Source organism: Aythya ferina (assembly GCF_964211825.1).
Source record: "Aythya ferina genome assembly, chromosome: 5".
Lineage (NCBI taxonomy): Eukaryota > Metazoa > Chordata > Aves > Anseriformes > Anatidae > Aythya > Aythya ferina.
In genome coordinates this window covers 39200885-39258911 of record NC_140301.1, presented here as the reverse complement: position 1 = coordinate 39258911, position 58027 = coordinate 39200885, and the positions used below count along the sequence as shown (strand labels likewise).

Here is a 58027-nt window from a genome sequence, read left to right as displayed (position 1 = left end):
ACCAGTCTTTTAGGGGGGAGCAGGGTGAAGTCGCGATCTTGGCAATTATCGCCGTTTCAGAATAACTTCTGTTCCTGGCCGCAGACAGGATAGAAGCAGAAAAAAAATGCAAAAATACAAAGGATAATAGATCTACGTGCAATAAGCAGCGGTGTAGATTTATAGAGAACAAATCATGTCAGACAAAGCTGATTACTTTCTCTGATTTAATTTACAAAATTAGCAGATGAAGAGAATGCCATGTACGTAATATATCTGGACTTCAGCAAAGCCTTTAATATACTGCCTCGTAAAATGTTACTTGAAAAATGAACCAATATTGGCTTGAATATGAATGCTGCCACGTGGATTAAATAAACAGAAAGATGGGAAACAAAAGGGAAAGCTAAGTAAAATGTGAGTGTGGGGTCACACTTGGCTTTCCTGATGGCTGCTGGTGACCTATAAAATGGGAGAGATTTTAAGAATATGCTTAAGAAGGACAGGGGAATTACACAGAGAGGTTTAACGTGAGAAATAACAAAGTTTCACCCAGATATATAAAATTGGTGTGTCAGCACTGGAATGAAACAGAGGAGTTTGGGTACCTAGTTTACTGGTTACCTACATCTTGCAATTAAAAAATAAAAATAAAAATCAAGCAGCGCAAGAGTGAGTGCATGACAAGGGCTGCGAACATACAGCTTCTATTAGCAGCTAATGATCTGTAGAGACACGGACTGGGACTCCGACAACAGGCCCTACCAAAGCACAAATCTTCAGAAAATCGATCAGGAACACCGGGCCTTCTATAGGGCAGACGTTACTTTCATTCGCAAGCAGGCCAGAGGTCAGATAAGCCGGTGGCTGATATTTCCATAAATAAGAACTTCATAACCCGACCTGCGGCGCCTGATAAGGTACACGCAGTGAATCAAGGGATGTGTGAAGATCAGAGATCTGGGTGCTGAGCTTCAGGAAGGGCCTCATACACTGTGCCTGAAGGTGTTCAGCGGTCACTGGGGTGGAATTAGGGATATGGTTTAGTGGGGACTGTTAGTGTTAGGTCAGAGGTTGGACTCGATGATCTTGAGGTCTCTTCCAACCTATAAATTCTGTGATTCTGTGAATGTAAAGACACGAGGGGGGAGGTCTCCATGTGGGACAAGTTGTGTTTTGGGGTGACAGTAAGCCTTGGTGGCGTGGTGGCAGTGCCACGTCGAGGCACCTCGCGCCCACCCCATCCCCACAGCGCCTGGAAGCGGCTCGGGGGGGGCACAGCTCGGCAGAAACGGGACCACTGCTGAGGGGACGCCCCTGGGAGGCCGCCGCCATCCCGCGGCGCTCCCTCAGGGCTCCCCCCCGCGGCCCCGAGGGGCGTTCCGGGAGGCGCCGCGGCCCCGTCCCGGGCCAACCCCCGGCTCCAGGCCCGCCCCTCGGCGGGGCGGGCGGGGAGGAAGCGGCCCGGGGAGGCCGGAAGCGCCGTTGCGAGGGGCGGGCGGAGCGGCCGCGGGCCGGTGAGCGGGGCCGGGGGGCCTCGGTGGGCTCCCAGGGTCGGGCCTCGGTGCGCGGCAGGGGCCGGGGGCTGCCCGGGGGCTGCCCGGGGGCTGCCCGGGGGCTGGGGGGCGTTGTGGGGCGGCCTGAGGTAGCCGGGGCTGCTGTGGGACGGGGCCCGGTGGCTGGGTGTGAAGCCGTGGGTTTGGGGAGGGGAATCCCGCCTCGGCGTGGCACGGAGGGGGAGGTGGCTGGGGGGGGTAGGGGTTTGGGGCGCTGACAGCCCGGAGGAGGGGTGGGAAGCCCGCCTGTGGCAAGCAGGGCTTGGTGTTGCGCACGCTGTCGCAAGGAGCACAGGGTCCCGTGTGGCTCGTGCTGGTGCTGAGTTGCCAGCTGCCTGTTTTACTTCTTGTTTTGCTCCCAGCTTTACTGCCTGTCTACTTTTGGGAAGACTTCCGTCTGCTTGCCGTGCGGGCTGATCCCTGTGGCTTATAGTAGCCAGCACAATCACAGCAGGTAGGGAGCTAGTTGCAGGCTCTGTCGCCCTTAAGATGTGTAATAGAGCACATGCCTTCAAAGCAAAAGATGCAGCCGTAAGGCCTTTTCAGAGCACTTGACCCAGCTGCCACAGTAGTGACGTCCCTACCACCATGGTTAGAAGCAGGTTTTAACTCTTGCAAAAGGGAGGAAGGAGTGAACATTAGCCCAAGAAACAGCAGTTGTGCTGCATTGTTTCTGCCAGGCAGCTCAAAGTAAGTGTGTAACTCAGTGAATGTTACAAAGGCTATAGTATACTGTAGTTTAGCAACATGTTAGTAGTGATATTTATGTCTGGTGCTAATTGTTTGCTGTCATTTTTAGTAGGCGTTGCCAATGGATGAACTGGTGCATGACTTGGCTTCAGCCTTAGAGCAGACTTCAGAACAAAACAAGCTGGATGAGCTATGGGAAGAGATGGCCCTAAGCCCACGGCAGCAGCGACGTCAGCTTCGCAAGAGACGGGGTCGCAAGCGACGCTCAGACTTCACGCATCAGGCAGAGCATGCCTGCTGCTACAGCGAGGCCTCAGAGTCAAGCTTGGATGAAGCTGTGAAGGATTGCCGGGAGGTGCTGACAGCCAATTTCAGTGACTCTGATGACACAGCAGTGGTCAAACGACATCCAGCTCTCAGTGCCACCCTGAGGAGCAAGCAACACTCGTGGCATGAGTCAGACTCCTTTACAGAGAACGCGCCTTGTCGACCTCTCAGGCGCCGTCGGAAAGTCAAACGCGTGACATCGGAGGTGGCTGCCAGTCTGCAGCAAAAGCTCAGGGTGTCAGAGTGGAACTACGAGAGGGGCTGCAGGTTCAAGTCAGCTAAGAAACAGCGTCTTTCACGCTGGAAGGAAAACGCGCCTTGGACGTCATCTAGTCGTGGCCTTTGTGAAACGGGAGAGAACAGGCCCTTCCTCAGCAAAGGGGGAAGGAAGGAGCGGATGGAGTGCGAAGCTGATGAGCAGAAGCAGGGCTCAGATGAAAATATGTCTGAATGGTGAGATCTTGGTTTCTTCCCTGTGTTAGAGCTAGCTGGCTGCCTCACTTGCAGCTGCTTGTAAATCCCGTGCTTTGCTTTGAGAAGTTCTTATCAAAATTATTCAATGCTGTTCTATTTTTGAAGAGGGGAAATCCCTCAGCTACTTTTAAACTGTAGATTTTCTTCCAGCAGCCTTTCCTGTTAGTGTTGACAAACACTTTGTAGACAAACACTTTGAAAAGTTGGCAAAGTTATTATGTTTCTGGCTTATATGATACAATCAGCCCTCTGAAAAGTCTGTGGCTCTGCTGCTACAAAGTAGCATGCTCGTGGCTTGAGAATTGGCAGCTAAATCCCCTGCTGGCACTTGGGTTGTCCAATTGATTTAAACTGTCTTGTTTTCAGAATTTACCATAAGTAATAACAGAGAGCAGGTCAGATCTCCCATCATGACCGCTAGCCCTCTGTGCAGGTACTGTATGGACCTCAGTCAAAACATCTTGCCTGCAGTTCTGCATCTCTAAGTGGATCTGGAATCAGGTCCTGAAAGGCTAGCTTTGGGAGAAAGTAGTGAGAAGATTAATTCAGTTTCACCCAACTTCTGTATACTTACAGGACAGGTCTGCACAAGCAGTGGAGTCTGGCATATCTCTGTGTCCAGTTTTGAAGAACTTTTGATGAAATAAGAAATGTAAAGAGATGAAAATAAGAAATGTAAATATTGTGGTCTGAGTTTGTTCGTGCGTTGCTCTTGAGAAGTTTTCCCTTGAGTTTAATTTTTAGAATATTTAGAGTTGTAAAGCTGCTTCTGTACAAAGAGACTTTTCAGGTTAGAAAAGAAACAATTGCTGAGAGTCAAATGGAGGAGATTTCTTAATGAATAGCGTACAAAAAGGGAGTAGAGACTGTCATTGTGTGAGAAGCAGGAGACATACAATAAAAAAGTGTATTACTTTTCATACACACAATTTTTGGAATTCTGCTGTGGGACACTTTGGAGAAACTTTAATGTATCCAAATGGGGGATGTGGAGGATGGATTTATCAGGGGCTGTTAAGCGTTATAGTCCAGATAGAAGATCATGCTCAGGAAGCCCTGAAACTGCTGGAAGCTATGGGAACATACCAAGGAAATAGTCAATTGGCGTTATGGTCTTACATTCTTTCCTCAGGCATCCACTGTAATAGGCACTGTCAGAGAGAGGGCAGTGAATTTGACAAGTATAATTGTTTGCTCCAGTGTAATTGTTCATATGTTCGGGTTCATTTAAGTGTTCTGGCTGTCTAGCTGCTGCAGTTTGTCAGAGTGGACAAGTGGCACTTGGTTATCGAGGGCTTTGTGGGTAATAGCTGCAAACTCCTCAAAGGTATTTTCTGAGAGACTCTGAGAAGCACAGGCTGTGATACATCCTCACTGTCCTGATCCTGGGAACCACTATTGCTTTTTTGGTTTGTATGTGACTGTTAGAGGATGGAAGTAGCAAAAAAAAAGTCAAAAGGTCTTTTTTTTTCTTGAAAAGTGGCTCTCTTTAGGTTAAAAAGTGAATACAGAGTGGGCCTTTTCAAGAGACTAGTGGATGCCTTTTTGTTATGTGTTGTTAAAAGCACTTCAGTCTTTTCAGTGCTGTTGCTGGTAGTCCAGGAAAGGAAACACACCGAGTAGCCCCTGAATGTTGCATGTCACTGGTGATGGACTGAAAGATAGTCTTACCTGATGTGGCAGTGATGGACAGGGTTCCTTGAGGTTTTTCTACCAGTCAGAGCCTGTTCCATCATGTCAAACTTGAACTTAAACCAGCAGGCTTTCATCCAGCCTTTATTTGTGCCAGACTTTAGAAGAGTAAGCAAACAGCTTTGTCTGGACTGTTACTTAAGGACCATGCTGAGGATATTGCTTTGTTCTGTCTCAGTTGTCCCTTGCTCTCAAACTAATTATTGTGCAAGTGTCTGCATCAAATGACACTTACCATCTGCTGCCAAATCCTTGGGATTCTCTTTCTGAGAAATCAAATATTTCTCAGAATATTTGATGTCTCCAACACCACATGTGTGATCTGTGCGGTGACTCACTAGGGAGGGTCAAAGTTGGAGAGAAACACACGCAACTCTCTTTGCTGCAGACTAACTATCCCTCGCAGCAGTGGAGGATCAGGCTTTGGTCTCTGCCGCTCCAAATATAGCTCTTTGCTGCTAGCAGAGCAAAACTGGCTGTGCTCGCCCTGCTCTTACTCTGCTCTAGCTGCTTTTCCTGGTACCATGAGAGGAGTACTTTGCAGAGATGTGTAACAAGGGCATAGCCTGAGGAAAGGAGAAGAAAATGGGATGCCTAGGAGAGAGGATCGTGTGGGTGTCAGCGCCAGCTGAGGGAAGGGAAAGTGGCTGATAAAGCTCACAGTACTTGGAAACAACCCATCATGATCGAGCAATTTATGGAGCATTTTGATGCTGTATTGGTTCCGCTGCTGTTCATGGAATCATTTTGGTTGGATAAACCTTCAAGATCATCATGTCCAACCACCTAATGCTGCAAGTCCACTGCTAAACCATGTCCCTAAGCACCACATCCACACATCTCTTAAATACCTCCAGGGATGGTGACTCCACCACCTCCCTCGTGTCCTTTGCTTTTCACCTGGGAAAAGAGACCCCCAGTGATGGGGTGTGTTACCAAACTAATGTGTTTTTACACAAACTAAATTGTACATTCAGAATTGATGGTTTCTTTCACATTCTTTTTCCTCCACTCCAATGACACTTGCTTTTCTTTGTTATGTAGAGAAGAATCTCTTTAAATGCTAACATACCAGCATTTTCTCTGCTTTCTACAAAGCTCCTTATCCCAAGTCAGATCAAAAGCCTACTGTATTCAATAGATAGATTCCCATTCATTAAGAAGGCTTCAGAAATGTATCCTTAATGGGGAGGTAGTGCTTACAGTTTGCTTGTAGGGCTTCACCTCATCTTTTTATGGAAGAAGATGTGCTGCATCATTGTGATTCAAACTGTGCATAGAATGAAATACTTGAAATTGCCAAACATGGCAAGAGGTGAATGTAAACTGAGAGAAAGAAAGATGTGCAGGAACATGATGAGGGAAAGTGATGTTTCTAAGTTGGGTAATGACATGACTCAAAGCCTAATTTGTAAATAATTGTGGAAACAACAGCGGAAGCAAGCGATGTTAGTTTAAATAGTCATCTGTATATTTGTACAAGGGTGACAATTAACTGCTAAGACTGTTAGAAGTAACCTCCTGTCTCTTCTAATGCTCCGAGATTCCCTGCAGCCATAATAAAGCAAAGGGAAATTATATATTGAGTGCTGAAGTTCTTGTTGATCTAAGCTGAGTACTCTCAGAATGGTCTGGGTTTAGCTTGAGGGCAGAACAAACCATGGTACAAGAGCTGTCCGACAAATCATTTTGAGTGATGTGCTCACTGGTGAGAGATGTTTGGTTTGGCTAATCTACTATCACGTGCTGTAACTTGACTTTTTCAAACTGCATTGCACTGACCCACCAGTGCTGTGACTTTGCTGGCTGATGCTGATGTATTCTGGCCCGGGAGTGTAACCAGCGCTGCTGGAAGGGAGCTGTTTTGATGACAGCCTGCAGTGGCACTCGAGAGCCTGGCTATGCTGATGAATTGGGGGCCAGTCTCTCAGTAAAGAAAAAATTCCTCTCTCGGAAGGCAAGTGACAAAGACAGAGTGTTCAGCATCCCCTCCTTCTCCAGCCCAGCCTGACCTTCTGCAGCCCCTCGGTGCCTCTTGTTTTCTTATTTTTATAGAAAATCAATATCTCTCCTGACACAAACAATAGCTCAGGAGAAAGAATAAATGGGGGAAACCTGAGATCTCTGTCCATCACCTCTCACTTTAACTCCCCCAAACTATTTAATTATAAGCATGCTTTGCTCCAGGTGTTTGTGACAGTGAAATTGCTAAATGAGGACCATTTTAACCAAAGATTGGGTGATCAATAACACTCTATAGCAGTAGGTTGTTGGATCAATAGGATTCATTATTTCATGGTTAAGGTAAGTAGCCTCCTTTGCAAGTGGAGGTCATTAATCAGCGCTTACTGGACCTGCAGAAAGGCTTGTGGAGGAGTCTAGTTTGTGTTTAGCCCTGAAGTGTAAAATGAGTGGTAAAGAGGGTGAGTGAGAGCCACAAAAATTCATTCAAGTAAGGCACTGGCAGTAATATTTATCTGTAAGGAACTAAACAGCTCTCAGTACAACAGGATGCTTAAAGTACTGTTAATGTGATCTGGAATCTTGACTTAATGCTTTTTCCTTTCTCAGGCACCCTTCCTCTGAAGATGCTAAAACCCTTACGAAGCAGTCACTCAATCCTTGCATCTGCTGCTTGTGAGGACTATTAATCCAGGCTTTCAAAAGGGAAAGCAGACACACTAAGAGATTTGCCCAGGGTCTTACAGTGAGTTGGTAGGAGAGCTAGGAGTGAAACAAATGACTCATGGTTATCGGTCCTTGGCCTTAATTGCTATTGTGTTTATGTGGGAGGGCGAGTGGATGGCCGAACTTTGTAATGAATTGATTTGGAATTTGATATCAACTTACATACTGAAATGTGGGAATAACATACAGGCCGTTCATCCTTGCAGTTTAAATGGCCTTTATGCAATGATGAAGATGCAAAGCTTATAGATAACCCCCACACGATGAGTTTATTTGGTTACACTTCAGAGTGTATTTTCCAAGAGCAACAATATACTGAAGAATAGGTTTATTATGTTCCTGCAGTTCTTTGGGATTACACTTTGTGTGATAACCCATCCTTCTGCTTTGAGAACTAAAGGAGTTGGTGTCTAGTATGACCCAATCCCCCTGGAGGGGTCAAGGGATGCTTTCTAACACTCCCCGACTGGGGATTGATTGGGATGCTGACTTACATCTGGTGTTCACATCTCCTATAAGGCCTTAGTGATAAAGGGGTGGGCAGAAAATAGCTCCGCTTGTTCTTATATCCCTCAGCTAAATCAGGGGAAGTATTGCTCGAAGTGTCTGAGGATTGATTTAATATCAGCATTAAAGCCATCAGATGCTTGGGACTGACCTGAGCATGTACTTCTGCTGCAAATATTCATCTAGTTTTACAGTCAATTAACGGCTTTCTACACATTAATTTCTAGTTTAATTCATTGGTTCAGGAATTAAGTCTCCTGTAACCGCTTCAGCAAATGCAAAGCGTGCGGCGTTGAGCAGTAGCAAGTCCTGCTGTGCTAAGGTATTTAGCTGAGGAGTTACAAATGTACCCATTGCTCTTCCCTCTAAAGAAAATAAAAGTTGCTGTAGATTGAAGGGGGCTTTATGTAGCTCTGTAACACATTTGAGAAAAAAAAAAGAAGTCTGAAATACAAAACTTTAGATATTTTCAATAGCTTTTAAGTGACCCAAGGACAGTTAACGGCACTTCATTTCCTAGTGAGTATTCCAGACAATGTCAGAGTTAGGTTATTAACTCTAGTACCCGAGGCAAATGCCATTGTATTAATTACTTTTTGATATGTTAGAACTAGACTAGATACAGGATTCTACTCTTTTCCAAGTGATGCAGCATTGCTAGGATTTAACAGGAAGTTATTATATCCCATGCTAGAGCCAGTCATGTATCTGAAATGCAATGGTAACTAATTTCTGTGAAATATGTATAGCATTTTGGTCTCAGAGAAGCTAGTAAAATGTAAGAAAATGCTTTTTGCTTTTTTTCTGCTGGAATGACAACATTTTTTTTTAGTGTTTTTTGTTTGTTTGTTTTTGTTGCAGTGAAACCAGCAGTGTATGCAGCAGCAGTGATACTGGCCTGTTTACCAATGATGAGGGCCGCCAAGGTAACAACTGTCCTGTGATTTTCCTCAAGTGTTACTGGAGAATTTCTATTAACTTATAAATACAAAGAAGGATCTAAGTTTGAAGACAGACAGAGAGGGAAGTACAGGAGAAAGGCTAGTGGCTGAGAGGTACTAGAAGTTAAGAAAATGATCTGAGAGGGCTAGAAAGGTGTGATTTTTGGTAACAGTACACTCTTGTATATCAGATCTATAACATTTAGTATCTATAAGGAACAACTATTCTGGCAAGGCCTGGAAACAGAAGAAAAGTTTAAGAGCTTTCCCTAGTGAGATAGCAAAGTTAATGATCTATCGCTGTAGGTGTTTTAGATGTTGTTTACATACCACAGCCTGAATCTGTTGTTATTTTTATCTCTATGGGCAGGAAAAGAAAGCTCCAAAAAATCAGTTAGTATGACAAGTCACCTAAGGAACTGCTAAGAAAACCAGTAATGTGTGATAGATTTTATTTCTGTAAATACCTGTTCTTCCCTTGCTCTTGTGTGCCTTAATTGAGCCTAATATCTTCAATGTCTACTGCAGAAATGATTTCTTAGGGGTTTTGAGTGTGGACTGTATGCTGATTTTATCAGTGACAGCTTAGTGCTCAGTTTCTGGGGGATGTGGTGGAAGTAAGTGCAAAAACAGTTGCAGTAGGCACATAGGCACTCGGGACTATTACACTTGGAGCAGGTGGGATATGACCCTAGAGACCTGTAAAGCCATGTAGCTCATGCAGGTGTGCACTCTGTCACATTTCAAAAGCTAAGATTTGGATGAGATCTCTTCTGGGAATATGTGAGTGCTAAAGGAAGTAGAACCAGTAACTCAGTGGGAAATATTGCTCCCACTAACTTGTTACCAGCCCAGGTGTCTGTGTGAGGCAGTATGGTGTTAGCAAACATACGTACAGTTTTTTACGATGATGTGTTAGACTGTAGGGCTGATCTGTTGTGACCATAGATGGCTGGAGTACTTTCCCTAAGAGTATGAATTTCAGAGATCAGCATTGCTCTGGAAACAATTTTTCCAGCCTCCCTTACTTCAAAATCAACAGGAAGGCCAAATCTCCCATCCCCTGTTTTTGCTGATAACTCTTCTTGGGGAGCTGAAATTAGTGAGCACTAGCATACCAGGTGCTGAAGCAGTGTGGTGACTGAAGAGTTGAATTTTTACCTCATCACTCAAGACAAGATTGCTGTAGATGATGTGCACGTATACATGTGTGCATGCATACACACCTGTTAGAGGTTTGTGGTCACCTCTGCTTGTTTAAACAGTTTATACTGTGACAATTTTGTAGGCAGAAGATGTTTTAGCTTACGTTAAAAAGGGCTGATGAGATCTTAGAAAATCACATGTTGTTGCATTTTCAGGTTAAATAAGGAACATCTTTTTCCCTCCTTTTTTGATAATTTCTGGTCATAAAGAAGTAAATAACAGGTCTTTGCTTCAGTGAAGTGGAGAGAACACAAAAGATACTTTTTTTGTCATAGATCATACCAAAGATAGTTTTCTAGTCAATCCCAAACTGAATAAGTTGAAATAGCAATGTACTTAAGTTGAATAGAGCTTTTTTCCCCCTCCTTTTGAGGTTATGTTGTGTAATACATATTTGCTGTGGCTAATTAAATGAGTTGTCTTTGAAATGCACTGGTAGCTGAAATTGCAGTGAGTGGAGGATGATCCTACTGTGTAATTTGATTGAAAGTTTTTGTAAAATGCACAGGAATCGCTCAAGGCAAATGTTGCAGAGGTATTAGTACATGATCCTGGTTGTTAATGTTTGTCATGTGGAAGTAGTGATTTGAGGTATGACATTGCTCTATGCTCGCAGAGCCAAAAGTGTAAGGGATATTTTTGCATGAGTTATGATCGCTTAGAAGACCTAGACAACATTACTAACCTTTTGTTTAATGTAAGGTGGGTAGGGGTATGTCTATATTTCAAAATATGTTTGTCATAAGCATTCTCGATCAACTGACATCACAGAAATAAGCAGTGTGAGAGCTTTAGGTTGAAGTGTTCTGGCTGTCTTTGCTGTTGCTGATTGGTTTTGGGTGCAGCTTCTTCTGTTATGTGTGAGATGATTCATACTTGGATGAGTTTTTTTCTGCTTTTTCTGGCTGGCAAGGTGTGTGGGTAGGCATAATGGAGTTCAGTCAGGGATAATGTGACTTGGTAAAGAGAGAGAGGATTATAACTGGGAATCCTCGTGTCTTAATGATAGGAAAATGAGAGTTTTCCCGAAGTCAGGTGTGTTAGTAATGTTTTCAGGCAAGGTAAAGTACCTTGCAATTGCACAGGACTGTTTCTTAGATGGGATACTGAAGGGCTAAGTGTCTCTCTGCTGTCTTCCTGCTTTTTCTTACACTTCTCACGTGCTACTGCCCCCAGGGGATTTCCGGCCAGGCAGGTTTACCCTGAATGGTGTCCGATGCAGGTCAGTATTAGACTGCAACTATTAATTACAGTGTCCCTGCTTTATGGAGTCATTTTGGTAATGACTTCTGTTGCTGCTGCTGCTCTAGTTTTGCAGGGAGGTTGTAGTTCTGACAGATTTTAAGGAATTTTGATTGAGTGAGACTCACTGTATGGTTAATATTTACACTCAGAGCGACCATTTCAAAGCCTTATTTTTTTCCTGTTTGCTGCTGTATTAGGAGACTAGGGATCTGCATCATCAGTGAGTATGTTCCTTTTGCCTACTCTGTGAGCCTGGTGTCCTGTTGTGAAATCTTTCCTGTGGTGGCCTAGAACGTGTGTGCCAAATGATTGGCCTCTACTTCTGTCACAGTAATTACTTCAGAGGAAGAGTTGTGCATTAGACATCACACAGCACTGAACTAAGGTTGATGAGATGCAGCCGCAACAGAGTGCTAAAGCTGCCCTAGGCAGGTCTATAAAGAAGGCTTTGTTCTATAGGGAAATTTTGTAGACTGAGTTGTATAATTTAAAGCATTTAGTGAGGCTCCATAGTTACTGCAGGTGATTGAAACAGAATACAAATATAAGGTTCTTCAGGAAGGAATTCCTAATGAGACTTCAGCTGTTATTCCACATCCAAAAATGCCTACCTGTAGTACTTTGTGGGACAGTCACAGGGCACATTGGCGTTTCTCGTTGGTAATTCCATCCTGTTTCTTTAGGAGATGATGAGCAGAGTGATTGGTTTTATGAAGGAGAATGTGTCCCAGGATTCACTGTCCCCAACCTCCTTCCCAAGTGGGGAGCTGACCACCGATCTGAAGTGGAGCGGATTGACTCAGGACTGGAAAAGCTCTCAGATTCCACGTTTCTTTTGCCCTCGCGACCAGCTCAGAGAGGTGAGCTCCACAAGGAATGACGTGTGATTGTGAATTTTTGATGTTGATGATGAGTAGATTTTATTCACAGGTGCTGCAACATAAACTGATATTAGTGATCTGTTTGTAATAATCTAGCTAAAAATAGCTGCACTAGTACTGTAGAAGACAAAAATACTCATTATTCCTCTTATCAGCTGTTTTTTTTTTTTAAATGGGGTTTTTGATTTGTGAATAAAATTGCATATTTACTTCATGTGGATTGAGAAACAGAGACAGAAATACTATTTTGACCACTGAATCAACAATTTTTCGTGGCTGTTTTACCAGGAAGAATTTTCAGTTCTCCTGTGTTTGATTTTCAGGCTTTCATGCTCGCCTGAATCGCCTTCCAGGAGCTGCTGCCCGTTGTCTCCGAAAAGGTCGAAGGAGGCTTGTTGGCAAGGTATTCCCTTTTGCAAGATAATTCATTTGTATTTCCAATGCTGATTATTGCTGAAGTGCTATTCTAAGACTGCACTTGAATCCTTTCCTGCAGAAAGGGAGCCCTGTGCAGTTTTTTCATACAGTCTTTGATTCGGTTAAATGTTTTCACTGCTGAAAGTTGATTGAGCAACCAAGTGGATTTTGAGACAGGCTTGGAGTGGCAGAGACGGTTGACTAGTGCTAAGATCAGTATGATAGGAGGTCTGAAGATGAATGACAAAGAAAATAAATATCAAGAAGATTTAGACAGTAAGTAGGGGAAAATAATGATAGCATGAGACTTTTACATGCCTGTAATTTAGGAGTACAAGGGCAGAGAGGTAACCAAAAGCTGAAGGAAGGTAAAATTTTAGGTTGGGAAGAAAACTGATATAAATGACTGCAGAAGCAGGTGGTCTTAGCTGTTCCAATTTTAGTGATGAGATAGAGTGAAAGGGTATATACAGTAATGTTACCCAAAGCCATTGACCTTTTTTTTTTTATGGTCATTAACCATTTTTTATAAGCATAGGGCAAAAATGCTAATCCTGTTCTTAAAGGAATAAACAATACTTGGCAGATGGTCTGGATGCTTGGTCTGGATGTTGGAGTGTGGAGTGCAGTTGTGTACTATAAAAGATGTTTCTGAGAGTCTGCTATGTTACGTTTTACTGGGACGTGATCTTGAAGACAGCTGCTTATGTTCTGAATTGGCTGGCTTTAGAGAGTTTGTTAACTCTAAGGTGTGTTAGAGGGGCTTGGATTCTAGGCGAGTGGGATTTCTTCTTCAGAAGCTGTTGTCATACCTGAAGATCCTTGTTTGTCCCTTCTTCCTTCCACTCACCTTGCTTAGTTGTAACAAGTGTTTAAAATATGAATCCTCAGCAGGCAAGAGCCTGGCTTTGGGTAGGGTTCCTCAGGCCACCTGCAAGTGGCTGGGCCTGTTGGCAGCACCTCTAATGATCCAAATGAGAAGGATAATATTTACTTGTTTAATTCATCTTCATCACCTTAAAGGGATCTTTGTCATTTGCAGCGGAGGTCACTGCTCCCCCTTCCCCATCTCTCTCTAAATTGTAATCATAAATAATGAGTTTCATTCAGAGCTCCCCGCCAGCGAGCTGCTAATTACCAAAAGTACGGCTTGTAATTTACACAGTAATAAACCGTAAATTTAAACATTACGGCACTTTCAGTTAATAATTTTCCTGCTATAACAAATAGCCCATCTTTTACCCCTGCTGTTACTACTCCCCCTAAACTTTGATTGTGTTTTGCTTATGTAACCTGGAGTGAAACCGTGAACATTCTTAACTGAGAAAACCTTTTACCCTCATCTTCACACCCTTACCACAAAGTATTTTTCTTTCCTGGAGGGAGCTGCTATGCAGATATGAACAGCTGGTGCTTCAGGCTGTGTGTGTATGTGTACACCAGCCTCAAGCCATACACAGGGCAGTGAATCACAGGGAAAAACATGCTCCCAGAGCAAGTCCTTTCTCATTGGATATACTTTTTTCTTTATAGATGCTAGATGTCCTCATGCTAAATTGCTGTTTTCAGGAAGGGCAAACTTTATGCTTCCTCCTTGTTTCATTCACCTGTTCTTTGTGAGTCCCTTTCCCCTTTGGTTGAAGAGGCTGGATGCAGTTTTGTGAGGAAGATTTCTGTTAGTAGGGTGGGGTAGTGTGATGTCCTGACCTCTCAGCCTGTGCCTGGCTCAGCTGACACCAGCAAACTGGAAACAAGCATACCTCAGCCATTTTCCCTGTTCTTCACTGCATCTTTATGCCGCATACTTCATGCTGGTTCAGTCCTTTGTGCACCCCTGTGCAAGCAAATGTAGTAGCTAAAACAGTAAAATAAATAAATAACAATGGCAACAACATAAAAACCAAATGGTCTTCTGCCATTATAATTAACTAAATCAACTAGGTTGAGATTCTAAAAGGAGAGGGTGAGTAAATTTAGCTGAGAGTGGGCTGGGGGAGCAAGATCTATTCTTATGGGCAGTAGCAAACTTAGGTCTGCTCATTGCATGAGTCTGCAACATTTTACCTGTCTTTGTGTTTCAGGAGACCTCCATGAGCACTGTGGGCACCGAGAGGCTAGGTCATATTGTTAGTGATCCGCGCCAGAAAGAGTAAGGCCCTTAACAGCTGTTGGGTAGAGCTCTGGGAGGGGAGGAAGAACTACGGGGTCCTCTTCCCTTTTGTGAATGAAGAGCTTTGGGGTAACTTAAGAATGCAGTCACCTGCTGAATGGGAGACAGTCCTCTGCTGACAGCTTCTCTGTTTTCTTATTTGCAATTGCTGACTCTTTAGTTACTAGGCTGCCCTAGTATGTTGACACTGCTCAAATGTCCTTTTGGATCCAGTCAGCTTTTTCTTTCCCCCTCTCTTACACTGTGCCATTGTAATAACTGCGTATCTCCTGCACAGTGTGAGAAGATTGAGCCCTGTATGTTAGTTATTTAAAAAGCTTCTTCGTGGACTCACGCTATTGTTACACACCCTGACTGTAGAAATGATGCTGACAAGGCAGTAGTGAAATTGCATTCTTTCTTTGGTGTTCTCTGTCTCCTTCCCCAGTTTGTGTTTTAAAATTGTAGCCACCAATGGAAATAGACATGGTGCCTATTCCTTGGCATCTCTCTAATGTTGTTCTTGTTGGGCTACAGCTAGGTAAAAGCAGTAAAGGTGGCTCCTCCTGAGTGTAGTGCAGTGGGTCCAGCCTGATTCACCACCTGCTGGTATCCAGTTCTCTTCCCTGGGTTTGAAATTTCTTGTTTTTAATGAGTCTTATTGATGTTTAATCTTTCTCTTTCTTCCTCCATCTTTGTCCTTCTCTTGCCCTTCTGTCCTTATCCTCAACCCTCATTTTTCCCTGTGTTCCTTCCTTCCTTGGCGTTGCTCCCACCTGTCCTTTCGACTGCCTCCTTCCAGTTTTTGGTTACCATCCATGGGGAAGAGAGATCGCAACCAGGTAAGCTGACTGTGCTCTACTTTTTTTATTTTCTTGGTTTCATTCTCTCTAGAAAGAACAAAGTGCTGGCTTCTGATTTCCCTCACACTGTGGCATTTGCACGTGAGGTAAGGTAGCCTTGTCCCTTCTTGTTTTAGTAACTCATGTCTTCTGGGCTTTGAATGCAACTCATGTCACTAGCATTATATTGTCTGTTTGAACTGAATAGCTCACAAACTCCTTTTGTTTATCTCCCTGTTTCAGGTTAGCATATGCCTACCTCTCCAATAATGAGTGGGAGGGAAAGTAACTCTTGGCAGGAGGAACTTTGGCCTCATAAAATTCTATAATAATTGGAACATTTTTCTCTTTTTGAATGCTTTGTTTTTCCTGATAGTCTCTTCAACAGAGAATGGGTAAAAAAAAAAAAAAAAAAAGTCACCTGACTAATTGAATAAACAACTGTAACAGGAAAAAGTAAGAGGTGATTAGCAAGAGAAATAGGCACTCTTTTAACTGACTGAAGTTCTTGTGTAGGTACTCATACTGTTTTGTATTCTCTGTATGTAAATCTTGCATAGCTTCAGTGGTAGGAGGCTTTTTTACTTACAGTGTAAGAGCACGGGTTCCTGATAGCAGCAAGCAAAGAAAAAAACAACTTCCAATTGAGCGGTCATGTTGTAACAGTGTTCCTTGTACTGCACACTCCCTTCTGCTCCATTGCAAGTTGGTTTTTGATTGGTGAACACTAGGACTGAAAGTTGTTTTACCCTTCAGGTGACTATAAATACATACATGGCAAGAAATTATTTCCATGCCTTTGTGCAAAGTAATTTCTAGGCCTTTGTGCAACTGTGCGTTTCTTGTTAATGGCAGCATTTCACATACCACTTTTATATTTTTAAGAATGATAACTCTGTAAGCTTTCAAATGACCCATATAAATCAGTTTTATTTTTCATAACTGAACTTGAAGCAGCTGCAGAGAGTTACTGGTGATTCTCCCCTACTGTGCGGCTGTGGTGTTATTTCACTGATGATAAACTAATAGTCCAATTTAAGGAGGAGCTTACCAATAACGGAAGCTTTGTTGTACTTAGTACCTCTTCTCTGCCAGAAAGTTTGAAGGCAAAGGCCCAGTACTGAGTTCTAGACTAGCATAAAGCATTTCTGACGAGAGGTCTTCTACAGCTGTGGATTATCCCTATCCAGAAATGCATGTACCAGTCACCCTAGTAATTCAAGAACAAGTGTTCTGGGAACTGGTGAAGCACCTTGCAGAGCAGATGGGAATGAATTTTTTGCTTGTGGTGTGAATTATAAACAAAGAGGAGACCCTGAATGGAAGTGTAACGTGGGCACCCCAGACCGAAGACCACTCTAAATCTTCTACGTGAACCGAACAAAGCTTTTGATGTGCATTTTATGAGTAGATTTGTTCCATATCTTTCCTGTCTCATAAAAAATATATTAGAGTTATGTTTTCTACAGTGAAGCACAGGCTTGATGCCTTTAGGGTTTGTCTAGTGTATATCTTACAAAGGATGCAAGATTAGCCTGACCACATGTGGTTTCAGAAAATCGTTTTAAGCAGTTTGCAAGGGAAGCTTGTGAATGGGAGGAGCAGCTCACTTGCTGTGGAATGAATTGGGAGCTCGTTGTGAACTGAGCCTGGTGGGCCTTGAGCCTTCTAGAGATCTGTTTCAGTGACACGTATGGCCACCGGGAATATTGGCACTGTTGGGAAGTTCTGTGATTGCACTGTTTGTAGCAGTGACTTTTCATGCTGCAATATGAATGTGGACAGGGGGCTTCACTACAGGGAGGAGAACTTTTTGCTTGTGGTATGCAGCAGTAGAGCTCTTCAAGTATGCTCTTAGTCAACCAGCATATGTAATTATGTGAGGTGGAAGAAAAGTGTGCCTGTAGGGCTGTCTGTTGGGAGAAGATGGTTATGAGTTTTTCCTGTTGCACCCTGTGCTAACTTTTCATCTGAATTGAGAGTCAGTTCTCACCTAGGCTCATCCATTGGGATTTTGAAAAGATTTCCTTATACTGTATGAACAACTACAGGGAGTAGATCTGAGCAGCTGTATCTGGAGACTATTTCCTTTAACACTTTGCTTAAATAAAATCTCTTGACTTTCCAGTTCAATCCATTATCTCCTCTGTACTCTCTGGATGTGCTTGCTGATGCTTCCCACCGAAGATGCTCACCAGCACACTGCACCGCCAGGTAACTCCCTTGCTCTGCTCTGTTGGGGTTGTCTGACTTCCCTCCCGTACTTCCCTTCAGGAGCACTATGCAGTCTGAACAGTACTCACTGGCCTGGAAGTTAATGCACTTTTCCTTGCGAGGCCTGTGTTCAAACTTAGCATGGAACATACCAACGCAGCTTAGCTGGCAGACTCAGTACTCTAAGCACTCAGGACATATTGAAATATTTTGTGTGACAGACAGGCAGAGTATATGGTCTTTTTAGAAATAAATGTGATCTGTTTTTCGTTGTGCAACGAGTTGCTGCGAGTCTGTTATGTAGGTGCAAATGGGCACAGTATTGTTCCCCAATATTCAAATCAGAATGAGATGAAAGGGAAAGTGCTGACAGACTAGTGTGAGTGCTTTGCTGAGGCGTTTTGGTCTCCTGGGTGCCTAAAATAGACCTTCTGAACAGATTCAGAACTCACCTGAGGTGACCTCCAGTGGCTTGGTATCTTTCTCTATTGCAATTTAGATCTGGTCTGGCCAAATGTTGGGGTTAACGTTTGAGTCTGCGTGGTTGGGGTTAACATGCTCTTTGGGCACCTTTTGCTGACTAAGCCTAAATGAAATCCAAGTGTTGGAGGTGGTCTTGGTCTTGGAGGTGACTCCTGTTCTTGTGCTGCAGGTGACTATTTAAAGGTAAGGTTGAGCTCTTTCACTATACAACGTGACAGACTTGCTTGGGGGACAGCTCTGCTTACGTGCTCGTACGAAGGATCAAATCTGAAAGAACTGTCTGGACTTTAAGCTTCCTGGCTTTTTTTCCCCTTTGTTAATTAGCAAATAGAGCATGAAAAATGTACTGAGGTTGTATGTGTCTAAACTGAAGCTTGGCACCCACCCAGCAAAGCCTCTCCTCCCACTGGCTACTGCAGGGAATTTTGTGATGTCGCACCATGACCTCATGCTGCTGTAGCCAGCATGCTAAAGCTGGAAGGGGAGGTAGGGGGAAGGGAGGGAAATCAACTCTTAAACGGTCAGCTGGATGAGAATAAAAAGAATCCAGAAGATTGCGCATCAGCAAATTGGTTCTTTTCTGTGCTTTTGCCCCATTCTGGGGATGTTTTGTGCCTGTGAAGCAAGAAGATTAATTGGTTTCTTCATCTGCAGTGAGGATAACCTTTCTTGTGCCTCAGGTGTTTCACTTTGTGCTATGCAGAAATTACAGGTGAGGCCAGCTGTTTGGTGTTTGCCCTCTGGAAAGGAGATCTGGACAGCTCCTGCCCACAAATTTGACCGTAGCAAAGTTCTGCCTTTATGATGATCAGCGAAGGGCTTTTCCAAACCTATGGAGTGTTGCAAGAGATTTCTGAAGCTGGAGAGATCATGTTTGCTTGGTTTTACTGCATATATAGTCTAGTTAACCAATGGACATATGCTTGATTCCTTCCTCTAAGGAGCAGGTGACTGCAGTCCTGACAAACAATATCCCCAATGAATTGTTACTGAATGTTGGCAGAGAAGTTGCTTGTCTCATCCTAGCAGTGACTGCATTTTTAAGTGCCTGTCATTTAGGAAAGCAGTTCCTTCTTATAGTGGCAAATGTGCACATCTCTGGTGGGGTTGGGGGAGTGGAGGGCAACTATGGTAAGAATAAAAAATGTTATATGGCCCCATAATGTGGCAGGGATTGAATTCTTTAGTGCGAGGTGCCTGCTTTATGTAAAAATGCTGCCAAGGGCACAGAAGGAAATTGATTCCTCCACAGGTATGTTCTCTTAATAGTAGTTCTTTAGGTACTTCAAGAGCTAAGTCCATTGGCAGTCTGTTTTCCTACAGGAATTTCAGGTGATCTCTGTAAGCTCTGTTCAGCTATTGAGCCCCAGTTAATTTTTCCTCTTTTTTTCACGGATGGAGTCAATTCTAGTATTTTATGATTTAGTAAGGTCCTAACAGCTTGCATCTTGTCCTCAAGAAACTCTGCTCAGAGATTTGTCAGAATGGGGTGGGGGTGCTAATTTCCTGAGAATTCTGTGAAATACATTAAAGAAGAACCTGTCTTGATGATATTTCTTCAACTTGATGCCCAGTGCTTGATGGAAAACTACCTCTCTGCTTAGCTTCTGCTATCACAGATGTGTCCAATGGAGCATAACTACCAGGTAGAGTCTGTCCTCTCCAGTGGAAATGTTTTCTTTTCCTCTGTGGTGGATTTTGGTGCAGTTCATCTGGAAGTGCAGCATGTCACTGGTAACCCAGTGCTTCATTTAACCAGATCTGTTGCTCAGAATACTGAGCGCAGATGGGGGTGTTCAAGAAAGGCTTTTCAGTGTCAAGGAGGAAGTTCTATGTGGAAGGTTCCTTGGGAAGTCTTATTTGAAAGGCTGTGTGAATTGTACACTACCAAGATTACCTTTCTTGCTTTATGTCTGTGATGAGAAGAGATTTCATTCAAAGTGTGTGCATAGCACTGGGAATTTCACACCCATCATTAGAAGCAGTTTTGTGTGTGTGGTGACTGTTATCATTAGTGGTATAATTTTATTTTGTGAAGCAAGGAGAGTTTCCTGCTTTCTTGCAGTCCTCCCAAGGGACAGCTGGTGTATTAATTTGCTGTATTGCCTCCTGGCTGTTCCCAGGCTGTTTTTCCTCTTCATCATGGAATTTTTAATGGCCCTGCTGCCTCTCGGGAGGCATGCAAGGAAGAGTACCTCGGGGATCTCTTCCTTTTTTCACATGCCTATAATTACTCTCCTTTAAGAGCACAAAGCGTTTGCTAATCATGTCTTGTCTGTTAAGGTTTCTGCTTGACGATGCAGGCTGTTAAAAGCAGGCAAGCAGAGACTTGCGTGGACAGCCCAAGTGATCCTTCCCCTCTTTACCCTCTACCTGTTTCCCTCTCTGGGTGAAAGGAGTGGTCTGTACAGAATTTTCTTCTTTAAGTATTTAACTCTCCTGAAAAGGATTGTGTACAGGCTCAAGCAGAATGTTATTAGATTCTGGGTATCCAATGGCTCTATCAGTAGAAAGATGTTACAGGTTGTGGGTTGGTGGAATGTTATTCCACTGAGGCTGGATCGGAGTTTCAGAAGAGCCTACAGCCAATGTTCCCTTCAATTTAAGTTTTAATAACAGGTAGAACAAGAGAGGAAGGTAGAAGATGATAAATTGTCCCTAATGTCATTTATGGTGTGTCTAGCCTTGGAAACAGGGTTATGGGTGAAAAACTTAAATGCTCTGACCGGAGTTTATAAGAAAAGTGGACCTCAGTGCCCAGTGAGATGGCAAGTAGAAGTTCAAGATGAAGATTTGAAGAATTACGTTAGATAGACCTCTGAACAGTTCAGCTAAATCCTCAAAGAAATGAGGAGTACATCATTTGCATGCCCTCTCAACTAATATTAACCATAAACCTAGAGGCTTAACTGGGTTTAGAAGCAAGACTTGAATCTTTCCTGGAACATGGGATAGAAATCTAAAAGGGTAGGTGATCATCTAGTAAGCTGCCAGGTGCTCCAAACCCTGATTTGTTGGTGCTTTTAGAGTGGAAAGGCTTGAAGGTCTCTAATTCTAGTTCCAGCTATAGAAATATGCATGTTTAAGTAAATCACTTTTTTTTTTTTTTTTTTTTTTTTTTCCATTTCTGCCTCTTACACAAGCATGTGGAGGTATAGGAATTGCCTGCAATGTCAAGCCTTTCCTGAGATAGCTGAAGGAGTGAATGATTGTTTCCGAGTTCATGCTGTCCCACTTGACCAGTACAGTATCTTGCTCATTTCATGTGACCTATCCACACATCTTCATCTTCCTGGAATGTCTGTATATAAAACTGTCTTTGCTGTTGACTGCTTTAGGCATCTTTCTCTCAAATTTTTATTTCTATTTTTTCCACTTAGCCAGAACACTTTCATGTCTTCCTTTGCTTCTAAAGCCTAGCTAATATTCCAGCTGGGGATATAACTGAATTCTTCTGACAGGCATGCAGTGAACAGCAGCTATCAACCTAGTGTCATACGCAGTTGTCTAAGGCCTAATGCTTCCATTTTGGTGAATCCTAATTCTCCGGAGTGAAAAATAAATTCCCCTTGGCTTCAGAATCTTGTTTACTTACTATCTCTTTCTTCCTCTATGAAGTATGTTGCCACTGTGAAATCCATGTACTCAGCAGGCCTGGCAAATATTAGGGCTGTTTCTGGCACACGTACCACGAGTCAGTATGAAAACAGTGAACACAGTATGGGATCGCATCATCTCTATTCAGAACACTTACTTGGGAAACTAGAAAAAAATGTGTTCCCTCTTGTTAGAATGCTTACTTGGGGAACAGAGTGCAGCTGCATGAAGGCCTGTGACATTCATATGATTTAGGAAGTGGACTGACCTGTTAGTGATTTTGAAATCTGAAAATGTGCTCTAGCAGTTGTCTCATGAGGCTCTGCAGGGCAGAGGAGACTGCTGCAGACAAATATCAGCGTTGTGATGTGGTAACAGGAGCTACTTGTATGGCAGCTTTATATGCAGACTGGATGAGCAACTTGTATTGATTTACAAATGTTGTGTGCAGATCAGACTTTGGTGCCCAGCTGGGTCTATAGTTTCAAAGAGGAGGAGGAACTCTGCTCTTACTAGTAATTTTGTGAAGCCACCATAAACAGCCTCAGGTAACACTTCAGGGCTTAGAGGAAGAACCTTTCATTTGGCCTATGTTTGCTGGGAATTCAGCATCGCAACTGCAACAGCTGGGCTGTGTGGAATTCTTTTGGTAGCAGTTTCCTTGTTGAACATTTACTTTTAACATGAGGATAATAGCACCCCTTGTTTGTATGACAGTAGATTAATGGCTACCTTATTTTCACTACGCAATCCACGTGCTCTGCATCTTCCAGGGATCGGGGTAGAATAAAGATTGTCAGCAGAGAAACTGAATAATGGTGAGATTACAGCAAGAGGCATATACCCCCAGGTGTCTGATACGCCACCCCTTTCCAAGAAGGCCACAGACTGTCACAGTTAGCTGTGCAGGATCTTCTCAGAGGCCTCTGTTACGAGACTGAGTTGTATTTTACTCTGAATTTTGAGTGGACATCGTTTTACAATCTAGACTTCACTTTACAGACTAAGGTGTGAGAGGCCTGATCCTGTTCAGTCAGGTTCTTTGTGAGCTTGTGTCTGCTTGTGCAGACATTGTTTTCCACAGATTATATTGTTTGCCAGGCTTAAAACCTACAATTTTCCATTTTTAAATCTATGATAGGGTTAAGCAGTAGCAAGCTCAAATGACCCTGATAGTCCAACATGCAGTCAGCTTGAACTGTAGGAGTGAAATAGGACTCCGGTGTATGCAATTACAGTTCCTTTAAAGAAAATAAAAATAAAACATCATAGAATAAGTATGTCAAAGAGAAAAAGAAAGCATTGCTCAAAATCCTTTTGACACACTAAAGACAACAACGAATCCCAGCTTTGTGCATAGCAAAGCCTGCTTTTTCTCCAGTGTGACCTGCATGCAGAATCACACATACCTTGGGTGCTATGGTACAATCAAAAGATAAGGAATTACCCAGGAAATATGGATTTAGCTTATGATTTTTTTAAAAAATAAATAAATAAAAGCACATCACTGTCAGAAACAAACTATACTTTTTTCAGAGAAAACCATTTTTTTCTGTACATATGTAATTTTTTGTTATCTCCTGTTATTGAGAGGTCACAGTGTTGATTTGGATATATTGTGGCTACCCAGGTACCCAGGCTGTACTTTGGAGCCGTCTTTGTGTCTCCAGATCTGTTCTACTTTCTCTCTTTCCAGGGTAGAATTTCAGTCCTTTCTGGACTGTAAGGTAGGTTTTCTGTGGTCACCTATTGGATCCAACAGAGACTGAGTACTGCAACCTTGTTTTTACTTATGATCCACCAGCCATTGTCCAAAAGTTATCAGGCAATTATTTACATGTTGTTGTTTGTGCAACACCAAGGAAATTATAGAATCCTAGCAGAAGAAATAGCCAGTAAGGATGGAGTAAGTACCATTCGGCTTTCTCAGTTTAGGCCCAAATCTGTCATCCCACAAAGCTCTGTACCTCTGACTTCTTCACAGAGGCTTGTGACAGTGTACCAATGTGTATTTTCAGTCATCCTTTCCTCTTGTTCTTGTTCTGTTTTACTTCTGAGTCATTTTGAACTGTACAGAAGAGTTGTTTAAACTTACCTTTCACAGAACAACTAATTCATCGTTGCAGCCTGTAACAGATTTTCACAATTCATAGTTCAGCCTGTCCGATGTTAGGTGGTATGCTATGCATGCCCACTGCCTTACCTTCTTGGTGGTGGTGTTTCTAAGAGTCTGCTGTTACACTGGTATTTGCCAACCTATTCTCTTACCAATATAGCACCTGTATTTAGGTTAGTAAACAGAAATTGAAAGGTGTATTAGCTACCAAAGAAAGCATATTTCATAAAATGTGCCTCAGGTACCCTTCCTGTCCGTGTCTTAATGAGGTCTATCATTCCTGTGTGCATTCTTCTTTCTCCCTCTCCCAAGGTACCTACCACCTGGAGATTCCCTGTATGCAGATTTACGGTGCCCGTAAAGTGCACCAACTACTTGAAACTGACACTTTTACCACCAGGGCAGTCAGAGCCAGTGAGTAATCAATAGGTTCCTGATTTACTAACTGGAGTGTGGGTGATCAATAAGGGATAAACCTGAACGAAATACACGTTACAGAGGCAATTTATGACCTCTGAGCCTTTGTGTGTTAGAGGCAGGGCTGATAGATTCAGCATCCTTGCTACTAGTCTCCAGCTGGAGTACAATTTGCCTTTATTTTTAGTACAAGAAGGGATTTTGAGATTCTCAGACTTTTTTTTTCTTCTTTCGTTCTGTGCAATTGTGAGGTAGAGGTAGATATGGTCTGAGCACGGATCTGAGAACCAGGAGCTCTAATTCTAAATTTAGCTGTAACATTTGTGAACCGGGAAAAATTGCATAAAGTCACTTAGAAATGATTGTGCATACTTCCTTTGTAGTCTGTAGTGATTATCTGCCAAGGATCAGTTAGCTTATGTAGTGTAAGCTCATAAAATTAAAAGTGAATCTTTTCTTTATTATATAATAAGATTATTTGGATTGTTGTATGTAATCATAAAGTCATCTAGTTAGTAATCTAATCTTGTAACAGTGATGCTAAATAAAAACCTGATGTTCCACTTGATTGACACTATCTTTTCCTTGGGCTATGTGTGCCTAAATGTTTCAGAATACATTGTAAAACTGTGCCAAAATACTATTTGGCCACTATCACAACCATGTACAAAAGCATATTTTTTTTTAGCATGCATGAGGTCACTTACAAGTTAGTCATTTATATGTATAAACAAAGGATTTGTACGTGCAGTCTCCAGTTGTGCTGGTATTTTTGCAAGCCTTTAGTTCTGATTATGTTAATATGTGCTCCCAGAAATCAAGGATTTGAAAAATTGGCCCTTAGTGAAATATAACAAAATATATACAGGTTAAAATATAACAGGTTAAAAAAAAAAGTAAACTACTTAATGTCAAATTAAGTTTACAAATCATGTAGAACTTCAAAATAGTAGTTGAGAATACAGAATAGTAGCTATTTTGTTGTTTTCTTTCTTATTTTGTGATTGCATGCTTGTTACAGGTAAGTAGATAGACCCAGTAGTATTCAAACAATTTATAGTTTTGGCTTGCACAGGGAATTTTTTGTGCTTCCCTACATTGTTCTATGTAGCTACAACAGGAAACTTCCTATTTGCATGAATTCAGCTTCTGAAATTGTATATATTACAATTTTTTTTTTTTTTAATAAATTTTGGCATGGAGGTATGAAGCTGCAATCTTTCCCTCTTGCTATTTGTAAAAGTTTTCAGCACTTGATAAATGTTAAATGTTCAGGAAAAGAAATCAAAATAAGCTTTAAAGACAGAAGCATTTCATCACTTAATTGTCAAAATGTATATGGTTCTAATCTTTACATGATGTAAACACCTTACAGTCTTTACTGGTTTTTATTTGCACGGCAGTTCTGCATTTGTCACATCACATCTGATGCAGAGAGCAACCAAACAACTTGCCAAAGAAATTCTGTTATCTCAGACAAAGCAGGGGTTTGAATCCAACATCACTGCTAAATTATGCATTTGTATTCATTATGGATTGTATTTGAGAAGGTTCTCTGGACTGCTGCCAAGACTGTCTTTTCTGAATTAAACCTCAGTTCTTCCTAAGTCTAGAACTTGGAGGATGGCTCTGTTCACGCATGTCCTAGTAAGGCAGGTTTCTTCTTAGTTGGCAAAGGGTTAATAAAGTGGTCATTGGTAGGCTTCAGACTCAACAGCTGATATGACTGGGACAGATTATGCCTTTCAGCTATCTTACAGGTGCAGCGAGGTGATGATACTGCAAGCCAGATCCAGCTGTTTTCACTGCACTTTCTATAAGGAAATCATGATTTTGAAAATTCGTGAAACAGTTTTGCATTTCTAACTATATAAACTTACAGTCATAGTGGAAATAGTATTCATGGACACTTGGACTATACGTACTTCGTAAGATGACTACAGTTTTAAATAAGTTTAAGCTAGTTTCTGAATAAGGGAATAAATGTCTTGTAATTTCTTCAATGCAACCTTGCAGACGTTTTTTAGACTTGTACAGAAGTAATGATAGGGTGTCTCATATCTCTGCTTGATCTTGTCTTTACTTATGCAAAGGTTATTTAAAAGTGAATACAAAACTAGATCCTTTAATTGCTAGGAAATAATTATTATTTTGCTCAGCTTATGTTTGTGTGCTCTTAAAAGAAGTGTGAGCATAATGTAATGTTAACAAAAAATCTGAGGAAAACTTCCCTGAGAAGCTCTTGGTTCACATTAACTATTGATTAAGAGGGTGTTGTGGAGGAGGGTTGGAGGATGACTGGCCAGAGTTTCAAGGGAAGGTGATGCTGGAACAGAGTTTAACTGGCTGTTTTAATTTCTCTGTAGGCAAGCAAATGTACACCTGGGACCACCATGCTCAAGGGACATCAAGAGGAAACGAAAGCCAGCTGCAGCCTCCACATCCAGCCCAACATCAGGTAACCTGGATTTATCTGTCTGCCAGCATTTCTAAAGTTGTGTCCCTCTTGGGCAGAGTGCCAGAGTCAGAACAGTCAAAAATAGCATTACCTTGATTTGAAACTAAAAATACAAGTGTGAGAAAGGCAACATGTAAGAGAATATCATGTGTGTTTTGTGGAGCATCAAAAGCTGCCAAGTAAACAAATCCTTCATAATGTAGTTATAGTAAGGTAACTTAATGCTCCACTGTGCAGGGGCTAATAATCTGTTTTGCCAGAAGGTGTTATTTCCACTGTTCCTAAATTATGCAGTATATGGTAATAAGAAGGTGATTGGTGTACACAGTGTGTGCCTTCAGTGTCGAGCTGACATTAGCTGGTGGCTTTGTGCCCTTTTTCAGGGTGCCTCTGGACACTTTGGCAGGAGCAGAAATATGGTAATTTTTATATGATCATTAGTTGAGAAGACCTAACTCCCTTGGAGTTGTCTTACCATTGTGGGTGAAAGTAGTCAATTTTTTTCTTTTTCTTGCTCTGGGGGTGTAGTGTTTTCCTATGATTTAATTCTGGAAAGTGATTACTCATCAGAATCTTTAAAAGTGTAAATCCACAGAACACAGAAGGTTTTAGGAGACTGACTTCTGGCCTTTCAGCCTACCCCACCTCTTAAAATATTTTGCCTGCTATCAAGTGACTGATGTTCTCGCAACTAGCTCATTAAGAAACTATGGTTGTAATCCACTGACAAAGAATTGGGTGAACTGATGGGAAAAATAGTGATGTGAAAACCATGAAGGCCAAAGAAACTGGTGATGAATAGAGGGAAATGAGGTTTGGGTTTCTTTGTTGGGCTGGTGATAGACAGTAGAATAATGAAATAGGGAAGAAAGTTGTCCTCTCTCTGCAAGTCATAGGTCTGGAGTGCAGACTGCCTAAAAGGTTCCATATTAAAAAAGAAAAGAACATTAATAATCTGTTGCTCAGCAGAAGTGTTACTTGTTATTGACAGTTTATTTAGTATGTTCTTTTCTAGCTTTTGAATATCCTGTGTTAGCGTACTCAGACTTCTGAAGTGAAAGGGTTAGTAAAATTGTGTATGGTAGCCACAGAATTCTAGTTCTGAGGTATTAGGTTTTCTTGGTATGAATGCTAGTGTCTCATTATGAGATGTTTTTACCTGTCTGTGTAGTTTTTGTTCGAAGTGTAACTTCTGTACTGCATTGCTGGTCATGCTCTATAGGGAGAGCTTCTACTTTAATGCATGCATGTTTCAAAATATTATGTACATTTTACTTAACTGATTAGGCAGAGTATATAGTGAGCATCTTTTTACAGAGCTGAAGCTGCATCTGGAGTGGAATTCAGCAATGGAATATAGCACAGATGTCTGACAATCTTTTAGGGAGGATGAGGGAGAAAAACAGTATTGCAAATTAAGGAAGGAGGGTGTAGTTGCTGGAAGCTGGGCAAGCTGCTTGTGCTGATCATCAAGAGAGAAGTGCTGCAGGATCTTTAAAGGTAGAAATGGTAAAGAGCTCTGCCTTACACCCTGTTTATAAAAACAGCCCCAGCAACATTAACAGATGGGCAGGGTTTGCTACAGTGCTTGCAGAAAGAAACTCATGTGATAGGGTAACTGCAGCTGAGTCCTAGCTAACTTTCCACAGCAGTCTCTCAAATGCAGCTGGAGCACAACCTGGGCATGTAACTTGGAAACTTCTAAAAACTGATATTATTTCCACCGAAGGTGATCTGACTGCAGAATGACTAATGTCTGAAGAAATAACACTAACACAGGATTACTCTGCAGTAATGTAGAATTAACTGAAGCCTCTTAGACTTGTTAGACGTTGGTGAGGCAGATGGAGATTTTTCTGCCTTGTATACATTTACTCGTCGCTACATAAATGTCCTACCCTGGATTCCCCTGTCCCTGAGGAATCATGGCAGCCTCATTTTCTCACTACAGAGGCTCTGTTTGTGGTGTCTTACTCCTTTTTCAAAAGATGAAACATGGGTGAATCAGAACACAAGCCCATGACTGTCACTGCATGCATACGCAGTGTTGGATTTCTTCACTTTTAAATAGATTCTTAGCTGAGTCCAACTGCTCCCGTCTCACTTGTTGACCAGGTCCTGCTTCAGTGATCTCCTTTTTTGCAACCTGAGTGCCCCATGGAGGTGAAGGACACAGCCTGAGCTGGCTCCATCAGTCAGCAGAACAAATGGGCTTGCTCTGCCGAACATCGGGCCATCTCGGATTCCACCTCTTTTATAGAGATGAGTGATGAAGAGGGGCTCGTTCCGCTTTGCCGCTGTATTAATACACATCAGGGGCCAGCTCCCGGCACTAAATCACGCTACTGCATACATCTGTTATCGGACTCCTCACTAGTGTGATGAACAAGACTGCAGATAGAGGCTTCCTCGTGTCATTCTTTATAGGATTTTCCTAAAAGAATAAATAGCTCAAATCTCTGCCAACACTCTCCCCTGTCATTGTGATGAATTTAGCTTCTTTCTTAAACATGCAGCTACAAATCTTCCCCTGTCGCCTCCCCTGCCACCGCCATCCACTGAAAGTTTTGAGTTGAATTTGGCTGAAATCAGAAGATGCTAATAAAAGGAATATGAGATGTAGATGCTAGCTCCCTTCTAATTGCAGGAATGAGAGAAGGGAGCTGGAGATAGGATTATATGGGAGCCAAGCAAGCTAGGTTTATTCCATGTCTTCTCACATGCTTTTATGACAGTAGTTATGGGTTCTGGTAAAGGATGCTTTGTTAGAGACCTTTGTATAAACATCAAAAAACATGTATTGTTGTAGCAGAAGTGCCTAGGTCTCTATTGTTACAGCATTAAACTTCCATTATTTGTCCACCCTTTGAGACTAATTAGCCTAAATACCACAGCTGTGGTTGAAGAATAACATTTTGGAAAAAGGCCTGGATGCTGAGAGCAACAAAAAAAATTGCCAGAAAATTCAAAATTCATTTGCACGTCAGGGGATGACTGTTACTACCAAAAATAAGTTGTCACATGCAAGTGTTGAGAGAGATTGAAAATTAAAGTTCGTGCTTTCTGTGCTGCGTGATTCAGCAGTGTGAGAGCCCTAAAGCATGAGGCTTCCACAAAGCAAGAACAAAAGTCTGACTGGTGTAGTTTGGCAGTAGAATAAGAAAATCTGGCGGTGAGAAAGAGTGGCTGTGCTGGATTAGATGAAAAGTTCATCCAATTTATTGACCAGCAACCATGCCTAGGGAAGTGGAAAGTCTATGGTGATAAAAATCCTTCAGATTTTCAGTGATCTAAGGCTAGGGGCTTCAAAACACAAGGGTAGTGTCCTTGTATTCAGTAAACTCAGTTTCAGTGAGATATATTTGGAATAATGTCCCCTGGGGCATAGCAGAGCTTGTCTCAAAAAATGCTTTGTAAAACTTCCTTCTCATTGTAGTTATTCTCTAGCTTGAAAGGGATCTCATGAAGATTGTCACATCTGTCTTCCATTTTTCAGAGCAGACCACAAGTATAGATGGTCATGAAATACGTAGTGAACAATTGTCCAGCTTTCCACTGAGGTGTTCAGCAGTTGTGTGCTTTAGTCACCTTACACACGTAGCAGTGTGTGTGGAAACTCACATTTTATTCACTTATTACTGTAGGGGGGAGTCTGGAGGAAAAATCCTCATAAATAGATTTTGTCTGTCTTGAGGTGCATTCATACTTATAAAGTAATTAAAAAAATTCTAAAAGGTAACAACTGCTTCTGAAACTGCGTATTAGAGAACAGTCTGAGTAGTGGCAATTTAGTGAATTTTGCCCTTTATTTCTTGATAATGCATTTGCTTGTTCCCATGCTGTGATGGCACCCCATAATAAGAAGCCTGTTTTTTTTTCCTTTGATCAAAGATGAAGAGCCCAAGTGGGGAGGCTGCTAGTGGTGTAATATCGGTGGTGATTATTAACTTAAGGACTTTTGCTTAGTTTTTCTTTTTTTTTTTTTTTTTTTGGAATGTTCAGACGGAGGAAATCAATGGGCTACAAGTAGAACACTGTGTGTGCTGTTATCAGCTGCGTTGTTGTGGTTGTGTGGAAATGACTCACTGTTTTGGATGTGCACGAGCAAGATTGTTGGGATCCAGGTCTACTGAGTGTGGAACCTCAGCCCTTGATGCTATTTTTTTATTTAAACTTCAAAGCAGTCAGTCCTCTAGTTGTGGCTTATTACGGCCTCTTTATCTTCCATCCACTGCAGAGCAGCAGAAGCAGCTTGTAATAAAAACACAATTATTACATTACTCTGTTCTGCTTGTGATTCAGGATACCGAGAATGGGAGCAAACTCTCATATTTCTAGGTTTTCTTGCAATCATTCTAGAAATTTGGGTTACTGGTTGGTTGAGCTGTGGATTTGCAAATCCTTCCTGCTAATTATAGCCTGTCCCATTTTGAAGCAGCATTTGTATTGAGAAAATGGGAATGGATTGCAGCCTTGCTTAGCCAGGTAGCTTCTTGTTCTAATAGTCTGATTTACCACATTGGATGTATGTGGAGGTTCATGGTACCATTGGTATTGATGGTGACCTATGTTCTCTTCTTTAACTGAGCTTTTCAACCTGAAAATTGTCAAGTTTTCAGACACTTGTTGATTTTCAATAGGAACTCTGACTAAGGGGACTGGTTAGTGGTAGCTTGGAATTCTAAATGTGGGAATCATCAGGGCAAGGATGCTAATGCTCTCAAGAACCTGTCTTTCAAAGAATTTGGAGGGGGCAGAACTTGCAGGAACTCAATCAATAGCACCCTTATATAAGTAATGATATATATGAGGAGTTTGCCATGAAATCACTTGTTCTAACTTGTTTTTTTTTTAATCTCCTTTTCCTATTCTCTTCCTCTGCTCCCCCTTTCCTGCAATTTTATATTTCAGCGACTTTATCTGTGCACACGGATGCTGCAGAGTCAGACCTACCAGCAACAACATCCCTGAGATCCCAGAACTCTGAGTGGACAGGGAAAACACCAGCAGCTGAGAAAGCCACTATTGCTGCCTCCACTAACTTTTTTAAAATGCCGCCAGAGAAGAGCCCCGGATACAGCTAAAAGAAACCATTGCAACTGTAAAAGCTTGCTGGATTTTGGGAGTGTTTGACTCTGGTGTATGTCTTCATCAAACATCTTGTTTGGCAGTAGTGATATCTTCAGTATCGGCACGTGATGCGTGCCGTCATCCAGATAGATCTGCGTGCCCCGCATATCTAAACGATGTTTGTGAATCTGTGTTTAAAAAAAGGTAATCAGTGTTGGGACTGCGGTGACTTTTTAAACTGTTCTTGCTATTGCTGTATTTATTATGCATTCATCTCCTTCCCTGATGCCAGCTCCTATGTGCTGGGTTGTATACAGAATCTTTTGGATTTTCAGATCTTGATCTATATTCATCCATGGACATGTTGCTTATTTACTGCATTTGGCATTTTCTGTGTGAAAGTCCCCCTGCTTTCTCCAAGGCCAGGAAGATTTCTTGGCTGGGGAATTAGGAGGGAATGCTAACGAGATAAAACATGGAACCTGAATTCTGTAGTAGCAGAATGTTTTTAGGCCATGTGTGAATGAACTCAAACTATGTTGCTTCTAGTGAAGCAAATACAGTGCTTGTCCATTCAGAAATTGCCCCAGGCTCACTGACAGCACGGTCCATTTCCTTCTCCCGTCTTCTGAATGTCTTTCATCTTGCTTTGTGTATTGCATGTTCTTTCCTAAATCTCCTACTGGATAAGGATTTGGAAGAACCACTTGGACATAAATGTGCAAGCTGGTGTCATGGAAAGGAACCTGGGCCCTCAAATATCCTTCAAGTATGGTAGAGGTTATATCTAACTTCTGTTTCTCAGTGTTTAACTTCAAAAGAGACTGTCTGCATTTCCCAGGACATTTTCCATCGAAGTTACCATGTAACTGAACAACAACAACAACAAAAAAACATTTGAAGTGTCACTTGTGTTCAAAACCTTCTTGGTACTGATCAGACCATATATGTCTCATGTTCTCACTCCCTTCAAAAAAGCATTGTCTGCTCTATCTGTTGGAGGTGTCTCCACCTGCTGTTGATTGTACTTTACTCTGCAGCATACACAGAAGAGATTCTGTTCTCTTTGTAATGCTTTCACTTGGTCCTCTGTTACCTTCTCTCTCGCAGAATATACGGATAGTGATTTCTCCCCTCTTTTTCATCTATTCATGATCGCATTACATGTACTTTTATTGAGTTACTCTGCCTGGAATTTATTTTGGGCTAAAGTTTTAGGATATATACCTGTATAGCACATGTCAAAGGGCCCGTGGCCTCATGGGTTCCCAAGTCCTTTAAAAATAGGACATATTTGTATGCACACAATTACTTTTGTTTTTCTCTCTGGGTGGAGCTTCCAGACAGGGCAACTGAAGCTTGTAAAATTCATTTTGAATGCGAAGGTGCAGTTAGCGCTGTTTTTACTGTTTTTTTTGCAGTGTTTTTAGTGGTTTTACAGTGTTTGCCTCTCCCTTATAAATCAAATAGCTGAGGGACAGATTTGATTTCAAAGCTATAAGGTAGTGTTTTATATTTAATTATGTATTAATATGTTAAATGGTCATAACATACAAAACAAAAAATTGAACAGCTCAGTCTAAATCATGATTGACAAATACAGTTACATTATAGACACACGGCCTGTGTCTGATCCCCTAATACCTACTTATTCTTGGGGAGAGATCCAAATTGGATTTGTATTTCGCAGCCCAAGCAAACTGTCAGATCTGCCCATGCAAATCCCCCTCAAAATATTATTTTGTTTTTAGTGGTACATTTTAGAACTATTTAGAACAGGGAAAGCCTTTTTACCTTGCCAAAGGTGTACAGAGGTCAGTTTGGATTATGGGACAAGCAGCGAAGGCTTTGTGGAATGAGGAGTGTTCCTGTTTTAAAGCAGCCCTTGGATTGTCTTATTTTGTACTTGGAGCACTTGGCTCAGTGATGCTTGAGAGGTAATGGAAGAAGTCTAAACACTTGGAGGGCCTGTGATCTAGAATTTATAAAGAGGAAGGAAACCTGAAAAGTAGGCAATTGTCTGTCTTGTACTTGTGAGCACAGTGAAGGCAATGGTGGTTGCATTCTCCTGACAGCCAGCAAATAAATTTTTGGTTTAGAGCTTTGTAACCCAACTTGCAAGGAGTGGTCCTCTGAAAGAGCATTTGTGCAATTCAGTGTTTATCTCATGAAGGCTCTTCCACAACCTCTCTTGGTTTGAGTCTATTTAATGGACTCATTCCAGTTACCAAGCGTTTAGTTGCAGTTTTAAAATCTGGTCTTCTATGTTCCCCTTTTTTAGAACAATTCTGATACAGCAAGATATATTCTAAGTATTCTTCAGAGCAATACTGTTTCTTTTGTGGTGGCAGGACAGTTTAAAACCTTTACAAGAGGTGTTAGGGAATCGACAGCCTTCATCTCCCTCTTGGGAGGAAGGACACCAGACTTCGCATGATTTTCCTCTGGGGGCAGTGAAAGATAAATTATCATCAGCTTTTCCTATTGAGGTCAGTGGCACTGTTCATCTGAGTAAGCCCTAAGGTTGTAAGCTTCCTAGGAGGTCCTCCTTGCCTTTAAAGGTTGAATGTACCTGTCGTGCTACTGAAGAGTAACTACAGCAGGCCTTGTCTTGATTAATCATGCTTCTGGCTATGGCAGCTTCCTGGAAGTGCTGGGAGACCTAAATTCTTGTAGCTTCCCTGTCTTTCCTATTTCTACACTGGAATCCATTTGTAGGTCAGTCAGGCTCTCAACCAAATTTGATTCTCCTGACTGGCAGACAAGCTATATGAATCACATGTCATGTTTCATCTTGTTCCTCCAGGGTGTTTATCTAAATTCATCTTCATACTCCAGTAGCTTCATTCAGTTTTTGAATACTTGCAGCGTTCTTAAATGAATGAACTGGGTTCGTTGCTTCATCTCTTTTCCTCCAAGGCAGGTTCCTTAAACCTGTCCCAGGTACAAGAATCTGCATCTACCTTGGTTGGAATTCAGGAGGATTCTGTCTCCTCAGTCTGTCAAGGTCCCTTTGTATGGTATCCCCGCCCTCTATCATATCAGCAGCTCCCCCTGTCTATGGCATATTTTCCTTCTCTCTTTGAGAGTATGTTCTGTTCTGTTCTCCACATCATTATGAAGATGCTGAACAGCATCAATCCCAGTATTGTCTTCTGAGGCGTGCTTCTCATAACTTGCCACCATGTACACTTCAAACCACTGTTTGTTATTCTTTGAGCCTGACAGTTCAACCCATTTCTCACTGACCTCTCATACTGGGCTGTGTCCAGTCCATAGCTCCCCAATTTGGCTGCGAGGATGCTGTGAGAGACTGCAATGAGAGGCTTGCTGAGGTCCATGTAAGCAGTGCCCACTGCCCTCTGCTCCTTCACAGAGCCTGTCATTTCATCCTAGAAGGCAGTCAGATTAATAGGTATGATTTTCCCTTGTTAAATATGGCTGCCTGTTCCTAGTCACCTTTATGTCCTTTGGATGCTTGGAAATGGCTTCCAGAACTTGCTCCATAAACTTATGAGGGACTGAGGTAAGGTTCACTCATCTGTTATTCCCCAGGTGGTCCTCAATGCCTTTTTAGAAAGAGGCACAATATACTGCCCTTCTTGCCCCTGTCACATCATGCAGTTTCCCCCAAGTTTTCAAAGATTGTGGAGACCAGCTCATAATGACACTTATGCAAAAAGAATTTTGTGTATGTGTGGCAAGAAGGTGCACATTCAGTGGAAGAGAAAGAGCTGGGAGGAACACATTTAAGTAGCTGTTCTTTGCACGTTTCCAGTAGTTCCAATGAGCTCTAGTGAGGCTTAAGGTCCAGTTTAATAGGTACTGGAGAGGTGCAAATTAAAAGAATGGTTTTATGATTTTAAGATAAGGTGCAGTAAAGAGCAAAGAAAGCAGCAAAACAATAGTTGGAGAGAAACTCATAAGAGGCTGGGAGTAGTGCTACCGAATGATAGATTAGCTTCGTGATTGTGCTGTGCAGAGGTGTGTCTTGCTACCATTCCTGAATAATGACACTGAGATGGTTAGTGCTGTCCTTCAAATTGCAGAAGCTCATGCTGTTACCTTGCGGATGTTGTGGACAGCTGCTCAGTGGGCAGAGGATGAGAAGGGAAATAGGTGGAGGGGCAGCAGTGAGAGTGATTGTGTGTCTTTTTTAACACTGTAATCCCCCTCTGCACTGAAGAAAGAACATGCTACAAAAAAAACACAACATATGTGCCAGGAATCTGAAAAGAAATTCTGTAAAGTGGATAAGAACTTTGATTTGTTGTCTTCAGGATCAGTTTCTGAACCAGAAAAATTTCAGTGAAACAAAAGTAAAGGCTGCTACCAGTCATTTGTTCAGAAAATGTACTTCAGTAGGGGTATTGGTTATAGAAGTAATACTATTTTAGGGAAATATCAAAGGAGGACAAAATTCTGCTTTCACTGTAATACTGCTTTCTATTCCAGTTTGTGTTTGCATTGGAGACATCCTGCTTTTGTACCTTAAAATGCAGTAAAGTTTCTTAGAGTATAAAACATAAGGGGCTACTTGCTTTACAGAAGGCAAGACAAGATTCTTAAGCCATTAATTTTTACTCAGTACAAGGACAGAGCTTGGCACAGAGAGAGAACGTAACCTCTTAACTATACCAAAGCATCTCATTGTTTAAGGAAGTAAACTGACTCACAGGCAGGTGAGACTGAACTGGCACCAGTTCCTGGAGCCCTCAGTCAGGTAACATACTGACTTGTGTTGTGGAGACATAGGGAACCCTCAGTGTACATCACAATTTTAACGCAGGTAAAATTTCTTCCCAAGTGCAGACCTGGCTGTTAGTGTGACTGTAGCGTGTTGAGAATAGCGTGCCAACTGGCACACCCAGAAAGAGAATTCTTGCACCAACTCAAAGAATTGGTAGAAATAGAAAATGGACGGGTACAGCTTCATTTATATGAAAGAAAGATGCAAAATACATATATCTGCAGAAAGTAATTGGAAAAAGTGTTGCTGACCCCTGCGTGTGTGACCCAGTGTATTCATTGTCTTAAAGCAGAGCTGCCAGTATTATGAGGATGATCAGGGTTTTGCAAAGCTGGCCTCTTTTCCTTGTAACCTCTGATGGAATGGGATGAACAGCATAAGGAAGGCTGCACTGGGTCAGGCTGAAGGTCTGTCTAGTTTGTATTCTGTCTCACAGTGGCCAGGTCTGGATGTCTAGGGGGTACCTGAGAACAAAGGAATTATATAGCGAGACCTCCCTTTTACACTCTCTCAGCCACAGTGCCAGGTAACAAAAAAGACTTAAACTTTCTCCAAAGCTGGAGAAAGCTTTTGTGAACCTTTTAGCTGTGGTATCCTGCAACTGGATTTAATTATATTTTTAGAAGGACAAGTAATCTGACTTCAGAAGCTTCAAGTAAGGAGTAACTCATCTTCCTTAGTTTTTGTTATTAATTGCCCTCCCTATTAGGAAATCGCATCTTCTCTTTTCCTAGATATCGTCATCCTGGCGTTTTCTTGTTATGCTTTTTTCCAGCAAGCTTGGGAAGTCCTATTCTTCCTTTACAACTAGGCTTCTTTGTCTTGTATAACTAGCTATACACAGCCAACAAGTACTTGTAATCCATTAACACATGTAAGTCATTATTCATAAGCTTCACACTATAAAACTTGTCATTCAGCCTTTTAATTCCATTCCTGCATGAAAATACCCAGTATTCCACATTCATCTGCATTCAGTTCTAGTGTCTGCACAAAGTATTCTTTACAGAGGCAGGAAATCTTGCTTGCCCGTTGCTATTCAGCCTTCATATATTCATGTAACCACACATCATGTTAATCCTTGCTGTCCAGACACTGCTGTAATGCTACCATAACGCTGGTATGGAGGCAGCAGACTCAGTCTAAAGTTCTTACAGCTGCTTTTCAATGCACAGACTCCTAGAAATAATAATCTTTATTATTATTGTTATTATTCTGAAATGCACCATGTTTCTTTAGCTGTATTACAGTGCAATTTTGGACTAAAGGATCTTAATTCAGAATACTTAAGAGCTTAGTCTCTTTGGTTTTATCAGAAGAGGATCAGAGATGCCTTGCCTGTGTAGTAGAAAGTCCCCAATGGAAGTGGAAATACCAAGAAATAAAGCATTTCACATCTTGAGCAGATGGGCATAAAAATAAGCTGGAAGCAACAGTCGGATGAATTCAAGGTAGAAATAGGGTGTGAGGTTTGAACAGTAAGGACAAATTAACCATGGAACAAAGCACTGTGGAAACTGTAGGTTCTTTGTATCTTCAGGCTTTGCTTTGAAGACAGCAGCAGCTTCCTTGAAAGAGTGTTGTAGCCAAATATAAACCACTGAGATAAATATAGAGGCATCTAAAAGGCAACGAATGGTCAATTTTATAGGATTTTCCAGTCACTTTTGTTCAGTTTTACTGTCTACATGAAATGAGAGTTGCTTCTGGTTTAGAATCTTGGAGAAGTCTGGCTTTTTTTTCTACATTGTAGAGATCTGTTGAAAAATGGGAAATCTTTTGGCAAACAGAGAGAAAAACCATGGTGGTGGAAGTTTTATGGTGTTACTAAAAAAATTGTCTTGAAATTTGCATGGGAAGGTGCAAAGATGAGAAAAAAATTACCTCTGCCATCTGAAATGATGCATCATTTCTGCACGCTTGTTGATTTCTGAGCAGTACAATGACATACAATTGTGCAATGTTGAGACACACGATCACTCAGTGAAAGATGCTCCTTGCTGAGGACTTCCTCGTTCTTGCTGTACTGGCTGCTGTCTCAGGGTGGCATTCACCATGTACAAGCTTAGCTTCAGCAGCTTTGTCTCAGTTCTTTAAATTCAACTGTGTGAACATTGCACTGGAATTGGAGACAAGTGAAGGAAGAGCATTGGTGGGTTATTACCCTGATAGGATAGTTGCATCTTTCCTCTTTTGTGGCATAAAAAGCTGCCTCTCAGTAGAAGTGTCTCTGTGATGGCCTTTAGCTTTCACTATCACACCAAAAGAGCAAGATGGGAGGTTTCTCCCTGTGGAAGAGTTGTGCTGCAATCACCTGAGAGGAGATGCTGTGACCAGAGGAAGCACTTTTCTGGGAGTCTATGCTCTAACTTTTGTACTTTTTGTACAACTTTACGGAGCAGCGACCTTGTGGAGTGCAGCTTTGAAATACATCGTGCTATCTTTGTTCCAAAATAGATGTAAGATATAGTGAAGGAATAGTGCCACGTTCAAATTGTTGCTTAGATCTTTAAGGTCCCTTCCAACCTAACCTATTTTATGAATCAAATCCCAAGCCCTGGACGTAGTATTAATGTCTCATGCCAGCACCTCTTGTTGTCCAGCATGGTGTGTGAGTGCCGTGAGCTGAGACTGGTCTGGCCTGACTTGAGCCCCTAGGCACTGCTGAAGCCTTCGAGTTTTCTTTCAAGTCTGGTGACACCAGACAGTTAGCCAAAGCCTTCAGTTTCAGTCTAGCTTCCTTCTGTCCCAGACAGCTTACCTAGAGAGAGTTCGCAAACAGGTCTACTGCTCAAAACCTGTAACAAACCACATTGTACATGTCACAAATGTTGTACGTGGTCATAAGATTTAACTGTTTAATAGACTCTGGATTCGTAGGACTCTGTTTTGGGGGTAACATGTAAATAAGATTCTTGCTTGTATTATTTTGTCTTAAACATGTATTCTCTGAACAAGGGTCTTGCAGAATCTCTGTTCTGATTATAAAAACTGGAAATAAATCAATTTATGAAAGAATTGTTGTATCTGATACAAAACAAACTGGGTTGAAAGTAGGAGAAGGTACAGTGACATTGAAGAAGATTTACAGAACTGCAATGTCCATAATTTGCATGCTTCCTTGACGGTTTTCTTAAATATAAGCTGTTAGCTGAGGGTCTGTATGAAGTTACTATGCTTTTTTCCTTTGAACTGCAAACTGAAGTCAAGGAGTTCAGGTAACTCACTTATGTCCTTTTTTTTTTTTTTTTTTTTTTTTTTTTTTCAATGATTTTGTTTCCCGATTTTTTATGATGTCATCTCTAGGCAATTGTGATGCTCCCTGTTTGGAGTTTGAAAAGATTCCAGAGTTTCTTAAGTAGTCTTTCACTTCCAAGTCACCACTTCAGATCTACCCAGTCCCAAAAAGGATTTCATTTAAATGAGTAGGTCAGTTCCAATTGATATTTTAATGGATATCCGTTTATTTTGCCAACACTAACATCCTTTTAAGATTGATTAGCCTCGTTCTTTTATTTATTTTTTTAACCATGGTAGCAGTGGCTTCAAAGATCAAACGAGCAGTGGACTTTGAATTTTCTTTTGCATGTATTTTCATCCCCCAATTGATAGCTATACATACTTGTGGAAGTAGGGCTCCTTCTACATTAACTGTTCCCACGAATAAATCATGAAAAATTAGAATCCAAGCTGATTGAATGCTTTTAAACAAAGATCAAGATCTTTTTGAAACTACTTCAAGTTGTCAATATTATGTGTGTCCTTTTAATTTGTTTTGTTTTCCAAGTTTTAGAAATGTTACCTTTTTTTCTCTCTCATCTGCAAGCCACACCTCTGGGAACTGGGAAGTGTTTCTGGTCGGATGTGCTGATTTTTGTTGGGAGGAAGGTGAAAAGAGCTCTTGAGAACAGATTGTCTTACAGGATGTGCCCCAGTTTGACAAATATGGTGAGCTGTGGGTAACAGTCAAAAATAGTCAGATGCTGTACCTGCATTTTTTCTTTGTAATGAAGCATTTCATTCGATAATTGGGATGTCTTTTTTTTTTTTTTTTTTTTTTTTTTATGCTGACTTTTTTGTTTGTTTTCATATACCCTTAGTTCTACATGCAAAAGCAGGTGGTAACTTCAGTAGCCGGGCTGGCTGTGGGGTCCCATCCAAGTGGTGTTTTTTATCTTCTACTGGTGTTTTCAGACCATGTTTGTTTTATAATTTTCCAGCTCAGAGAATCACCTGAAACTATAAATGAATACAGGTAGACTTACTATGTACTCATGGAGGATTTCACACAGCTAAATAAATGATAGTTCAAATCTAGGAGTACAGAATTTGTTCTCTACCAAAGTCAACTAATTTTTCAGTAATGGCAGTTACTTAATTTTTTTTAATGAAAAGTTGTATAAAGTAGTATAGAGAGTTTCAGAAAGCTAAGTGACATTCATTTCATTCAATCCTATTGAAGAGTGACAGGGACATACCTAAAGACGAGAACAAGAGCAGACTTGAGCATACTTTAGTCAGGAGGTGCTGCCATTAGGGAGATGAAACATGGATTTTGCAGAACACCTTTAAAATTGCAATGTATTGGAAGAGCTCTAGTTGGAGAACTCTTCCTGAAAGTTTCACCAACCTTGCCTTAGGAGTCTTCTTCATCCTGCTTCACAACATAGTTTGCAAATGTGTGGATTTCCCCCTCACTCCCCCTTTTCCTGGGGAAACATGCACTCCTGTTTTGAGAAAGCCAGAGGTGAAGATGCTCTTGATGCTGGGCGTTGTGTGGTGAGTGAAAGAAATCCTGTGATTTCTTTCCTGTCTGTCCAGTGTCATCACAAAGGTTGCCTATAAAAATCAGCAGCAAGGCAAGCTTTCATGTGCTTTTTCTCCCTTGCTGGTCCTTTTGGATTCCTGTGGGATGATGTAGGGCTGTCATGGCCATGCACTCAACCAGCACAGGGACTGCCATGGGGCTACCCTGGGGCTGGTGGCGTTTCCCATCCTCCTGACCACATTACTGGGGATGCTGCGTGACTGCAAGACACACGCTTCCTGGGTTTCCATTTATTTAGACGTTTAAGCAAAGTGCGTTATTCAACAAAAGAAAGAAAGAAGTGAAAATTTCATGCTTCCGCGACAAACCAGGCTCCAATTCCATCAATCCTTGTCAGTCTCTTCGGGGTGCCTCCTGCTTGTAGTAGCTTAGACTGTTAATGGGTTTATTTGTGTGCTAGGAATTTGGATATGATTGTCACCCTTATTTTATAGATGAATGCAGAATGGATAAAACAAAAAATAGGGATTGTCTCTTGGGAGGTGGGGGGCCAAGACGAGGTACCAAGGAATGGGCAATTTGGAATGGCTTAATTTGTAACCTTTTGTAGATTCAAATCAATTTCCTACTAAGTTCCACAGCAGCAGTGAGTGCTCAGAGCTTCTGGAAATCCAGCCACAACGTACCAATGAGGTGAGGAGCACTGTGCTCCTCATTGGAGTATCTCTCTTGCTTCTCAGGCATCAGAGAGGTGGCAGGCAGGCATCTCTCCAGGGCTGGTGGTCACTTGTTTTCATCACAATAACTTGGTTTTGACAGTTTCAGTCTTTGCTCTTTCTGTCTTAAGCAGCAGATAGTCAAACCCAATCTCCTTCAGTTCTCGGACTTCTCAGACCTCACCTCCCCAGAGGTGTGTGCTCTGTATGAGGCTGGAGTTCATAGAAAATAAACTGTGCTCGTTTGATTTGATGTTATTGCAATGCATATGTGCAGAGGGATGAATTAGGATGGCAGTTCATTTCTTTACTTTTGAATATTTGTATCTGTAACCAGAAATGTGTGTATGTATACATAAAATTATGCATACATAAGTGTGTGTATATATATATATTTATTATACATATATAAAATTTATTTTTAAGCTAGGGATTTTTGGTATCTATTCACTTTGTGCTGGAGCTTTCTTACAGGATATTACAGCTTCCCAAAACATGTTTTCTCTCTGTAAATATCTATGATTCCTAGTTTTGAAATTAACTGGAAAGCAAAGGACAGCCCAAGTGCGTGGTTTCACCGAAGATCTGCTTTGAAATAGGTTGTCCACTATGACTTGAAGAAGTGCAATAGGTAGGTGAAAAATTGGTCTTGAGCAGTTGCACTGCATATACTTTTACCTGAACACCACAGGACGATGTGACTGTTGATACATCCTGCACTGACTCTTCAAGTGTTGCCTTCTGATTCTCACCCCCAAACTCCAAAGCAATGACTATACCGTGCAAAAACCAGCTGTTTTTTAACAAATGGTAGGCTGCCTGTCAGTGCCCAGTTTAGTAGAGAGTTAAAATATGAAAAGTCTTTGTTCATATTTCTGCCATAAGGTCAGAGACCATCTTTGGAACCACAATCAATTATCTGACTGAGCTGTATCAGAAAGCAAAGGGGAAAAGTATTAAGAAAAGCAGCATTAACTTTTGCCAGTCCTGCATTTTGTTCTGTTCTCTACTTTGATTCTCAGGTTTAAATCTTGTAGAGAAATTAACAACTCTTCATTTTTTTTCCCCTTTTCTTTAAAAATGACCAAACAAAAACCCTTCCTGCAAGTTTTTGTAGGGGCAAACTTGCATCCTGCAAGTTTCTTAAAGGGGCCTTACAAAAAGGATGGGGAAGGACTCTTTACTTGGATAGATAATGACAAGACAAGGGGGAATGGTCTTAAACTAAAAGAGGATTCAGATTAGATAGTATGAGGAAATTCTTCACTGTGAGGGTGGTGAGGCACTGGAACAGGTTGCTGAGAGAAGCTGTGGATGCCCCATTCCTGGAGGAGTTCGAGGCCAGGCTGGATGGGGCCTTGGCCAACCTGATCCATTGGGTGGCATCCCTGCCCATGGCAGGGGGTTGGAGTTAGATGATCTTCATAGTCCCTTCCAACCCCAGCCATTCTGTGATTCTTGTGTCAGATGTGGTTCACAGGCTCTGTTCATAGATGAACACCCAATTCCTGATGTAAGCAGATGCCATTAAACTGAAAAATCAGAAATGTCTCAATTTCCTTGAATTTCCACAAATACCATCTTGAGATGGGACAGGTAGCTGCACTTGTGGTATCCTGATTCATGCTATAAAGCATTGTGGACCACATCATCCCTTGCTCACACACTGCACCTTTACACCTGTGCAAGATGGGTACTTTCTGAGCAAAGTGCATGTTTTACTCTTCAGAGGCATGAGATGACACACAGTGTTGCTGTACACTTTATGCTCTCTCTGCTACTCCCTGTGGGTAAAGAGATGACTGCGCACTGCCATGTGACTCAGATGCAGCTCTGCTGAAACCCACAAATTGATTTTGGGTAAGCTACATCACACCTGTATGTATACTTAAATGTAACTGTGGTACTTGTTCAGGGGAAGGACTCAAATTCTTATCACAGAAAGCTGGGAACTGAAAGCACCGTACCTGGTGTATTCAGAATGTGAGTTCTCTGTCATTCTGCAGGCACCTTGAGTATTTGGGGTATGGATGAGTACAACTTCTACTGCTTGTCACTGAACTACTGCTGGAAATTGGAATACAGTGTTCCCTGGAGAGCTTGTCTGTCATGGAGCTCAAGAGGTTAATATGTAGTTATGTGATGATACTATAATTTTATATGCATCTGCAGATATGGGTAATAGACATTAAAGTGGGCATTTACATCCTTATTATGGGTCAGTACTTGATGTCATAATAAAAAAGTCACATCAGAAAAGTATGGGATAAAAATCTGATTATGCCCCTTTTGGAGTGTAAATGGCTTTAAAATTCAAATTGTCACCTGATGGGAGGATCAGGAAAGAGTCAGAGCAAGGGCAAAAGGGTGAAGCTGTGAGACACAAGGGGCAGGATAAGGAAGAAAAAGAGAGGCCAGACTAGGCCTTTGCTTGTACAGTTCATATCCATATGAATACTATATCCTATTACTTAGGCTCTTCATGTCATCTCATTAAACCTAAGCTTGAATGAAAGGTGGACTTAGCAATGTGGTGTGAAGGTCAATAGACCTCAGGTCTTCTGTCTTTCCACAGAGTGTAAATCTGGTTGGTGCTGTTGAGCCTGAAATTTCATGTGGCTTAATGCAGGGTGTTCATTTGAAAAACATAATCTAAACTAGTAACGTAGTTTGTAAGGCAAGGCAAAAGCTGAAACTCTCTCTTGGTGCTGTCCTCAATAACTCCACCAATAACTATGCAACTACTGGCCCAGACCCGGAGGAGAGGGATGGATACTGAGAGAGAGAAGAGGGCTGTGTAGGTTAAAAACCTAGAAGAACAGTGAGGGCTACAGGAATATGTAGTATGGACTGAATATGCAGGTGGATAGATTAGGACAGTGAGTTCAGCTGCAATGCACTCATCTTGAATGCCTGTGGGAGCTGAAAGCCTACAGCATACAGAAACCTGGAAGAGTGCTGACCTTCCAATTTGCTGCTACTTTCTTATCCAAATACATCCTGCAAAGTCTTCACAGTTGGCTGTACTTTTAAGGTAATTATATTCTTAATTGAAAATAGAGGGTGCAAATGCCATGGGGTGAGGTAAGCAGTTCATCACAGCTGATAGGGGAAGCCTTCTCCTCCCATTCCCACCCCATCGTCTTCCCATGCCTGGTTGTGATATCCTTGAACACCTTGGACACCCCTGAGTTGCATCAACCCCCTACCAGGAGACTAACTGGAGGGAACAAAAATACAAACAGCAGGAACAACAACAACAAAAAACTTGTTTTCTGCTGGTTTAATCAGTTGATCTGGCTGAACTGATGTGTGTGAGGAGTGCCAGAGGCAACACAAGGCATGAGGACAGGACTGGGCCTTGGGAGGAGGGCGGGCTCCGGGGGAAAGGCCTGGGAAAGAAGAGTGTGAAGGAGGGAGACTCACCCAACTGACAGCACCAAGCTTTTAACTTTGGTGCAGTCACTCACAGACTTGTGCCCACTACCCTGTGTTCTCAAGGGATTCAGCAGCTCATGGCAACTCCACACGGTCTAAGGCTGCAAGAGGTGCTTTGTGGGGGCTGTAGAGTCGGATGGAACTGCCTCACCAGGAACTGTGCTCCTCTTCGGGTGTTCTTTATGGGTTTTTACACCATAAAAAGGTAAGATGGGATGTTTCCTGTCAGACAACTGCATATGCTACCTAAAAAAGGGATTATGGCTGGAGGGAGTTTGTCTGCTTTGGAGAATCTGAAGTGTCCTTGAGGTGGATCGCTTCCTGGGGGGTGACTTGCTTATCTGTGTGGAATAGTGGGCAATGAGGCAAAACGATGAAAACCTCTTGGCATCTCATTGAGCTAAGACGGTGTGTGATGAGAACAGCCCTTCTGGTGAACAAGAATGTTACTAAAGAAGCCTGCTGTCCTCTGCAGCCACTTTCAGTAGAGCCTCAGAGATGTTGTGGCCTGCAAACAGCATGTCCCGCAGTGTCCTGGTGGGAGGTGTATGGCAATCTTCTCAAGAAAACCAGAGGGTCAGGAAAGCTAGAACTTCACAAGGATTGCAGAGCAAATCTGCAGCACGTCCAGAAAGCTTTTGAAGTTGCCTGAGGGCCTTGTATTTCTGTGTCCTTGCACTGGTGGGACACGAGGAAGGCTCCAAGGGGCTGTCCGTTCAGTGGGTCGGTCAGACACCGAGCGGGCTGGTGGCAGTGAGCCGCCGAGCAGGGCCCGTTCAGCAATGAGCAGGTCCTGGGTTGTGAATGGCCACGTCGCTTGGCTCGGGTGGCTTCTGGCTGCTGAGAGAACAGGGATGGAGAACTCCGTCCCCCTGTTTGCAATTAGTGTTCATTATTAAATGCTGACAGTGTGTTCCCTCCTCTCATGTATCTGGTCTTTGTTTGTGCGCTGGGTGTTGGCGCAGGCTCCTGTGCTGTAATGTCTTGCATTAGCTGCTGTTGAAAGAAGTCCAGGGAGCAGTGTGAGCAGCTTTGAGGACAACAGGAGGGTGGCTTGGCACAGAAAGAGCAGGAGCAATTCTGAGGGAAGGATAAAAATGATTTTATTTAAGTGGGAGGCTGGCAGGGAGCAAACAGCAATGTGTCCATGCACATCTCTGGGCACAAATGCAATGCCAAACTGTTTGATGGGAATAAGGAGCCAGCTAGAGGGTGTAATCGAAGGTGAGCTAGTCGTGGAGATGGTTTGGGAGAGGATTCTTTTACCAGAGATGGTATCTTTGGGTGGATAGGTGGTGTTCGAGGTAGGAAGTTTGGGACCTAGAGGAGGAGACTACAGTTGCTGGAGATGACCATGGAGTAGGGAGACATACATCAATGATAAGAGAACTCGAGTTGTATGTGGAGGAGGAGGAGGAAGAGATAAAAAGCAAAGAGAATAATGGAAAAACATGAATATAACCTCTAGATCCCTAGCTGGTTTGGATAATAGCATAATAGGAGTGAAGGACAAGAGAATGACCTCTGGCCCTCCCATGGGGGAGAGAAGATTGATTCCATTGAGCACAGGTTGTGTACACAGCACTTAGAAGGTCTGAGGGGCAATATCTAGGTTAAATACTAAGGCACGTGCAATGGCTGCAATGCTGCAGCAGTGTGTGGGACACTGAGCAGCTGGCCCTTTTGGAGGTCTGGTCTTCCACCTGTCTGTAGAGAGAACTCGAAGTATGGATCAGGAGATGGTGCACCAGGATGCATACAGTTTGGTTACAAGAAGGCAGCATTTTGAGAGCAATTTGCCACCTGCAGCCCATCTGCTCAGAATGGCTGTAAGGATTTTAAGATCAGAAATAAAAATAAAGGGAGTCAGTTGTTCTTTCTCACAGGCCTGGATACCACCTTTCCAGCTTCTCTTCTTCTCCTGTCCTTTCTTCAATAAAGAAGTGAAACATTCACTGGGAATAATTAATGCAGCTTCCTGGAGCATTACTTGAGTAAAGGACTTGGTATGTTCCTTGATGCAGTGGGAGTGGACAGGGAAGGGTGTCATGAGGCCAGATTTGTCTCTGTTGGATGCTCTCAGTCACTGTTCGCCTGTGGCCTGACTGGTCACAGGCTGCCTGTGCCTGTCCAAGCCACATTCCCAGGACACAAGTGGCTTCAGGGGCTGCACCAGCTAGGTGCTTTGATGTTCTCTGGTCTCCAGGAGAGGAGTGGGATGAGCAGGATTCTCAGGTATTTATTCATGGCTGGGGTCTGCTGTGAGTGACTGCCTCTCTGTGCATTGCCATTTCATCCTGTCAATAATCTGGTGGAGCTTCTGCAAGCATTTCTCCAGAAATCTTTAACAGCACCAATGACTGCTGCTAGTTATTTTAGGTATTTTGGATACATAGCTCTGGTAATCCAGAGCTCGCTTGTTGGAGCAAATTGAGGTCATCGCCACCAGAAAGATGCTCTGCTCTGGTCACTGCTCATCTAGCCCACTTGGAGTGAGCATCTTTATCTTTTCCCATCTCTTGCTTAGTCTTTCCTGGTTTTTCCATTCCTCTGATGTTGCTGTGCCACCGCTCCTCTCCCACAGCCCACGTTCAGGTGTGGCTGCTTAAAAGCAATCACTGTCAACATTTGTCATTAATCTGTTTCCATTTTTATTTATAAAAGAAAGAGAGAGAGAGAGAACGGAACAGCAGCAGTAGCAGGGCAATTGCAGATGAATAATGAAAGGATTCATCATAGCCATACCAGGATATATATATTTTTTGCAGCCAAGCGAGACGGATTCCCATCACAGCTCGGGGACTCGTTCCACACAACCACTCATCTTTCATGCTGGGGGGAAGGGAAAGGTGGAGACAGTATCATTATGGATGTAACGGGGCTCTGAAGTGACTGGTCAAGGTTGCTGCTTCAGTCACAAGGAAGCTGCTTACAGGAATTTTCTCTCCACCATGTATTGCTGCCTGGTGAGGTGGCTGCCTCCTACAGCAGGCTGCCACCTGAGAAAGGGAGGGAGGCTTAAGGCTGGTTAACGGGGAAACTCGCTAAGTGCTCACTAAGGAAGGACAAGATGGCCAGGGAGGAAATAACAGGAGTGAGAAACTTGTCTTGGAACAAGGGACATGCTGATCATTCTTTCGCATCTTTGTGTCTCTAGAGCCCTCCCTCACATTCATGGTCATATCAACAACCAGCTTTCAGCTTGCCCTGTCCCACCCAGTTTTACAAATCCATCTGCCCTGTTGAGCACAGATGTTTTTATTTTCTTGTCCACTTTTAGTAAGTAGGGTGGAGGAAAGCTAGTCACGTGGACAATGCTGAAATACTCCGGAGTCCTGAGGGTGAGAAGAGAAATAACTACCTTTAAAAAAATAAAGAAAAAAAAAAAGGCCCCAAACAGGCCTGGTCGATTTAGACTGGCATTCAGATTCCAAAAGATCTTTGTATTCTCCTGCCTGCCATGTCCAGGGGATCCAGGCCATGCTCATCCTCTGAGGGTGGTGCTGATGCTTCAGCACAGGTTGAGCTCTGTACCCCTGGGTGCGCCCAGCTGTGGTGCTGATGTCCCTCAGCAGAGGGAGGGCGAGCCCAGCTCCCCAGCCCCCGTGTACTCATGGGGAGGTGGTCCAGGGCAATGCTGTTGTCACCCAAGGCAGAGGTGGGCTGTGCTGAGTAATTCTCAGGGACACAAGTGCAGTTACTCTCTCTGCTCCTGGATTTTTGGAAAGAACCTGAGATTGGACCATGTATTTTTATCTAGGAAGGCCTAAAGCAGACTGGTTCACTAGGCAGAATGTTCTCATTTTCACATGCTGCAATGACTTGTTTTGCTGGTGAGCATTTCCACATCAGCCCCAAAAAAGGTGTAAAAGCCCTTATCCCAAAGGATTATGTATTTGTCAGGCCTCTTGGCATCCTGGAGCGCTTCATGCACCTCTGGCAAGGCAGCAGCATGAGGGCATTCCTGCATTAAATCTTTCCTCCTGTTAATTGAAGAATAAGTGTCACTGGAGGTGATCCAGTTGGATGGAAGGGTGCAGTAAAATGCCACAGCTCAAGTGATCTTTAACAGGGAAAGACAAGCCGATACATTCCTTTGTTGGGTCCTTAGGGCTGTCACGTTGGCAATGGAAAAAGAGCTCTGATCTTTTCTGTTCCAGACCCTTCTTTTAGTTCTCTCTTCTTTCCTGTATAGAATCCCAGCCTTGCCAGCAGTAGAGGGATCAGGGTAAAGGGACCCATTTTTTAAGCTGTCCTTCCATTTCCCTCTTGTGCTCAGGGGATGCAACACAATATTCAGAAGCTTAGACTTGGTTTATGTTTTCTGCCGTTCCCCCTTCCAACATAAATCTCCCTTTGGGAAACCATTTGGTCCATTTCCCCATATCCTGGCACGGAATTATGACAGATCATTATGAATTAGTTTTTATTCAGTTTGGCTACACTAAATGCTCTGGAGTCCTGAAGGCCTGAGGAGAAATGACTGCCATTTAAAAAGAAAAAAAGAAGAAAAAAAAAAGAGGAAAAAGCTGCAAGCATGCCTGGTCAATTAAGATGTGCATTCACGTGCAAAAAGATCTTCATATTCTCCTATCTGCCATATCCATTTGGACATCCTACTAGATATAAATTCCCATCCTGATAAGGATCCTTGGTCACTCAGCACTGAGACGGGTTTTCTGTTAAATATGGAAACCATCATATTCCATCATAAACCATCATATGGGCAGTACCATAGGAAGGTGCTTGCTTATTCCAAAAAAGAAAGGTTGCTTCAACCATGATAGGGCTCATCCTTGAACAACGTTAGTTGAATCGTATAGTGTGTGATTAATAGCTTCTTACCTCTTTATGGAGGATCTTACTTTTATATGTTCATAGAATCAGGTCATTAAAGGTGGTTTTACTTCTGTTGAGGCAAGACATTGTTAATACTAATGTTTAACTCCTGGTCTTGCTTGCATGTAGCCATGTGCTTGGTCATTGGAGAAAAAAGAATAAAAAAATCAGATTACTCGCATCTGTACTCTACGCATACAAACCAGGGTTGAATGTGCAGGTGAGAAGGCTTGGGCAGTTCTGAAAATGCTGTGCACTTTCTTTTATTTGTGGCATTACAGATTCTAAATAGAAAGCTAGCTTTGTCACAGCCCGGGAGATTACCTTGTTTCTAACTTGTTCTTTCCAGGTAGACACAAATTGATGTATAATAAATATACAGTATCATGTCTGTGGAGCATGAAGTTCCCTTCTGACTCCAAACACCTTAGCAGTTGGTTTAAGAGGTCTCATCCCTTCTTTGTCAGGGATGTCACATCACCTTTGTCTTGGTGATACTTTTACTAAATTATTTTGTTTCAAGCAATGTTTTTTTGTGACAAAAGTGACAAGTTTGGGGTCTTCATGATTTGGCCTCCATGTGTGTTCTGTCTAGCCCCTTTTCTTCCTTCCAAATGCTCCCAGACAAACCAGGTGTTACTCAAAGTATTTTTCTGTGAGTTTATAGATCTGGCTGTTGTTGCGATGTTCCATTGTGGGTCACAGTTTCTGGGCCCTGCCATGTACCCCCACACTAGTTCAGGCTGTAGAACCACCGTACAAGATTAAACATCAAAGAGGAAGACCAGTTTGCTATGAGAGGGTACCACTGAGATATTTCATGTTTAAATAATAAAGCTAAATTGTCTTTAGCCTTGAACAGTCTGTAAAATAGTGCAAGCAGGAAAATCACAGTTCTTGCTGAAGGCTTGCGATGCAGCATACAGACTTTTACTGGAGCTGTATCCTTCCAGCCATGTAAGCTCTTTGCAGTTGGAAATATTTAACACCCTATTAGTTTCTGACGTGTTCTTTAATATACTGGTGATCTCAATGTTCTTTAAGGGGTCTCAAATTATATAACCAGGTGCAGGTTTGTATAACCTGCTTTTAAATGCTTCACTCTATCTGATGTGTACTTGGGTTATTTTGAAGTTTTCATGGTGAGCATGCAGAGAAATCTGCATAGTGTCCAGTGAGTGGTCGCTAAAGAACTTTAAACTCCTTCAGCAAGGATAATGTGAAGATCAGTCACTGGGTGGCCTCCTGGAAAAGTTGTGCTTATATTTGGGAGATGTAAGGAGTGTTCTTTTAGCAAAGCAATCCATCGACCAAGGTGATACTCTGAGTGATTGCTGTAGCCTGGAAGATCACTGTAAACTTGTTTTCTATAGTCCCTAGAAGGTTCTGCTCAATACTGAAGTCTAGCTGACCCTGATGCTTTACTGGTCTTGAATAGGAGCATTTATTGTCCAGAGATTGTACTGTCCAAGCAGAGACAAGGTGTAGGCCACAAGTAATAAAAGAGAGGATGACACATGATCTGTGATGAAATCAGTGTGAAATAAACATGCAAAAAAGAGAGAATTCTTGACAGGTTCTTAGTTTTCAGAACCTGAGCCAGGGCATCCCAGGATACCAGCTAAAGCACACTGAAAGGCATCAGGGAAGACGTGTGTCTGAAGGCATGTATAGGCAAGAAGAGGAACCAAGTTATTAAGTAGATGTCTTTGGGGAGCACAGCCCACACTTTGGAGATGTTATCAGGGAAATATGATTTGGATTGAAAGCTGAGTGAAATTTTCCTCTTTATATCACCTTATTTTTTATCCACGGTGTGGATTTTTTTTATCCCAAAAGCCAGACTGCTACAATGACTGTGTGCATGCATTTAGCTCTCTGTGTGCCATACCAAAGCAGTGGGAGCCAGCTGGAGAGCAGTGTCTGCCTGTCCCCAAGCTTCCTCCTTTGTACTCTTTGCTCCTGTGAAAGAGGCATAAAAAGAGACCCACACTCAGTATAGATGCACTTGTGAATTGAGGCCTCAGTTGGGAGATGCCTTGCTGGTGACAGTGGCACGGTGGTAAGTGGTGTCCTGCTTTCTGTAGTCCCCATGCTTTGTGCTCTCAAGCTGTGCTTTCAGTGGGAAGATCCATTTCTCTAACAGCAGTCTAGGAGGCCAAACTATTACCTCTGGGAACAGTACTTCCTGGGCTAACGCTACCAAGTGGAGGCAGTTCAGCAGTGTCTTTTCTGGATGGCTCAGCCCCCCTGGGCTGCTTGCCCAGGGTTTCTCTCTGCTGACTCCTTCCCATGTCTGATGGGATGAGTGCAAACAAGATATTCCTTTGCTGATTCCTGCAGCAGTTAGAAGAATCGATGAGTTTTAATGATTTCAGTCAGTTTGTACTGTACAGTTTTGGTTAAGGGACTGTGGTGACGTCAGGGGCATGGAGCTGTTTAATCGTAATTTGCACAGGTCTAAAATGTTGCAAAATGATAAAGGAGTTGGTTCAGCTGACATTGACTGAATAGCCATGGTGGCCAGCAGGCTCAGCAAAGCCCAGGGCAGGGACTCTGGGTTCTATCTGAGGAAGCATTTGGACTCAAGGAGCCTCTTAGGGACTGCAGGTCGGGTGTATGGGACAGGTCCTCCACAACATCACTGTCCTATGGTCTGTGCAAGAGCTCATGTCCCAGGTGCAGAACCAGCCGTTGCAGTCATAGCAAAATAAAACAAAAAATAAAACAAAACAACAAACAAACAACTTTTTATAATACATTCAACCTGAATACATAACATCAAAGCAATATTAGCACCCTAATTTGCAAGGTTGGAGGAGAGGCCAAAATGCAGCTATTTGCCCCCAATTCCTGTTAATGGAAGTTATTCTTCATTACCCCTTTCCTCTTGTCAGTTGCTGGGGAATTGAGGATGGTTCAGTGGCAGGGTTCTGGATGGCTCATCAGAAGTCAAGGCATGATTGAGATAGTGAGACTGGAAACACCTGAGGGCAAGACAAAGACCTGCTCAGATGTGCCTGTGCTGTATCCCTTTCAAGAATAGGTAGAGTTAAAACCAACCCTTTGTATCTGGAATTGTTATGGGGTCCTGAATTTGCACTGAAATTGCAGGGAACAAAGGTTTCTCCTACAGGCTCAGTTGAGTCTTACCAGATAGTCCAGCTCTCCGAAATAAGGCTGGTCTTGGGCTGGTCTGTGCCCAGAACCAGGGGCTGTAATGGGCATGAGTTACCTGTCAGTCCCTGTATTTACACATGCCCATTAGGAGAGTGGTAAGGGGAGGAAGAGAGCTGGGCTGCCTAGTTGACCTTGCATCTATTTTTTTCCCCTGTTGTTTTTTTTTGTTGTTGTTTTGTTTTTATTCTCTTTGCACGTGCTTCTAATTGATCTTGAAAAGAAGGGGCAGTTAAAGAAGACGTTAAGGTGAAATGAAGCCATAACTGTGCCTGGAGACTTTTATTAAGTGTGGCAAAGTCCTCCGAGCTGCGTAGAAATTGTTTATTGATTTCGGTATGGCTGGGTGCTCCGGAGTAATTGCCCGCAGAACCGCTCGAGAGGGAGCAGAAAGGGGAGTGCTTCGCCAGCTCCCTGCTGCCTCCTGCCCCTGGCTGTGCTGGAGGTCTCCTCTTTAACCTGTAAATGAGCAGCCACGGCTGGTTAAATCTTCTTGCAGCTGGCTCCTGCAGCCCAGCGCTGGGCTCTGCCCTCCTGCGGGAGAAACATCCAGTGAAGGGATGCCTTGGGGAGGAGGTGACTTTGGAGCGTGCATCGCACAGGTGAGCGTGGCACTGCTGGGACATCAGCTGCTCTTTGGCTTTGCTGGCTGCTGCATGTTGGATCTGGTGACTGTCGGTGATCTCAGAGCCTGCTTAGCCACGGGACCGAGTAGTTCTGTGGACAAACAAGTGCGTGTTTCTTGATGGTGTCTAGGAGAGGTTTTGGCTAGTACCCCCTGCCGTCTCTGCCAAAACTGCAGGATGCTGAGGAAGGGTGAAATGGCTGCATCTCCTGTGCCTGTCTGCAGGTCCAAGAGAACATCAGCCCCTTCTGATATTTCTTGTGCTTGTTGTGACAGCGTTAAGGTGGCTGACGTCTGGATCATCAGACACAGAGCCCGGCTTTTATTGGTGTAATCCAGTAAACTGCCTTATACAAAGACTTTCCACAGGGAAGTTTTACACCATCGTCCTGTTGGAGGTGGGGTTTCTGAACATTCACTTCCCAAGGAGGTCCTGCACAGCATCATGGCCACACTACATCTTCTACATAAGGCCAGGATGTTTTTTTTTTTTTTCTTGTCCAGAGTACTATGACTAAAGTGTGCTCCTAAAATATGCTGGCCCCTCATTTCCAAGGAAGAAATGGAAAGGGAACCAATTTTATCAGCACTTTTTTGGATAAGCAAGGAAATTTTCTGAGACACGTTGCAGTTCTTGATACTCTCTCCTCTACAGGCAAGGTGCTGGTAATAAGTTGATTTTATTCTCTCTCTCTCCATCAGAGTGGTTATTTCTACCACCTGATAGCACAGGTTGCTTTAATCTCCTTCCTTCTGCAGAAGATTTCAGTGGCCTTCTATAGTGTGGTCATTAGATGAACGATATGCAAATGTGTATCTGTGTGGAGATAAAAAGAGGACTGCCCACTTACTAGGGTTCCCTTAGAGCTTTAGTAAGAACATCAGAGACTCTGGTGTTAGAAGAAGATGAAATAACAAACTGGGCTGCTTTCCTAATCATCTGAGTATAGGGGTGGAGTTACCAAAGCCCGAGTAAAGGCAAGATCATCTTTTGCATCATTGGGAAAAATTTCAGGAGGCCGTGTAGATGCATTAAAGATCTGTTTTCTGCTTTGAATGAACATTATGTTTCTTTAATGAAAAAGCTGGGGAAATGTGTATTAGTTTAAAATTTAATTTCCTACAGGCCATAATGTTAATGGAAGGTAAAATATCTCTAAAATGTTGGCAATTTAACTCCCGTGTAAAGTGTTTTGAAATGGGATAAAATAATATAAATAAAAATTTGCATCTACCTAGAGAGTTCTCTGACAAAAATGATACATGAGCTTAAGTGTTAGGAACAGCAGTAACACCTTCAACTCTGATCTTTTTGTTCTTTTTACCCCTGTAATAAAGTTCAAAAACATAACTTACTGTAGAATAAGGACAATGAATTATGCTGATGCTGGCCTGTGTACTTTGGCTGGGAGGTGTGAATGCTGTAATAGAAGCTGCATCAGCCTGCGATGGTACTTCAAAGCATATACTGTGTATGTACATCACGTAAACTTTTGTAATGCTTAGTTGCTTGAATGAACTAAGAAGACTGATTTATTCTCTCTTAAAAAAAATAAAAAAATCTCTTAGTTAAAGCTGCAAAGCCTTCTCTTGTGGCATGAGTTCCCCAAGTGCAAGTTCTTGCTGGTGATTGCTGTAGCTTTACTACTCCTGTTGCTTGTTGGAGAGATTTTTGAGCCCCCACCCTTGGGAAGAAGCCGCCTTTAAAATCCTCAGTCCAGCACCTCAGACTGAAGGAGTTATTTTTAACCTGCCTTGACCTCTGCTTGAGCAAGAATAAAATAGGGATTGGGCGGAATATGACACAAATCAATAGGTTATCCCAACAGATGTGATCTTTGGCACCGTTTTGCCTTGGACACTTGCTGTAGTAACAAAGATAAATGGTGATTTGTTAACATTGTGATCTAGGGACTGGGTGGCTCAGTGGATCGTGTGGTGACCTCTGGCCTCTGGGTCTCCAGGCTCTGAACATCAAGATGAAATCTCATTCTGGTAGTAGGAGGGGGGAAAAAAGGTCCACAAGGGTTGGGTGATTTTGGTTCAGCACTAATCAGAGTGCTCCACAAAACAATCCAGCAAGGACTGAATAGATGATGCCTCCTGGCAAAAAGGAGCATGGGGAATAGAGCAGGGACTGTAGTGCTAGGGAGCTAGTGGTCAGTTACTGTGGGCTATTGCAGTGCTTTTATGGAGTGACACGGGAGCACTCAGAACTACTTTGTCTCTTAGCCTACATATCAAAGAGGACTTGCACTGGGGACTGTTTGTGGCAGCTCTCAGTAAAAGGGAAATTGGTTGTATGAAATCAGCTGCCCTTTCATTTTCTGGGATGGTTTCTGCATTTCGTTTGACCCTTGACTGATTACTGAAGGATAGAAATGAGGGTCTTTTTTGGGAACTGAGCTGTTGGAAAGAGCAAATACAACTAACCAGGCTAGCAGTGAGCCAGTCATGTCTCCAGTGACCTTGTGCAATCTGTCCATATCTACTCAGAGCCATGTTGCACATCCTCTGTAGACAGCTTTTAATAAGTTCTCAGATGTGCACAGTCTGTCTTGCTGCAATCCATGATGGTGTATCCTGCTCAGGGTGCAAACAAATTCCTGCAACACAAGTTCATCCAGAATGCCTGCAAGGATTCATAAACACTCGTCCAGGTCGTAACTAATCTTGTGCAAAGGGCCCCAAGCCACTGTGAGTTCATCTGCCTCGTTTTTCTTATAATTCCCCTTACCATGGAGAGGCAGCATGGCAATGCCTCATTCTGAAGCTGCACCCTTCGACCTCCTGGCTCTGGAACTCCTTCCAGTTCTGCCTACAAGACAGGCACCCTGCTCTCAGGTGCTTTGCCATGCTATGTCCTCGCAGCCTTGAATAAACAAGGGAGCAAAATGCTTGCACCTGCTGTGGGGCAAGGGATCTCCTGACTGCCTTATTGATGCATGCAGGATATTTACCTCTTCCTCAAACTTTCCCACATGATAGATGCAAGGTTTACATGAGAGCTCGTGTTGTGCCTGGGACTCCCAAGTTTGCCTCTGTGATGATCCCCTGCAGCATCAGTCCCACTTTGTACTTTGCGTTGGGCTGTGTGTTGCTGAGTTATAAAGAATGATGATAATTATGTGGCTGAGAGTAGCCTCTCTCCTTGTTTTAATTCATTCCACCAATCTGTAGGTAGTATGTAAACCAACGAGTTGGAATTGCAGTGAGCCAAGGCAAGCTTTTGCTAGTCTCTCTGTTTAGTGCTGTCTTACCGCTGACAGATGCTCTTGGATCTCAAATGGGAAGCCAGTTTTTAATCCATAAATTGCATACCATGTAGGTTGCTCACAGTACGCATTTGCTACTTGAGATGTAATAGAAGGAAGTTAGAAGCAAATAATTTTGTATTTTGTTTCCATCTGTTTGTGAAGATGGTGGGAGACACTGTTTCTGGACAACTTTGCCCACTGTCTTCCTTGTTTCAATCCAGGGCACATCTCAGGGAGTACCCTCCCTGCCCAGCTGCTCACGCTGCCCCACGCTCCTCATGATATTTGTTCCTCCAGAGGCAGGTGTGCAGCCTGCCTTTAATCAGGAGCAGAGGTTGTAGCCCCCAGCTCTGCCCCTCTATCTCCGTGGGGATACATCTCTCCCCAGTTTTCTTACCTGCCAGTCCTTGGGCAAAGGTCTGCCCCCCTCTCCCCTGCAGCCCAGCCCAGAGCTTGTCATCCTGCCTTAGAAAAAAAGGAAGAAAGAGCCAAAGAGATAAGGCAGCAG

At 42.6% G+C, this 58027-nt stretch overlaps 1 protein-coding gene across 16 annotated transcripts; it reads left to right on the top strand.

Annotated features, from left to right (window-relative positions):
- The first annotated feature begins 972 nt into the window (after positions 1-972).
- GPATCH2L (G-patch domain containing 2 like) lies at positions 973-39863 on the top strand. Of its 16 annotated transcripts, none has more exons than XM_084520567.1 (11): positions 1446-1496; positions 1898-1989; positions 2338-3005; positions 8775-8839; positions 11989-12165; positions 12510-12589; positions 14685-14752; positions 15555-15594; positions 17723-17808; positions 26788-26879; positions 31791-39863. In XM_084520567.1, exons 3-11 carry the CDS (start codon positions 2347-2349, stop codon positions 31961-31963), a joined length of 1440 nt encoding a protein of 479 aa, XP_084376693.1. In that variant the 5' UTR covers positions 1446-1496; positions 1898-1989; positions 2338-2346; the 3' UTR covers positions 31964-39863. The 16 variants fall into 16 exon arrangements, with proteins under 16 accessions (XP_084376706.1, XP_084376700.1, XP_084376694.1 ...); XM_084520566.1 differs by having other exon boundaries at positions 2335-3005; XM_084520575.1 differs by lacking the exon at positions 15555-15594 and adding an exon at positions 15647-15701 and having other exon boundaries at positions 1447-1496.
- Positions 39864-58027: the final 18164 nt, after the last annotated feature.

Bases quoted from the DNA above. Each gene is read 5' to 3' on its own strand.
- GPATCH2L (XM_084520580.1), top strand. From the start codon at position 2,347: ATGGATGAACTGGTGCATGACTTGGCTTCAGCCTTAGAGCAGACTTCA. The intron at 3,006-8,774 runs GTGAGATCTTGG...TTTTTGTTGCAG, and splicing joins GATGAAAATATGTCTGAATG to TGAAACCAGCAGTGTATGCA. The intron at 12,166-12,509 runs GTGAGCTCCACA...TTTGATTTTCAG, and splicing joins CTCGCGACCAGCTCAGAGAG to GCTTTCATGCTCGCCTGAAT.